Raw genomic sequence first — 71,817 nt, forward strand, 5'->3', positions numbered from 1 at the left:
CACACACACACACACACACACACACACACACACACACACACACACACACACACACACACACACACACACACACACACACAATTGCCTCTGCCTAATCATCCGAAAGGAGGCTTTGTTTGGCCCCCAGCTGTGTGTGTCTTCCTGTCCAATTGGCTGTGTTACTATATGCTCTCTTCTCTTGTCGACTCTTGCTCCATCTTCTCATCTCAACATATTTCCTCTCCTGTCCTCCTTTCCTCTACCTTTCCTCTCCTCTCTTTCTATAATTTATGTGAAATGTAGATCATTTGCCTGCATGCTGCAGTGCTGCTACAATGTGTGATACAGCTTCCAATGCCAATTTTGTTGAAAGAGAGTTACCTCTGGAGGTTTTAATCAATGCCATTTCATACGATTTACATGGAAAGCATATAATCAAATTGGAGATTTTGACAGTGGACCCTGCTTGGAAAAGAGGGCTCTGTTTTTCCTTTTTTTTGCCAATGGGTACCCAGATTGCTCAGCACAGAGAGAGTGACGTGCAATGCTACTGTCTGTCACTGCCCTCTGTTGTTCGCTGTCTGTCTTGACAATCTCTAAACAGTAAACACATTTTAAAATATATTTATTTATAATACATTATTGGCCCAAATTTATACTTCAGATTTTTTATCAAAAGTAAACTACATTTCTGTATCAAAGTGGCCTAATACTAGTTTGAATCCTTAGGTTGTGAAACTTCCTTTTTTATTTAACCTTTACTCAAAGTATACAACAAATCTCCAACAATGGTACACTAACAATGACCAGGAGCGAGACATTGTGAACAGATCTAGCACAATGTACAATGTTGTGTATGACACGAACTTTAGTTGTTTTGGCTCAGAGGGATTCTCTGTTTATGTTTTTGCATAGTAGGCCTACTGTATATTTGTATCTTTTGTATGTCATTTTTATTTAATTTTTATGATTTATAGTATGATTATTTTTTTTAAATTTGTATGACGTTGACAACTGAGGGGCAGATGAAAAGTAGCAATAAGAGAAAAACAAATAGGCCTACAGATATCCCCTAAGAAAACCAAAGATAAAACTAAAATTACAAGAAAAAAACAAACATTATGTTATGGTTTGTTTTTTCTGGTTCCTGTTCGTGGATGACTCTATTATTATATAACTCTATGGCCCCTCCGCCTACGCAGAAGGGCCCCAGAGCCCTCTGCCACGTTAAGCCTACAAACAAACCATCAAGAACTACACATACCCGCTTCACTTGTGGGGTTGTTTTGCTTCCTGCCACGTAACAGCGCATGCGCAGACCGCTCAGCTCTTTTAGTCGGCGACGTGTACCGGGGTAGAACCGTATATTCCAAAGCCTGTGTGTGATCTGATCTGAGCCTTTTAACAGAAACAACAACACACTACCAGCAAACAGCAGAGCCATGGGAGGATCTCAGAGCGTGGAGATACCTGGGGGTGGTTCTGAAGGCTACCATGTTCTCCGGGTCAGTGCTGGACATTCACAGCCCGCATTCAGCAGGCAGCTAGCTTTAGCTCAGTCTGTTGACTACAGGCCTGGCTGGGGTGATAATTGACTGTAGCCTATGTATTGTATGTGTACTGTCTATGTGTTGTGATCAGGTTCACCTTTAATTTGATTCGTGTTACTGCGATCATTTGGTTTTCCCACATACAGACAGAGAGTGTATTGTGTTTATGTGTTCTCATTCTGCTTGGAGATATAAGCATCACGGCTGCTACTAATAGCCACCAGGCAGCTATGATATTACAGCTGAAAGCTGCCAAGCCAGCGCGCTTACTTGTCATCGAGGGGAGAAAAAGAAAGATTAAATTATACTACCCCCTCTACTACAAGTGACTAGTTTAATTATACCAGCTCGTTTCCAAGGACGCTAACTGCTATATGTTTTTCAGCCCAGGTCACTTTAATTCCAAAAGGTTTAGACACGTGCATTGCAAGAGTTGCAAAGCACACACACAGCCATGCAACCGAGTAAACCGACCATTTGCAGCAGCAACCATGAACTAGGCATAAAATACTGTAGCTCAAGTTTATTGTGTGTGCAGGTCCAGGAAAACTCACCGGGCCACCGGGCAGGTCTGGAACCTTTCTTTGACTTCATCGTCTCCATAAATAACACTAGACTGGTAAGTGCTCTGGCATTCTAGAAAAATGCTGTGTGACTTATAGTACACATTCAAAGTAGAGGTACGTCTGATGAAAACAGAGCTCCAGCACTGCATTGTATTAAATGCTTCCTTTTCCAATACCCAATGGCTGTCCTCCAGGACAAGGACAATGACACCCTGAAGGACCTGCTGAAGGCCAGTGTGGAGAAGCCTGTAAAGATGTTGGTTTACTCCTCCAAGACCCTGGAGCTCAGAGAGTCCACCGTCACACCCAGCACCATGTGGGGAGGACAGGGGCTACTCGGGGTCTCCATTCGCTTCTGCAGTTTTGAGGGAGCAAACGAAAATGTTTGGCACGTGCTGGTCAGTAGACAATATGTTTGTTTTTTTTGTAGAAAAAGGGGAGATAGTGTTAGTGTTTTTGCTGACAACACACTGGTGTGTCCCAGTAGCCAAAAAGAGTGTGTTTTTGGGTGTCCAGGTGGAACACGGGGTAAAGGTCCCACCTATCACCCTTGAAACCGGGGTTCGATTCCTCTAGTGTGGCCGGGTGCTTCAACAAACACAATTGGCTGTGTTTGCAAGTGGGAAGCCGGCAGGCAAGGGCATTCTGTTGCTCCTCTCAAATTGGGAGGGTTAGCATGTTCCGCTATGGGCTCCATCTTGCGCCACCCCTTATCTCTAAACTTATTTGCTATTTCTTACTATTTTAAAACATTTAAAAATAGTTCAACTAGCCAATCTACATCGACACGTTGTTAGCTTGCAGATCGGCTATTTGTACCATTTAAAAAAAATGGCAAATTATAAATAAGTTTAGGGATAAGGCAAGATATAGTGCCAAGCTGGGAGACATTGGGTACCATTATTCTTTTTAACACAATGAGTCGGCTGGGGATTGAACTCCTACTAGTCTCAGGGTGGACACCACAAGGCCAGGCCACTGCAATGGTTTTGTCTGTTATTTTTGCTGCTTCTTTCCTCATCATTCTTCTCTGCATCTCACAGGAAGTGGAGCCAAATTCTCCAGCAGCCCTGGCTGGTTTGCGGCCGCACACTGATTACATCATAGGAGCTGACACCGTAATGAATGAGGTATGTTGGATAGGATAGTGTTGTGAATGAGGCATGTTGGATAGTGTTATGATTATGAATGAGGTATGTTGGACAGTGTAATAATCAAAGTAGAACATGGTGCACTCACTGCCCACTGTGATGACCTCTAATGCAGTTGGTGCCTTAATCCTTTGTTACAGTGAGGCGATAATTTGCTTTGATTGTTGAAGTTGTATTATGATGTTCTTTTAACATCCTGTTCCACTCTTTATCTGTCTCTGTAGTCAGAAGACCTGTTCTCTCTGATAGAGACCCATGAAGGGAAGGGCTTGAAACTGTATGTGTACAACACTGACACAGACAACTGTAGAGAGGTGGTCATCACACCAAACAGTGCCTGGGGAGGAGAGGGCAGGTAATGTGCACGCAAGCACACATACATGCAACACACAGTACCTGTTTGTCATCGGCCTCATGATCTGGCAGTAGAGCTTAACCTGCAGAGCCTTGTTCTGCGTAGACCTTGTCCTGGCAAATGTAACGCACTCTCTTAAATTGATATACACAAACACAAATGTGCATGCTGGGTACACTACACACTATAACCACATGCATGCATCATTACATTCTGATGTCATTAGCTACACACAAATGCATGCTTGCGGTTGTCCATTGTGTCCGTTGATGACCAGGCATCGTCTTACTATTTGTGAGTCTTCTGGTGGCTGTGTAGTCTAGAATGACGTGCCCCAGCCACCTGAGTTGATGTTGCAGCTGCCATACAGTAGCGTAGAGATGCATACTGCTTTGTACACAAGCACTTTGGTGTAGAGATTGATTGTTGCTGTTTAGAAACACCCTTTTCTGTAGACGACCAAAAGATGTTGAGGCTTGTTTAAGGTGGTTTTGGATCTCGTCCTCCATCGTGCAGGTGTCAGATATTATGCTTCCCAGGTACTTAAAAGTGGGAACTGTGGCCCAGGCCGTGGCGTAACGGTCTGGGCACCGGACTGGTAATCCAGTCGCAGTGTGCCGCGGGTTCGACTCCCGAACCCGACACGGCCTTTACTGCATGTCATCCCCCCATCTCTCTCCCGTTTCCTGTCAGCCTACTGTCTGTCCCTTCAAAAATCAATAAAAGGCGTAAGCCGCAAAAATAAATATCAAAAAAAAGAAAGAAAAAAAAGTGGGAACTGTAAGCAGCTGTTGCCTTCCTGCTGTGAACTTTGTTGGGTGGCATGGGACGCCAGCACTCAACTGACAGATGAGCTCTGTTTTCTTCTGTTGATCGTCAGACAGTCAACTGTTTTCTTTCTTTCCCGTGTTGCAGCCTGGGTTGTGGAATCGGGTACGGGTACCTCCACAGGATCCCCACGCGGCCGTTTGAAGAGGGCAAGAAGATCAGTTTCCCAGCAAACGTTCCCAGCGAGCCCGGGAGTCCCCTGAAAGATGGCTTCACTGAGGTCAGTCTGCATTTACATTACAATACTCCAGCAGGATGTATGGTTGTACTGTTATCTAAATGTCAAGCATATTTTGTTATATTATATGTACTAAAACAACAAATGTGTCTTGGCCTGGGCACATCTCCATCAGTTTGACGTATTATGTATCTAGGACTCCAAATTTGGGTAAGGTTTCAGTGTGAGAGGTATAAAAGATGAAAAAATATACTTCAAATAGACGGATACTTCTGTAGACTACTGAAGACATGCATACAAAGTTTGGCGCTGACCGTATCGCTCCAGCAGTTTGTGAGATTAGCTCCGGTCACACAGACAGACATGGTCACGCAGACCCTCTCATATCCGTGTTGATAATGGCATGCTGTAAAACGTTTCGATGGAGATATGGCTAGAGTATCAACTTGATTTAATTGATGCGAGATGCATTCCTATAACGTAGCAGGGAATATTTTCATCCATCATCCACGGCAGTTGATTTATTCCAACATTCACCCGTCACTTGGTATTTGACCAGCCGAATGTACATGATTAATTGAGGTTTATCTGGCGGAGTGGCACAAACCAAACCAACCAGTCTGTGTAAATGAGCATGGGCAATTGGACTGTGGCCAACGTGTCCCATCCTAATGTCCAATAGTATTCAATACAATATTCTGTATCCTCTTGGCAAGATTTGGACTTTCATTGTTAGGTTTCCTGTTAAAACACTTGGGGAAAATGTTATATGTATGCAGGTATGGGTGAGGCAGAGAATAATGTTATTTAATAATGAACGTCACCATACCTGTTTTTTTCCCCCTATACGGTCTCTCGTCCTACTCCTCTCTTCATCTCCACTCCGTCCCCCAGGTGCAGCTCTCAGCCGTGACTCCCTCCCCCATCTTAGCATCCGTCCCCACTGGGCTAGAGGAGTCCCTCTCTGCCCTGTCAGTCAGCACCACAGCCCCGCCCACCATGCCCAGTGAGCTTCACACAGGTGCATCCTTAGTTTTAGTTTCTTCTTTTCTTCTTTCTGTTCCTAAAATGAGCACGCACGCACACACATTCTCTCTCTGGATGAAATCACACAATTATAATATGAATGTAATCAGAATCTGTTTGTTGTTGTAACCCAATAACTACAGCTCATTAAGCACAAGTATTTAGCAATTTTCCAATTCTCATCTCATTAATCGCACAAATTCTCTCTCTCTCTCAGGTCTACCCACAGTTCCGTTGTTACCCAACCCCCTCGCTCCGCTCAACCCTGCTGCCATCAACTTCACTCCTGCCACAACGCTACCAGGTTGTGTGATTGTTACATCATTCAACACGTCCAGTGTTTATGGCCCAAACATTGATTGATTGAACATTAGTTCCGTCCTCTCCGCCAGTGCTTCCTAGACATGACGTTGGGTTCTTCTTGTGCTCGTAGGTCTGATGCCGCTCCCGGCCGGCCTACCCCTTCTCCCCAATCTCAACCTGTCAGCGCTACCGGATCTCAGCGGCGTGTCGCTACCGGCCCTCAGCGGCCTGCCGCTACTGGCAGGAACCACAGGTAGATCCGTCTGCGTGGGTTAAATCTGTCAGCCGCCATGACTGATTTCAGTCATGCTGTCTTCTATTCCATAGAAGCCAGCATGTCTTCTATGCAAGCATGTTGCACAGTGAAAATGGTCTACAGTTTCTGCAAGAAAGAATTTCCGGCTATTATTTTAGCATTATAATAACAATATTTTCAGAAGATCTTCCATTAAAGCAAAGGTTAAAGCCTCAATCTGTGATATCCTCACCTGGTTAGCAGTATGTAGAACAGCAGGAACAATATTATTAAAATATTCATTTGACATTTTTGTGTTGATTGTTTAGGAAACCGTTTCACAAATCACACTTGGCCATACTTGGATTTTATTTCTGTCTTCACACTATTTGTGGTTCTCTCTGTGCAGCGTTCCCTCCTCTGGCTGCTCTCCCACCCCTCAACTTACCGGGTCTGGGTCTGGGCCCCCTGCCCCCTCTGCTGCCCAGCACCCTGTCCTCCCTGCCCCCTCTCCTGCCCCAGGGAGTGGTGCCACTGTTTCCCCCCTCGGCGGTCACCCTGCCCGGGGCCGCCACCGCCCCAGAGGTCCCTCTTACAGCGCCTTCTGCTGCCGAGGAGCCTGCGCCCGTCGTCACGGAGAGCATCGCCACAGAAGCGCAGCCGCCCACGGACACGCCGTTGACCGCGACAGAATCATCGTAACGCAGGAATGGAGCGGCGTGCTTATCGTTCGACCAAAACACACACTCACACAAACGGAGTGGTTACACTCTCTTTCCCCGTCAGTCACTTTGTTTTTTGTGTTGTTTCTCTATTTATTTCACCAAGGGGGCGGACAGCATGTTTGCAGATGTTCAGAACATGTCAGCTTGTCCAAGTAGCTGTTTGTTTGGGAGGATTTGCTTGGGGCTATGAAGGAAGCATGGATGGATAGTTATAGCATATCTACAAGCTCGCAACACAGTACATGGGCTATTTTCCTATAATGTACTTTTCCCTTCCTCAAATTGTAGTGGAGTCAAAAGTACAACATTCGTCTTTGAATTGTCATAAGCATAAAAATACAAGTAAAGTTCAGATACTCAAATGTACTTAAGTACAGTACTAAGTAAGTGTACTGTCCACCACTGGTTAAGAGGAAAAATGGAAATGAGCCCGTAAGACGTTTCTGCGTCATCTAGTGTGAATCTTAAGCAGACATTGTTGGGCTCAGTGTCTACTTACCACCTCTGCAGATACTGTTTTTGGTTCATGTGTTTCTTTTGTCCATCGTCTTTTTATATACTATATATAAAGGTTATAATTATATAATATCCCTATTAGATTCTATTTTTTATTCCATTCTTTTTTCTGTTTGATTTGATTTTCCTGAATGAATCAGCATTATTTTGCACCGCATCATGTTTAGAAATGATTAGGCACATTTATCCCCTTTTGTACAGTGCACAACTAATATACCGTCTGTAACCAATCCCCTCTTAGACGGTGACTGCCATGCGGTCACGCTGGTAGAAGGGACGGGAGGTTACGGTTGGGTGAACTACTGAATGGATTATGGTCGGTGTTGGGTGTGTGTGTGTGGTGGGGGTTAGGTATGGCTTCATATGGGTGTGTGTGTGGAGTTGCTAAGAAGTACTTGGTCCCTCCTTGCATGGCCCTGAGTGACAAGTGGAAAGCAGAGTTGCCGTGATGCCGCTTATCCACCAGGTGTCACCTTAAGACGATTTTGTGAAAACATGTTAATGTACAGTGTGAGCAATAAAGCCAATGGAATTTTACATGCTGCATCATGTTTGTGTCCGTTACTACTTTCAGATATTAAAATACTTATAATGTATAATACATAGCATTGCTTAGAAGCAGGAGGCAAGCTTTTGAAGTAATGAAGATGTTGCATGCTCCTAGTTCTGTCAAATGACACTGATAAATGGGGTTACAATTAAATGAGGACTACATCGACATTTTTAAAACATATTAAAATACAATTGGATAGTCCTGTTGGTTTCATGCCCTTTAAAAAGACATTTGAACCATTTTTTGCAATGAAAATGTTAAATGGTGTAACCACAATTATATCCACTCGAAGTGAATGAAAGTGTTCAAATTAAAACATTGCAAACTAGAAAAAGTGCCCTTCTGGGCACAGGTCTCCACCAGGATAGGAATGTAGGACATTGCAGCTTGCCTTCATCTGGTGGTTGGATAAAAGGGCAACAAAAGTAAACTAGGGAGTTGGCATACAAAGTTATCCACAGATCCGTGCAGTTAGAGGTAAAAACACTTTTCGGCCAGTTATAGCGCCACCTTGAGGCTGAGTTGAAATTGTTCATGTGGCATTTCTTCCTCGGCCTAGTGGGAATGTGCGTGCAGAATTTCACGGAAATCACGCGATGTGTTCATGATTTGCAGCATTTTGTTTGAAACTGAGCACTCCTGTGAACTTTGGAAGCCAATCTTAACCAATCAGGATGGAGTCTGAGAAATCTGAAAGACCCGTTTCGTTGAATGGCTCTAGAGAGACTGTGTACCAATTTGTGCGATGTTTGGACAAAATCTGTAGGTGTACTGTGCAAAAACTTGTTTTGCACAAAGCGGCCTCCTGGTGGCGCTATAACAGGCCGTTCTGGAAAGTTTGGGGCAGAGGTTCATCGTTGGCATCCAGGGAGTGTGTGTGCAAAATTTGGCATCGACCGGGTTAACAGTGGCCGAGATTAGCTGCTCACCGACACACACTGACGGACACACGGACGGACGGACGGAGTGCAAAACATACTCTCCCCCCATGCCTTCGGCCTGGTGGAGACAATAACAATAGGCCTATAGCCTACAATAGCACAGTGAGTCACAGACTGGGGGGTCCGGGGAACCCATGCAGTACCTACCTGTCAGTTGCTGCAGATGTCCGGGGACCCCCCAGTAGGCCTACCTACCTGTCAGTTGCTGGTGTGCGGGGACCCCCGTTAGGCTACTGGCTGGGGGTCCCAGAGATAGAAATGCCACTAAATGGGGGTCCGCAGTCTAATGCATGTCAAACTAGCCCTAACCATAACCTCACAAAAACAAGCAGTCCGTGTTGTAGGAAAATTACCAACGGGGTTCGAACCGGCAAAATTAAGAGGCTAAGACTAAGTCAGATGACTAGTCCAGTACACCACCAAGGACACTGCCAAGTTAGAGATCGGGCTCTGTATTGTGTATTTAAGGTGTGACGTCAGCCACTTCCGGATTCTACTCCAGGAAGTTCCACGTCATATATTTTCTCTCGCGGGCGTGGCCTCACCCCGGAAGGAAGTGACGGCCGGCACCCTTAAATACGGAAGAGACGCGTGGAGCCGAGTTTGGTCAGTGTTTGTTTGGAAGTGCCACGTCACCATCGGAGCAGGTATGTTATTTACTACTTAACGCTGTTGTTGTTTTTGTGTTCAAACGTCTATCACCTATGAAATTACTTGTTATGATGTTTATATATGATGTTTCTACAAAATTGTAAAACAGTGTTTCAGTAGCTGAATGGTTACCGTCGACGGTTTATAAACACCGGGCCTGAGTTCACTTCCCCGTCGAGGACCGAGAGTGTTTTTCTACCAAACAAACACAATTGCTTTTGCATCTAGTCGAGGTCCACGGACCACCATGTTACATAAATAGACACAATGGTGGTCAGTGGCTCAGATACTGAATGGACCTCTACTAGATGCAAAAACTTTTGTAAGAAGAAAACACACTCTCAGTCCTGGACGGGGAGTAGAACCCGGGCCCTAACGTTACATTAACGTCGACAGTACCCACTCGACTACCGGAACACGGCTTTGAAGAGTAGTATTCACATATATAAACACAACAAGTAACTTCAAAAGTGAACATGTTTGAGCCACGGACTACCATTTCACATTTATAGACTCTCACAATGGTGGTCAGTGGCTCAAATGCTGAATAAATAATCGACTAGAGGTGAATAGAGTATTGTTTGGTATGTAAAAGGACAAACATTGTGAAAATTGTCGGGAAGCAACAAACATTCTTTGAAATTGGAGGGAAACGATTTCGGGCACTCATGTTAACAAAGCTCAGTCACTAACCACTATGGCTATGCTACAATCAGCATTATATAATTGTAGCGCCGGCCGCAGCTAGAAGAATATGCAGGCTTTAGACTCTCTTTATAAGGATAGATGACAAGGAGTTTATCATTGGAACGCCACCGGTCGCTCCGTTTATTATAAATCCCCACAACAACTGATCACAGCCAACACTGGCACATCACAACACTGCGTCATCAAAGCACGCCAGCCTTCAGGCAAAAGCAAACGATCCTCGAGCCTACATAATCAAAGGATCAAAAGTAGCAATCTTCTACATTCTCTAATTGTGTAGTTTTTTGGAAATTAAGCAGATGCTTAACAACAATTGAACTATTGAGAGTGTAAAGATCTACTATTGGGGTCCATTTGGTTACCTAAATTAAATTGCTCTGTATTGTGACAGTAATCATTGCTATAGAGTGTGTTCAGTAACAGTGTTAAATAGCTCTATAGTGTGACAGTAATCATTGCTATAGTGTGTTCAGTAACAGTGTTAAATAGATATTGTGACAGTAATCATTGCTATATTGTGTTAAATAGCTCTATATTGTGACAGTAATCATTGCTATAGTGTTTGTTCAGTAACAGAGGTCTCCCGGTCTCTCCAGCTTTTTGTTAAACAGAAAAAAGCATTTTCTGAAACTGCAATTTTATCCAATCAGGAACGCAGTCAGGATACAGATTAAACAAGTGGAATTGTAATGACTGTAACAGACAAAATTAGAACTGGAACATTATAAGCTCATAAATAGCTACTTTCTCCTGATTGGCTGAAAATGTGTCACCTACCTGATTTTTTTTTTAAATATCGTCACCTTATTAAACTAATTGCCTTCAAGGTTTTCAGGAAACACAAAAAACTGTGCCAAATGTAGAATAGGCCTATATTATATTTCTAAAATTATTTCAATTCCAAAAAATATGAAAAAATATGACTTGACATACAAATAAAGGTGTATGTCAATCATGTAACATGTAAGGATAAAATGACTTAGGCCAATATCTGAACATGCCATTTTAACTTAGGCAATTATAAACGTTATTTAGGCCAAATTACTTCTGCAGTAAGTGACTTAGGCAAAATGTTTTATTCCAATTATTTTTAATAGACCATGGTTTAGGGTCAGCCTCAGAGTGTTTAAAATAATATCAGAGCACAAAGACATTTGACACTGAAGGGGAGTTAATGGGAGTGAATTTCGAGTGAATGGGACTGAAAGGGAGGTACTGTTACTATGGGAGTGATTGGGAGTTAATGGGACTGAATGGGAGGTACTGTTACTATGGGACTGATACTATGGGAGTGACAGTCCCATAGTAACAGTACCTCCCATTCACTCCCATTCAGTCCCATTTACTCTGAATGGGAGTGAGTGGGAGTGACAGTCCCATATAGTAACAGTACCTCCCATTCACTCCCTTTCACTCTGAATGGGAGTGACAGTCCCATCGTAACAGTACCTCTCATTCACTCCCATTCACTCCGATTCAGTCCCATTCACTCCCCATTCACTTTTATTCACTCCCATTCAGTCACATAGTAACAGTACACCCCATTCACTCCCAATTCAGTCTCATTCACTCCCATCGTATCGTCCCATATTAACAGTACCTCCCATTCAGTCCCATTCAGTCCCATTCACTCCCATAGTATCAGTCCCATAGTAACAATACCTCCCATTCACTCCCATGCACTCCCATTCAGTCCCATTCACTCCCATAGTAACAGTACCTCCCATTCACTCCCATTCAGTCCCATGTACTCCCATAGTATCAGTCCCATAGTAACAGTACCACCCATTCACTCCCATTCAGTCCCATGCACTCCCATAGTATCAGTCCCATAGTAACAGTACCTACCTTTCACTCCCATTCAGTCCCATTCTATCAGTCCCATGGTAACAGTACCTCCCATTCAGTCCCATTCAGTCCCATTTTGAAAGGTGTGTTAAAATGGCCTAAGTCACATTTTATTATGACTTAGGCAAAATAATATGGCCTAAGTCTCCCTCTTGACATAGGCCATTGTTTGAATAGGGTGTAACGGAAGGCCTTTTACATTAGGGCTTGGGCGATTTTACCAGAGGTGGCCAGCATCACCAGGTGGTGATTTAGGCCAAAAGATTACTTAGGCCATTAGTTTAATAAGGTGACGATATGATATATATGATAATGGTACTTTATTGTCAGTTCAGAAATTTATCTTGCAACACAGCAGCCAAGTATGCAGAACACATATACACGCATTTGACATAACACAAACAACACAATTGACATACATAAAGACATGAAGACAAGAGCAATATCCACCGCTTAGATTATCCTGTGGCTACTACAACTCCTGATTAAACCCTTTTATATTTATTAAAGAGCTGGAGAGACAGGAATATTCCTGTTACTGAACACACACTATAGCAATTATTACTGTCACAATAACTTTGTACTTTTGCTACTGATGTTTGTGTGCAACATTTGAGCTGGTGTCAACTTGTCACCTTAATTCAAGTGATAGATTATATACAGGGGCATGCCATATGGTCTACCTGCACAGCCTTTGTGATCTACTGGTAGATCACAATGTACCTTTTGGGCACCCCTGCAATACAGGATTCCTGTCCAGAATTGTTTTTTTATTAAATATAGAGGGTTTAAGTGTAGGGTTTGTCATGTTGGTGTTCTCTATTACTTTTCGTCCTGGGCATGACGTTAAACTGTCCAGTGTAACTCCAAGTTACATGGGGTGGGTATGGTTTGAGAGTTTGTGATGCTCAGTTATTTTTTTGCGTCTCGGTTCCTCAGGTGGAAGCTGCATAGTTGGGTTTTTGATGGGTTGGGTTTCAGGTGGTTGTATTGTAGTAGCTTGACATTTCTTGGAGGGCACTTTCAAGGACAGACTCAATCTTCTGGAAGTCTGCTTGTTGGGTCGTAATGCAGAGGTTGTCGGCGTAGATGAAACGCTGGCATTAGGCATTGGGTAGTGGCTGGTCGTTTGTGTAGATATTGAAAAGGAGGGGGGCGAGCACGCTACCTTGTGGGAGGCCGTTCTTTTGGGCTTTCCATTTACTCCTCTGGTCATTTAACTGGACATAGAAGCGCCTGTTGTTGAGGAGGCTTTTCCTGACCATTGTGCGGTGTTGGACAGTGTCGTAGGCAGCAGAGAGATCTCTGAATGCTGCTCCAGTTATTTGTTTTCCCTCAAACCCATCCTCAATGTGTTGGGTGAGGTTGAGCTCTGTCCAGCACAGGAGCGGCTGGGACGGAAACCAGCTTGGTCTTTAGTCAGCTTGGTATCTATGAGTGGCAACGAGGCGTTGGAGTAGCAGCTTCTCATATAGCCTTGTAGGTGATGCAGAGGGAAATGGGTCGGTAGCTCTTTGTGGATAATGGGTCTTTGCCAGGTTTAAGGATTGCAACCACTTTGGCCTTTTCCCAGACAGAAGGGATGGTTTTCTGTGCTATGCATGTGTTCAGCATCCCCACAAGCCAGGTCTTTGCGTTGGGTCCCAGGTTCTGTAACATTTCTGCCAGTAGGTCATCAATCCCTGCTGTTTTTCCGGGTTTCAACTTTCCCATTGCAGTTTCAAGTTCTTCTAGGTCGAAGGGTTTGGTTTGAGCGCTGGCTGATTGTGGTTGGTCTGATACCACTGTGCGATGGTATTCTCCTGTGGGTCGGTGGCGGTCTTGGTCACAACTGGTGGCCAACAGTTGTAACCAACACCGCCACCGACTCACATAGATTACCATCGCACAGTGGTATCAGACCAACCACAATCAGCCAGCCCTCAAACCAAACCCTTCGACTTAGAAGAACGTGAAACTGCAATGGGAAAGTTGAAACCCGGAAAAGCAGCAGGGATTGATGGCCTACTGGCAGAAATTATACAGCACCTGGGACCTAACGCAAGGACCTGGCTTGTGGGGATGCTGAACACATGCATAGCACAGAAAGCCATCCCTTCTGTTTGGAAAAAGGCCGAAGTCGTTGCAATCCCTAAACCTGGCAAAGACCCATTATCCCCGAAGAGCTACCGACCCATTTCCCTCCTGCATCACCTACAAGCTCTATGAGAGGCACTATAATTTATGAACAGACTATATTTACATCAATATGTCTGGGTCCCCACCTACTCACTCAGGGTTGACGTGTCACACCTGCAGTGATGGGAGGGGCACCAAAATGTGGTATTTTGATTGTTTAATGGGGGCACTCCCTTAGTATAAAAGTGTATGTTTTGTGTACACATGACCTGATGAAGATCAAATAGATCGAAACGTTGTCAGTATTTCAATAAAGAACGTCTTTCTTATACCTGTGGTGTGCGGGCTCCATCCAATACCTACACCAGTTGTGATGCAACAGAGTTTGCTGTGACCGTTGTGAATTATGGGTGGTGTGGTTTTTGCCAAGATGGTGGATTGTGGCCCATGCCTTCCTGCTGTTATTTGTCATGTTGGTGTTCTCTATATCTTTTCGTCCTGGGCATGACGTTAAACTGTTCCGTTCGAGAGTACCAGCGACCCTCGAATGTAAACAGCCACGAAAGGAAATTATGTGTGTGTGAGGTGTTCTCTATGGGTTGGGTTTCAGGTGGTTGTATTGTAGTAGCTTGACATTTCTTGGAGGGCACTTTCAAGGACAGACTCAATCTTCTGGAAGTCTGCTTGTTGGGTCGTAATGCAGAGGTTGTCGGCGTAGATGAAACGCTGGCATTAGGCATTGGGTAGTGGCTGGTCGTTTGTGTAGATATTGAAAAGGAGGGGGGAGAGCACGCTACCTTGTGGGAGGCCGTTCTTTTGGGCTTTCCATTTACTCCTCTGGTCATTTAACTGGACATAGAAGCGCCTGTTGTTGAGGAGGCTTTTCCTGACCATTGTGCGGTGTTGGACAGTGTCGTAGGCAGCAGAGAGATCTCTGAATGCTGCTCCAGTTATTTGTTTCCCCTCAAACCCATCCTCAATGTGTTGGGTGAGGTTGAGCTCTGTCCAGCACAGGAGCGGCTGGGACGGAAACCAGCTTGGTCTTTAGTCAGCTTGGTATCTATGAGTGGCAACGAGGCGTTGGAGTAGCAGCTTCTCATATAGCCTTGTAGGTGATGCAGAGGGAAATGGGTCGGTAGCTCTTTGTGGATAATGGGTCTTTGCCAGGTTTAAGGATTGCAACCACTTTGGCCTTTTCCCAGACAGAAGGGATGGTTTTCTGTGCTATGCATGTGTTCAGCATCCCCACAAGCCAGGTCTTTGCGTTGGGTCCCAGGTTCTGTAACATTTCTGCCAGTAGGTCATCAATCCCTGCTGCTTTTCCGGGTTTCAACTTTCCCATTGCAGTTTCAAGTTCTTCTAGGTCGAAGGGTTTGGTTTGAGCGCTGGCTGATTGTGGTTGGTCTGATACCACTGTGCGATGGTATTCTCCTGTGGGTCGGTGGCGGTCTTGGTCACAACTGGTGGCCAACAGTTGTAACCAACACCGCCACCGACTCACATAGATTACCATCGCACAGTGGTATCAGACCAACCACAATCAGCCAGCCCTCAAACCAAACCCTTCGACTTAGAAGAACGTGAAACTGCAATGGGAAAGTTGAAACCCGGAAAAGCAGCAGGGATTGATGGCCTACTGGCAGAAATTATACAGCACCTGGGACCTAACGCAAGGACCTGGCTTGTGGGGATGCTGAACACATGCATAGCACAGAAAACCATCCCTTCTGTTTGGAAAAAGGCCGAAGTGGTTGCAATCCCTAAACCTGGCAAAGACCCATTATCCCCGAAGAGCTACCGACCCATTTCCCTCCTGCATCACCTACAAGCTCTATGAGAGGCACTATAATTTATGAACAGACTATATTTACATCAATATGTCTGGGTCCCCACCTACTCACTCAGGGTTGACGTGTCACACCTGCAGTGATGGGAGGGGCACCAAAATGTGGTATTTTGATTGTTTAATGGGGGCACTCCCTTAGTATAAAAGTGTATGTTTTGTGTACACATCACCTGATGAAGATCAAATAGATCGAAACGTTGTCAGTATTTCAATAAAGAACGTCTTTCTTATACCTGTGGTGTGCGGGCTCCATCCAATACCTACACCAGTTGTGATGCAACAGAGTTTGCTGTGACCGTTGTGAATTATGGGTGGTGTGGTTTTTGCCAAGACGGTGGATTGTGGCCCATGCCTTCCTGCTGTTATTTGTCATGTTGGTGTTCTCTATATCTTTTCGTCCTGGGCATGACGTTAAACTGTTCCGTTCGAGAGTACCAGCGACCCTCGAATGTAAACAGCCACGAAAGGAAATTATGTGTGTGTGAGGTGTTCTCTATGGGTTGGGTTTCAGGTGGTTGTATTGTAGTAGCTTGACATTTCTTGGAGGGCACTTTCAAGGACAGACTCAATCTTCTGGAAGTCTGCTTGTTGGGTCGTAATGCAGAGGTTGTCGGCGTAGATGAAACGCTGGCATTAGGCATTGGGTAGTGGCTGGTCGTTTGTGTAGATATTGAAAAGGAGGGGGGAGAGCACGCTACCTTGTGGGAGGCCGTTCTTTTGGGCTTTCCATTTACTCCTCTGGTCATTTAACTGGACATAGAAGCGCCTGTTGTTGAGGAGGCTTTTCCTGACCATTGTGCGGTGTTGGACAGTGTCGTAGGCAGCAGAGAGATCTCTGAATGCTGCTACAGTTATTTGTTTCCCCTCAAACCCATCCTCAATGTTTTGGGTGAGGTTGAGCTCTGTCCAGCACAGGAGCGGCTGGGACGGAAACCAGCTTGGTCTTTAGTCAGCTTGGTATCTATGAGTGGCAACGAGGCGTTGGAGTAGCAGCTTCTCATATAGCCTTGTAGGTGATGCAGAGGGAAATGGGTCGGTAGCTCTTTGTGGATAATGGGTCTTTGCCAGGTTTAAGGATTGCAACCACTTTGGCCTTTTCCCAGACAGAAGGGATGGTTTTCTGTGCTATGCATGTGTTCAGCATCCCCACAAGCCAGGTCTTTGCGTTGGGTCCCAGGTTCTGTAACATTTCTGCCAGTAGGTCATCAATCCCTGCTGCTTTTCCGGGTTTCAACTTTTCCATTGCAGTTTCAAGTTCTTCTAGGTCGAAGGGTTTGGTTTGAGCGCTGGCTGATTGTGGTTGGTCTGATACCACTGTGCGATGGTATTCTCCTGTGGGTCGGTGGCGGTCTTGGTCACAACTGGTGGCCAACAGTTGTAACCAACACCGCCACCGACCCACATAGAATACCATCGCACAGTGGTATCAGACCAACCACAATCAGCCAGCCCTCAAACCAAACCCTTCGACCTAGAAGAACTTGAAACTGCAATGGGAAAGTTGAAACCCGGAAAAGCAGCAGGGATTGATGACATACTGGCAGAAATGATACAGCACCTGGGACCTAACACAAAGACCTGGCTTGTGGGGATTCTGAACACATGCATAGCACAGAAAACCACCCCTTCTGTCTGGAAAAGGCCAAAGTGGTTGCAATCCCTAAACCTGGCAAAGACCCATTATCCCCGAAGAGCTACGTACCCATTTCCCTCCTCTGCATCACGTCTTTCTTATACCTGTGGTGTGCGGACTCCATCCAATACCTACACCAGTTGTGATGCAACAGAGTTTGCTGTGACCGTTGTGAATTATGGGTGGTGTGGTCTTTGCCAAGACGGTGGATTGTGGCCCATGCCTTCCTGCTGTTATTTGTCATTTTCGTGTTCTCTATATCTTTTCGTCCTGGGCATGACGTTAAACTGTTCCGTTCGAGAGGACCGGCGACCCTCGAATGTAAACAGGTGCTGGGACAGGGACAGGTGTTGTCTTGACGCATCCCGTGATGATGCGACAGGTGTCATTTAGGGCTGTGTCGACCAATTTGGTGTGACGTGATCGGCTCCAGCTTTAGCAGGCATACTCTGCTGTAGAGAAAGACAGGGCCATGGCAGTTGCACGGATTGTTTGTGGGTCTGCACCCCACTTGGAGTTCACTAGTTTTCACAGGATGTTATTGTGGGTGTTGACCGTGGCTTTTGTGTTCTCCAGGTGTTTTTTGAAGAAGAGTGTCCTGTCCAGTGTAACTCCAAGATACATGGGGTGGGTATGGTTGGAGAGTTTGTGACCATCCCAAGTGACGCTCAGTTCTTTTTTCGCGTCTCGGTTCCTCAGGTGCAAGCTGCATAGTTGGGTTTGTGTGTGTCTTTCTTTTTCTGTCTTTCTTTCTTAGGACGGAGATCAAGGTAGATGCCGTTGGAAGGCTCAACACAAGCCGATGCCCCTAGAGATACATCCCAAAGCTTCCCTCAGGGAGTTCAGCAAGCCAGCTAGCCAGCAAGCCTGCCCAGTCAGCGAACGCAGCCAGTCAGCTCCGCCAGTCAGCCAGTGTAGAAAGTCAGGCTGCCAAGCCAGAGCATATCAGCCCTTGCAGTCAGCCACTGCAGCCATACCAGCCTTGCTCAGTCAGCTCAGCCAGGCCTCTCTCGATGCCTGGCTCTCTGTCTGCCTGGCCCGGTCTGCCCTGCCCTGCCTTGCAGCAACAGAACCAGCCTTTCTGGCAAGCCAGTCAGCTCAGAATGCGAGCTGAGCAAGCCAGTGCAGCAGCAAGCCCAGACTAGGTTACCGCAGCCTTACTGTGCAGCCACAGCCACTCAGCCAAGACCAGCAGGAGCTGGCCAGGCTCCAACCCTTGCAGCGCAGCCTTAGGCCGGATAGTCCCCCTGCCTGCACTTCGTTGCCTTCCTGGCCTGTCTGCCTGCCTAGGCGCCTCGGTCTTCCTGTCTGTCTGCCCTGGCCTGCCGGTCTGAAACTGGTTTAGACTAACTGCGTGCTTGCCAGCTGCGCTGGCTTGCTGAGCTCGTATTCTGAGCTGGCTGGCTTGCCAGCAAGGCTGGTTCTGTTGCTGCAAGGCAGGGCAGGGCAGACCGGGCCAGGCAGACAGAGAGCCAGGCCTCGAGAGAGGCCTGGCTGATCTGGCTGAGCAAGGCTGGTATGGCAACAATGGTTGACTGCAAGGGCTGATGTGCGCTGGCTTGGCAGCCTGACTTTCTACACTGGCTGACTGGCGGAGCTGGCTGGCTGCGTTGGCTGACTGGGCGGGCTTGCTGGCTAGCTGGCTTGCTGGGCTCCCTGAGGGAAGCTTTGGGATGAATCTCTAGGGGCATCGGCTTGTGTTGAGCCTTCCAACGGCGTCTACCTTGATCTTCGTCCTAAGAAAGAAAGACAGAAAAAGAAAGACACACACAAACTCAACTACGCAGCTTCCACATGAGGGAGGCAGGCAGGAAGGCAGGCAGGCAGGCACAAGCTGCCTGCGTGCTTGCTTTGCCCTCCAGTTGCTGCTCCAGTTATTTGTTTTCCCTCAAACCCATCCTCAATGTGTTGGGTGAGGTTGAGCTCTGTCCAGCACAGGAGCGGCCGGGACGGAAACCAGCTTGGTCTTTATTCAGCTTGGTATCTATGAGTGGCATGAGGCGTTGGAGTAGCAGCCTCTCTTGTAGGTGATGCAGAGGCGGGACATGGGTCGGTAGTTCTTTGGGGATAATGGGTCTTTGCCAGGTTTGGGGATTGCAACCACTTTGGCCTTTCTCCAGACAGAAGGGATGGTTTTCTGTGCCATGCATGTATTAAGCATCCCCACGAGCCAGGTCTTTGCGTTAGGTTCCAGGTGCTGTATAATTTCTGCCAGTATGTCATCAATCCCTGCTGCTTTTCCGGGTTTCAACTTTCCCATTGCAGTTTCGAGTTCTTCTAGGTCAAAGGGTCTGGTTTGAGGGCTGGCTGATTGTGGTTGGTCTGATACCACTGTGCGATGGTATTCTCCTGTGGGTCGGCGGCGGTGTTGGTTACGACTGTTGGCCACCAGTTGTGATGCAACAGAGTTCGCTGTGACCGTTGTGAATTATGGGTGGCTCCCAGAGGTCCTTGATCCCCATGGGGTCCAACAGTGGTCATTGAAGCGTGCACACACACATGCACACATGCACCTACACACGCACAGGCGCACATGCGTATGCACACCTGGACCTGTAAATGAACAACAACACAAAAACTAAGGCACTGGTGTCGGACTTCTGGTTTACCGGAACGGGGTTCAACTCCCTGCAGTGCCCTGCTCAATGTGTTGTATTTACATGGTTCATTGGTCCATTACTTAGGCCATTAGTTTAATAAGGTGACGATATGATATATATGATATGGTACTTTATTGTCAGTTCACACTGAAATTTATCTTGCAACACAGAAGCCAAGTATGCAGAACACATATACACGCATTTGACATAACACAAACAACAAGACAATTGACATACATAAAGACATGAAGACAAGAGCAATATCCACCGCTTAGATTATCCTGTGGCTACTACAACTCCTGATTAAACCCTTTTCTATTTATTAAAGAGCTGGAGAGACAGGAATATTCCTGTTACTGAACACTTAACACTTTTACTGAACACACACTATAGCAATTATTACTGTCACAATAACTTTGTAATGCTACTGATGTTATGTTAGACTATATTTACATCAATATGTCTGGGTCCCCACCTACTCGCTCAGGGTTGACGCGTCACACCTGCAGTGATGGGAGGGGCACCAAAATGTGGTATTTTGATTGTTTAATGGGGGCACTCCCTTAGTATAAAAGTGTATGTTTTGTGTACACATGACCTGATGAAGATCAAATAGATCGAAACGTTGTCAGTATTTCAATACAGAACGTCTTTCTTATACCTGTGGTGTGCGGGCTCCATCCAATGCCTACACCAGTTGTGATGCAACAGAGTTTGCTTTGACCGTTGTGAATTATGGGTGGTGTGGTCTTTGCCAAGACGGTGGATTGTGGCCCATGCCTTCCTGCTGTTATTTGTCATGTTGGTGTTCTCTATATCTTTTCGTCCTGGGCATGACGTTAAACTGTTCCGTTCGAGAGGACTGGCGACCCTCGAATGTCGAATGTATAGTTGGTTTTTTGATGGGTTGGGTTTCAGGTGGTTGTATTGTAGTAGCTTGACATTTCTTTGAGGGCACTTTCAAGGACAGACTCAATCTTCTGGAAGTCTGCTTGTTGGGTTGTAATGCAGAGGTCGTCGGCGTAGATGAAATGCTGGCATTAGGCATTGGGTAGTGGCTTGTCGTTTGTGTAGATATTGAAAAGGAGGGTGGCGAGCACGCTACCTTGTGGGAGGCCGTTCTTTTGGGCTTTCCATTTACTCCTCTGGTCATTTAACTGGACACAGAAGCGTCTGTTTTTGAGGAGGCTTTTCCTGACCATTGTGCGGTGTTGGACAGTGTCGTAGGCAGCAGAGAGATCTCTGAATGCTGCTCCAGTTATTTGTTTTCCCTCAAACCCATCCTCAATGTGTTGGGTGAGGTTGAGCTCTGTCCAGCACAGGAACGGCCGGGACGGAAACCAGCTTGGTCTTTAGTCAGCTTGGCATCTGAGTGGCAACGAGGCGTTGGAGTAGCAGCCTCTCATAGAGCTTGTGATGCAGAGGAGGGAAATGGGTCGGTAGCTCTTTGGGGATAATGGGTCTTTGCCAGGTTTAGGGATTGCAACCACTTTGGCCTTTTTCCAGACAGAAGGGATGGTTGTCTATGCTATGCATGTGTTCAGCATCCCCACAAGCCAGGTCTTTCCGTTAGGTCCCAGGTGCTGTATAATTTCTGCCAGTATGTCATCAATCCCTGCTGCTTTTCCGGGTTTCAACTTCCCCATTGCAGTTTCAAGTTCTTCTAGGTCGAAGGGTTTGGTTTGAGGGCTGGCTGATTGTGGTTGGTCTGATACCACTGTGCGATGGTATTCTCCTGTGGGTCGGTGGCGGTGTTGGTCACAACTGGTGGCCAACAGTCATAACCAACACCGCCACCGACCCACATAGAATACCATCGCACAGTGGTATCAGACCAACCACAATCAGCCAGCCCTCAAACCAAACCCTTCGACCTAGAAGAACTCGAAACTGCAATGGGAAGGTTGAAACCCGGAAAAGCAGCAGGGATTGATGACATACTGGCAGAAATTATACAGCACCTGGGACCTAACGCAAAGACCTGGCTTGTGGGGATGCTGAACACATGCATAGCACAGAAAACCATCCCTTCTGTCTGTAAAAAGGCCAAAGTGGTTGCAATCCCTAAACCTGGCAAAGACCCATTATCCCTGAAGAGCTACCGACCCATTTCCCTCCTCTGCATCACCTACAAGCTCTATGAGAGGCACTAACATTTCTGAACAGACTATATTTACATCAATATGTCTGGGTCCCCACCTACTCACTCAGGGTTGACGTGTCACACCTGCAGTGATAGGAGGGGTACCAAAATGTGGTGTTTTGATTGGTTAATGGGGGCACTCCCTTAGTATAAAAGTGTATGTTTTGTGTACACATGACCTGATGAAGATCAGAACGTCTTTCTTATACCTGTTGTGGTCTCAGGTCATTGAGTGGCGCGCTATAGTGCGCGATTCTTCATCATTGTTGAGGATTTAAAAAAAAGGTGAAAATCAAGGAAAAGTGAAAGGCTATAGTCCATGGTCACGGACCGCATACTGGTCAAGTTCATTTATACTGGTGAAGATCATTTACTAGTCTTATGAAGGTCATTTATACTGGTCAAGGTAATTTACTAGTCTCATGAAGGTAATTTATACTGGTCACAGTCATATACTGGTCACGGTCTTTTATACTGGTGAAGGTCATTTATACTGGTCAAGGTCATTTTGTACTTGTCAAGGTCATTTATACTGGTCAAGGTCATTTACTAGTCTTATTGAAGTTCATTTATACTGCTCAAGGTCATTTATACTGGTCAAGGTCATTTACTAGTCTTATTGAAGTTCATTTATACTGCTCAAGGTCATTTATACTGGTCAAGGTCATTTACTAGTCTTATTGAAGTTCATTTATACTGCTCAAGGTCATTTATACTGGTCAAGGTCATTTACTAGTCTTATTGAAGTTAATTTATACTGCTCAAGGTCATTTATACTGGTCAAGGTCATTTACTAGTCTTATTGAAGTTCATTTATACTGCTCAAGGTCATTGAGTGGCATGCTATAGTGCGCGATTCTTCATCATTGTTTAGGATTTGAAAAAAGGTGAAAATCACGGAAAAGCGAAAGGCTAAAGTCCATAGTCTCGGAGGGCATAAAAAAATGTGTGGTGCTATACAGGCCGTCCTGGAAAATTTGGGACAGAGGTTCATCGTTGGCATCCAGGGAGTGTGTGTGCAAAATTTGGCATCGACCGGGTTAATGGTGCCGGAGATTAGCTGTTAACAAACTGACGGACACACACACAGACACACACACACACACACACTCAGAGTGCAAAACATACTCTCTCCCCATGGCTTTGGCCTGGTGCCATACCGTAATTAATCATTGCCTACAATGTAAATTGTGAAATTACTTTACTGTTAAAATGCAAAATTTACATTTCAACGAATGGACCTCGTAAAACAAAACAAAAACCAAGGCACTGGTTGTGGTACTTCTGGTTTACCGGAATGGGGTTCAACTCCCTGCAGTGCTCTGCTCAATTTGTTGTATTTACATGGTTCATTTGATTCAAGGTTCATTAATGTGCTCAGTGGCGTAAAGTACATTAAAGTACACTTTTGAGGGAAATTGGACTTTTATACTGGAGGGTTTGCAATAGTTTTCACTACGTACATCTCAGAGACAAATATAGTACCTTTACTCCACGACAATTATTTGACAAATTTAGTTAGTTTACTTTGCAGATTTTTTATTATTATTACAAAACATACATTGACCACTTCAGCCCTTCAGTAAAATATACATTTTGGCCTTTTTAAAATACCGGACCTACAAATGCATTGTGAGCTTGTAGATCTGCTATTTTCAAAAGATTTGTACACATTGAATACATTTGAAAACTTGTAAAATGGGACTTTCTAATCTACAAAATGAGTATACTTTCTATACTTTTGGCTCCACAGATGAACTTTGTTTTCATAGTCAGTAGACATGAATTATAACACAAACACTAGCATCTCTATATACCAGGGGGGCGAACATTCAACCAATTATAATACAAACACTAGAAAAAGTGCCCTTCTGGGCACAGGTCTCCACCAGGATGAGCAGATGTGAAGAATTCCAGGCAAAGGTTTTTCCTTGGCCTCTAGGGAGTTGGCATAGAAAGTTATCCACAGATCCGTGCAGTTAGAGGTAAAAACACTTTTCGGCCAGTTATAGCGCCACCTTGAGGCTGAGTTGAAATTGTTCATGTGGCATTTCGTCCTCGGCCTAGTGGGAATGTGGGTGCACAATTTCACGGAAATCACGCGATGTGTTCATGATTTGCAGCATTTTGTTTGAAACTGAGCACTCCTGTGAACTTTGGAAGCCAATCTTAACCAATCAGGATGGAGTCTGAGAAATCTGAAAGACTGGTTTCGTTGAATAGCTCTAGAGAGACTGTGTACCAATTTGCGTGATGTTTGGACAAAATCTGTAGGTGTACTGTGCAAAAACTTGTTTTGCACAAAGCGGCCTCCTGGTGGCGCTATAAAGAGCAGATGTGAAAAATTCCAGGCAAAGGTTTTTCCTTGGCCTCTAGGGAGTTGGCATACAAAGTTATCCACAGATCCGTGCAGTTAGAGGTAAAAACACTTTTCGGCCAGTTATAGCGCCACCTTGAGGCTGAGTTGAAATTGTTCATGTGGCATTTCGTCCTCGGCCTAGTGGGAATGTGGGTGCACAATTTCACGGAAATCACGCGATGTGTTCATGATTTGCAGCATTTTGTTTGAAACTGAGCACTCCTGTGAACTTTGGAAGCCAATCTTAACCAATCAGGATGGAGTCTGAGAAATCTGAAAGACTGGTTTCGTTGAATGGCTCTAGAGAGACTGTGTACCAATTTGCGTGATGTTTGGACAAAATCTGTAGGTGTAGGTGTACTGTGCAAAAACTTGTTTTGCACAAAGCGGCCTCCTGGTGGCGCTATAACAGGTCGTTCTGGAAAGTTTGGGGCAGAGGTTCATCGTTGGCATCCAGGGAGTGTGTGTGCAAAATTTGGCATCGACTGGGTTAACGGTGGCCGAGATTAGCTGCTCACGGACACACGGACGGACACACACACACACACACACACACACGGACGGACACACACACGGACGGATGGAGTGCAAAACATACTCTCCCCCCATGCCTTCGGCCTGGTGGAGACAATAAGTGTTTTGTTACATTACACTTTTCATAATTCCACAGTTTGTCAGTTTAGGTTTATAACAAGAACATTTTGTTTAGATTGAACAGAGTAGCAGTAGAAAACTTAAAATTACTAACTAAAAAGAAAAAAAAAGTACGTAATTGATTCTAATTGTTGTTATTGCAATTTACGAGCTGCGTTCGCTTGACCGTGGGACGGTGGGAACCCTGTTTTATGTAAGAGATGTGAGTACTTTTTCCATCACACAGGTGAAGCCATATTGGTTGAAATGTGTTAATATAGGACTACCTGCACACAGGACTACCTTCACGTCCCACTGGGAGGAGACTGGGAGTATTACATCTCCATCTCCGGAACGCCAGGAAAGTCTGGGGCTCTCTGCTGGAACTGTTGCCCCCACAACCCGACTTCAGATAAGCGGCTGAAGATGCATGGATGGTCTACCTGCTGATGATAGGAAGCAAGCAATTAAGATTAGGGACCTAACCTTCGATACAAAAAGGACAAATCTTTTTCTTTGTTTGTTAATTCATTATATGTCTCCATCACATTCACCACTGATATGCTCTAAAAACCTGGAAATCTATGAGTTGAGGCATTACGTTTCTTTTGACTGATCAACAGATAAAAATTGTGAAAATAGCTATCTGACAATTTGGCAATGTTTGACCATTTTTGTTTCGTTTGTGTTGATTTCTTCACTGCAGCATCTTTTTTTCTTTGCATTTCTTTAATGAATTAATTTAATTAAAAAGAACATTTTGTTTAGATTGAACAGAGTAGCACTGCCATCTAGTGTCTCCATGAAGGTGTGGAAGCTTTAGCCAAATTCCTTTAGCCTGGTCACCTCACTGTCATCTGGGACCCTAAACATTGTGGGCACCTCAATGTTAAATTGGCTGTACATCTTTGGAGCATGCAGGATCCATCATTATATGGAAATGACACTTCAACTTCTTGTTTCAGAGTTCTCAGGTGCCCACCTTTCCTGTTACATTTGAAACTTAAAACTACTTTAAATTAACTTATTTAGCATAATATCATCCTACAGCAAAGACAAGCTAAATATTAGAAATATAAAATAAATTGAACAATTTCACCTATAGCGAGGTTACAGAACATTCTTTAATTTCCAAAAAATTGCAACTTATGTTGCAGAAAATAATTTAAAAGAAATACTGCAAAGCTACATTTGTTTTCCTGGAGTACATAATGGGTTCCTAACAAAACTGTCATTTTTCAGGATAAATTGATTTGTTAACATACTAAAAATACTGGTATGTCAAATTAAAATTAAATTAATTAAAAAGATTTTGTTGCAACTCATCACCCGTTCTTAAAAGCAATTTAGGAAAATATTCAGTAGCCTGGATGAAGAGGTTCATGCTTACTAATGCTTATATTCCGATCTCATACTACTCGAGTAACATCTGCTAAGTGGCTAAATTCAATTGTATTGAAGTTTCCTTCCAACAACCGCCCTCGCCCCCAATAAGTTAAAAAACAAACTAAATCTAATTAATACTATAAACGATGACCACATTGTTGCCATACTCAACGTGCACAGTGCAGAGCACCAATAAGTAAACCACACCTCTGTGGGTAGGGACTTGTAAGGCAATCTTTATTGCATGTGAATGACATGACCTGGCATCGTTCCTCCTTGATGGTGAGCTGACATATCTAAGCTCAGTGATGGCTGCACTTCAACCTGTCCACATTGTGATGAGCAGTGGCTTCTTGTACAGGTATGCATGTTACTAGTGTCCACAGGTAGCTTGTTTCATTGCACTACCATCAGTCATCTTTACATGGGAACAGTATGACTCATCCACAGGTCTTTCCTTCCTCTTGATTGGACCATCAGGTTGTTGAAACAAGAAGCTTAGCTTAATTTGTCCTCACAATTTGGCTCACACAAAGAAAGCCGTTAAGACGTCATGCTTGTAGTGTCAGCAGACCAGGAGGGGAGAGATAACTACCATTTTTGATTAGCTTCTCTTATCTCACCAGTGAACAATTCTGTTCTACCCCGCAACATTCATCAGTTACGTTCCAGGTTGCCTAAATGTGGGAGGGTGTTGGATGCCACAACAAAGCTTAGATAAGCAAGCTACACCCCACACACAAACACATTTTAAAACATTCACTTGATGTCTGACTGCAGTCTATCATGTTGTAATGTACTGTAAGGAAAATGTACTTTGCTTCCTGGACCTTGCATGGACACGCGCCGCAAATCCTCTTCTTTTTAGCATCCAACATACAGTACATAACAGGGGTTTACAGTCTACTGAACTTGTATGACAGAAAACGGAGATCTGCTTGAACACTGATGCTAGTTAGTCAAATCACTTTCAGACAGCACAATGTACATTTGCAGAGCGAGCACCACCTGGAGAGCATTTCTCTCAACACAGATCAAGTATACATACATATCCCAGACCATTCACTCTGTACAAATAGCTACGTTTATAGCAGCAAAAATAACAGCTTTCAGAAGAACAAATAAAACAAGCGAGAGGCGTCGGGAAGCAAGGGGATAAAATTCATTATTGTATAACTGCGAGCCAATGTTTGCTTCTGCACATGAAATGTACACTAGATTCCCAAATTCCATACAAATAATGGTACTGTAACAATACAACAGTTTTGTGTGTGATACAGTAACACTTGATCTGATCCTTCACATAATTCATAGTTACTAAGACGGTCAGTGAGGAAAACAAAAACAACCCTTGATTTACTCAATGGCATGGTAAATATCAGCTCTGCCACAAAAGGCCATGCTCGCAAAACTGACTGTGATTGTTGTTCAGACACCTGGTGTCTGAACAACAAAAACGGATTTAAGACAAGATTCTCAGATCTACCTTTCAGAATAGATCCCCGGGGTTTATCAGATATAACTGAACTTAATATAATGGTAATCATCCATAACTTATAACTCCTATAGTACTGCCTCATCAGCGAGAACAGATGAGCGTGATCATGATTCTGAAGTGCAATTCAGTCCCAGAAACCTCATTCTGGGTTAGTTTTTTTATTAAGTAATGTCAGAACTTGACTGCCCATCCTCTAGCCCCATGTGTTGTACAGTACAGTCTATTTAATTACATGACACTGTCATTTTGTGGCAAGTTACAAGTGTTATGAGGACTTCAAGGAATACTCCACTGTAAAGTGTGTGGCTGTTAAGTTAATTTGACATCAACTGTAAATCGATAAACAAACCATTTGATTACATGCGAGAACAGCGGAGAAAATGCTTATTTTATGTCCCATTCTGAACATAACGTTTTGCTTATTGATCCCACAAAACCCAGAATGCACTGCTGAGGCTTGGTTCTTGAGCAGTTCGAGGCCGCTAGTGACAGAGGGGTGAAAGGTGGTGGCTTGTGATGTCTGCAAACATGTTGCCGTGCAGACAATATGAGTGTTGAGGGACGTAGCACCATGTACTGATCATTACTTCTACCGATAGACAAGGATGAAAAACAGTGAAGTATTCCATTGATAGTCCATTATAATATGGCATACAGACATTTGGTTGTACATGATGCATTCCTAGCTCAACATTCTCAAGGTAGCCCACACACACACACGCACACACAGCAACTCTAATGAACCCTCCAGATCGAGGCAATTCTCATTTTGGTAGGGTGTCTTCTCCAAGTGCAACGGGCTGCAGTGAGGTGGGTCTGGGGTTACTGGTTCCGAGCAGGGAAGGGGACATTACTGGCTGCTGAAATGTCTCTGTCAGGGAGAACCCAATAATCAAAGTCAATGAACACCTCCGCAAACCTTCTGGATACCTTAATCCCTCTCTGCCGATGATGAGCTTGATGTAGCGATAGCAAAAACTGAATTCCACTGCCTCCCTTTCAATGGTGCCTTCCCTCTTGCGCTCTCACTTTTCCTTTCCCCCCATATATATTTTTTTCTGCCAATTTTATCTTGTTTTCCCTCAGCCCTTTGCAAACAGTCACATTCAAGGGTACACACTGCAACAGTATGGCGAGTACCCAGTACCACCCTACCCATCTTGCTTCCAAACAATGCCTACCTGAACCCCTCCGTTCGTTCTGCTCTCGCTTCTAATTCTCATCTGTTTGGGGCGCAGCAGCTCAGGTAAAATGGTTCACCCCCCCTTTTTCCTCTACATTGGAACAATCCTGCCATGGGATTGGCCAGAGGGGTCTGTCAGTCAGTCACACAGAAGGAGAGGAGCCAGTCAGTAGCAGGAGGAGAGAGAAGAGGTGGCTGGAGACTGCAGGGAGCCAGAGGAGTTGGATCGTCGCATGTGAGGGAGGAGGTAGGCGTCTGAGCCCAGCTGGTGAACGTCAAACCTGTCCTCCTTGCGGTATGCCAGACAGCGGCGAATGAACGCCTGGTGAGAGCGCGCACACACACACACACACACACACACACACACACACAAACACACACAAACACACGTTATGAATTATTAACAGCAGGATGTATGTGTACAGTTGTGTATGAATGGATAGTTTCCACATTTTGTTATGAAAAATAAATAATGTTCGATCTAAATCTTTGCTAAATTGACCACGCGGAACCTTTTGTTTTATTTCATGAATGTTATTTCTAATCATTTTCGCATGAAACCAATGCACCAACTGAATGATTGCAGAACGTGTGTGTTACCTTAGCTTCCGTGCTGGCCTGTGGTTTAGCAGGAAACTGCACCTCGGTGGCTTTGAGAATGGTGTTCTCCTGCAGGATGTCCTGCTGGGACTGGTTGTGACCAAACGGCTACAAGAAGACAGAGATAACAGAACATCAATACAACGCTTTTAACTGGTTGCAGTTCTTACCAGTATGGCTCTTGCTTGACACCAATACCTGATCACAATTATTATTATAATTTTTTAAAGATTTGTTTAGGGGCTTTTTATGCCTTTATTGATAGGGAACAGTAGCCAGACAGGAAAGGGGGAGAGAGATGGGGAGTGACACGCGGCAAAGGCCGTCGGGCTCGGAAGTCAAACCCGCGGCACGCCGTCCGGCTGGCTTGGCAGCCTTGAGCCAACCGCCCGGGCCTGATCACAATTAATCTAACGCCGATTTCTCACCAGCAGCTGCGAGACAATGTCTGTAGTCAGTGGCGTAAATATCGACAGTGCACCGGGGCCCAGACGCCGTGGGGAAAAAAAAGAAGAAAAAAGCCATGGCAATGTCATTTTCTCGGCCGAAAACCTGCGTGCGTCCTCGAGTTGCATGTGTGCCCATGTGGATCTGCTCAGAGCTAAAGCGGCCCATCCTCCAAGTATTATTTAGCACTGAAACGCACTCCTCCATCCTGCCATACATGTAGGCTATTTGCGCAGTCGCAATAAACAAAATATTTGCAAGGGGGCTTATTACCATGATGTTACGCCACTTCCCTTTGTAGTGTTTAAGCATCCTTTATAGTGATCAAATCATTAGTACTGTGGGAGGTTCACTGTTGCCGTTTTAATTTGCATGGAACAAGTCTAGTCTTCAGTGTGCACTGCACATGCATCCTAAAGATGTACCTTGCGTCCATAGAGGCACTGGAAGAAGATGACCCCTACAGACCAGACGTCCACCTTGTTGGAGATTTTAGGAGGTTCCTTCCCAACCACAAAACACTCTGGAGGGAGGTACCTACAACACATACACAAAGCATTTTTACTGGATGCAAGTATCTAGAACACGTACACACGTACACACATACACACACACGTCAAGTATCTAGAACACATAAAACCTTTCAACTAGGAGGTAAATATCACAACACAAACAAAACCTTTTCACTGGAGGCAAGTAGCCATGCATACACGCACACACACACACACAAAACATTTCCACTGGTAATGTTGTGAACCAGGGGTTCCCAAACATTTCCATGCCAAGAACCTCGAAATAGCCACAGTCTCTTGACTCACCGCTTGTGAGCTTGTAGTTGTAGATCAGCTATTTCCCCCATTTTGACAATAATGACATGCCCAAAATAAGTACGCCACTGGCAACAATAATCTTATAAAATATTAAACAAAGGCCTTGTTGTGGGGAAAACTATACTTTTTGTTATTATAAAACATTTGTTTCCAAAACATTTATCATTTAACATCTCAAGGCCTGGACAACATCACGTCCAACAATATTCTGGATTTATTCCCCAACTGGTATGGAGGATGATTGTGATGTGTACGAACTGACACATGAATTAGATTCACATCTCACCAGTAGGTTCCGGCGCCCTGCGATGTGAGGTCCATCCCATCCACGCCGTAGTTATCATCATCCATGATCTTGGACAGGCCAAAATCTGTAATTTTTATCTCGCCACACGCAGTACCGTCCACCAGCAAGATGTTTCCTGCACAGCAAAGAAAGATTTGACTTGCATGAAAGTATATATTGTTATGTTTATATATTGTTATGTTTCTGCTACCATAAGAGATTATTTGAATTCAATATACATGACGTCATGTGTCAAGAGACGGGAAGCAGGTTATTTAATCAAACCATTGGTGTACAAACAGTCCATTGTCAAATCATTTTTTAAGTAAATTGAAAACAATGTCAATATCAACGCTACCCAACATTAAAGTTGTACCACGATTTTGTCAACTTGAATCCGTTTTTACACATTTACACATTTCTAGTTGTACTTGAATGACGTAATCTTCTTAGCAATAAATAATAACCCTCAGCTTGTGTCCTAAACAAATCAATCCCAAGGTTTAAATAAGGGTTGAATGAAAGAAAACACTCCAATAACTCTGTTATAATCCTTGATGTGTACATTTATGTTTAAACTGTCAACAGTACACTGTGTGTACTGTAATCAGGGCTGGAAAGTAACTACGTACATTTACTCAAGTATGGCACACATTACTTACTAGGTACTTTGCAGATTTTGATTACACAAACATACATTAACCACTTCAGCCCTATATATACATTTCGGCCATTGAAAATAGCAAATCTACAAGCTCACAATGCAGATTGTAGATCTACTATTTTCAAATGTTTTTTGTGACTATGTGTGTGGGTGCCTGCCTGGGTATGTGTGAGCACGAAAACAGCATGGTTGTAACTCTGTCATTTCTCAACCGTTTTGGATGCGGGGTGGCTCGCCGGAATCGGGCCGGTACCCTGGGTGCGTTCCTGTGGGTTGGACCCCCCCCCCCCCCGGGGACCCCCACACGGAGTTGCACCACTTACTTCACACGGGTGTGATTTTTTTATACATTTGAAAACGTGTACCAAAAGTAGAAAGTACTCAATATGCAGAATGTCCCATTTTGATACCAAAATACTTTTGTACTTACAAGTACAAGTACAAGTACAAAAGTACACTTGCGTTTCTACATTGCAGGATTGATACTTTTACAAGTATAGTACAAAATGTGAGTTCTTATTCTGCCACTGACTGCAACATTAACATACCAGGTTTGAGGTCATAGTGGATGATGGGGGGTTTGATCTCGTTGAGGTAGCGCAGGGCGTTGACAATTTGCATGACGATAGACCGCGCCTCCTTCTCCGACATCAGCTTGTTCTGTTTCAGGTAGAAGTCCAGGTCGTTGCCCTCGCAGAACTCCAACACCGTACAGAACCTGGCATGGCCAGCGGTGAGAGAGAAATAACCCTTTCATCTTAGTGCAATCAATCAAACGGCATCACTTTTTCTCCTTAAAACATTTAGACCTGGAAAGCATTTGTGTCCTTTCAGATATTTGCTGCCTACATACTATACTATACGTTTGTCATTAAACTAACAATATAGAAGTGGGCAGAAAACCATCATCTCCATTTTCATGAATTAGTGCCCTACTTGATCACTGAAGTACCTACTACAACATCACTGAAGTACTTAAAGTAGCAGATCTAGTACAAGCTCAAAGCACACTGGGTTTTGAGCTCGTCGATCTGTTACTTTTGCTCCTTTTCTTTTTTCTTTTAACCCTGAAAGGTAATAGACACATGAGGTTTCCACAGAGATGATTCAGAGACGATTTGTAGAATTGTCCTCTAAATGGGTTAATGGGTTGGCCAAAATATCTAATTGATTTTAAATGTTCCCAAATGGAATGTGTTTATTTGTATTTTTGAGAAGTCTGCACACAGTTGGCACAGCGGGCTATGGCAACTGTGGTCGGCCATGCCATATTTGTATTGGTGGTTGTTGATGGTTGTATCAATCAGGAAGACTAGCCCATCTCAGGGCTACCCTGACATCCCAGCCAGGGCTCAGGGAGTAAAGGACAAATGTGGGTTTTTTTCAACCAAGGTTCATGTTTTAGTTTGTTATACAAGAAAGTAAAAGATTATAAGAAAGTAAAAGATTAGTGTTCATTATTTTTCATTTGTTGCTTTCTTTAGTTTTTGTGATTTTAGCTATGAATACCGTGAATAGCGTGAATACCTGGGTGTGGACTAGTAGTTTCAATTACAGGAAGTGTCCCCCATTAAAATGGGTATGGATGTTTAGTCAATTTATGTGGCTCTAACACAGCTAGTAGTGCTGCCAGAATTGTCCAAAAATTACATTCGGATATTCGTTTCAAAAACCCACGTGGATCCGAGCAATTCGGATTTCGATTTCAATTCGGGGCCATTCGGATTTTTAAATAATTATATTTACACCAATACATCCATTTAAGATCGCATTGCTGGCGCAACTCTCGCTCTCTCTCTCTCTCTCCGCGCATTGGTGCTGCTGAAAACCGAGTTGGAACACAACGCATGCATTCTCCCTTCTCCAGTAAAACTTCACCGACATTTTTCTTAAATGAGCAATCCTACCACACAGCCTTATCAAAACGAGGCACGGAGGCAGTATTAATTAACAGAACAGAACACTGCATTGCTGCTGCTGCTGGACCGGCGCCGCAGTTCATCCTTACGTATTTTATTTATCTTTTTATAATTTCCTGAAGGATAAAGTCGCTTCATGATTGAAGATTGATGAGTGATAGTTCTGTGTGTGTGTGTTGTTGTCTAAAAATATACTCTCCCGTCCGTCCGAAACAACACCGAAGCAAAAATAAAACAGTTTCAGTGTAGGCCAGGCCTGTCCCCGATTCTGATCACTAGGTACGCTGTTGACGGAAGATTCCACCCTTCTGAACAGCGTACACTCACTGCGCAAAGAACGTAAAAGGCTCCCGCGGTCCCGCCCGCCCTGTGCTCACCGTTCTTTGCGCACCGTCCGTATGCAAATAACGTAGCACGCTCTTTGCCTACTTTGCGCAGGGCGGGCGGGGGCCTTTTGTGAATCGGGGAACCTACGCAGCCTGCGTAGTCTGCGTTTAGGAAGAGTTCTCTGCGAGGCAGCTGATTTATTCTTCAATGTGTGTTGGCGTGTCGCGTGGCAAATATAACTAATCTACAAGCTCACAAGTCACAACGCTTACCCATGGCACCGTCTCACGAATTCGAACCTTAATTTTATATATTTGGTTATTCATTTATTTTTTTGGTTCGAAAATTCGTTCGAATATGGAATATTCGTTGGCAGGACTAACAGCTAGTGTGGCCACTTCTATTTCAACTGGGCCTCTCCGTGTAACAAATGTAATGTACTTATGGCACTCTCTGGCACACTGGATCCATGCGTTACAACTAACTGGGTCACACTGCACTGGTGATGTGTGTGCACAACCATCATGGCTGGGGGAAGGGGCTCTGAGGTCAGCATGGGAAGGTTAGAGGTCACTCACGTGTCAGTGTCCAGGGAGAAGTAGTCGTACAGTTTGACTATTCTGGGATGGTCCATCTGCTTGTGTATCCGGTACTCCCTGCATGCGTGCCTGTTACCAGGGCAATACCAAGGAAACCCCAGTTATTACTCGCAAAGTGAGGGTGGTTGGTGAAGACATACGCAGTCAAAAGTTAGGGCACACCTGCTAATTTTGTATTATTTGTTTCTACCATTTCTAGAATATCAGTGAAAACATCCATACTATGAAATCATGAAACATGAAACTAAACTGAACGACGCTGGTGCAGCCGTGTCGCCATCTATAACCAGACGTCTCTTCACATTACGTTTCAGAGGACATCACTCTCATTTATATAAAAACTTTGTTCCCTCTCTCCTAACATCGTTTGCATCTCTCATAAAGCCTCAGCAGGGAGAGACAGACGGATTGTTAATCATTTATGAATCCAGAATTTCTCAATGAGGGAGGTAGAAAGTGGAGATGTGCTTCCAGCCCCTTTTCCAACATAACAAAAAAATAATCTCTGAAAACATGTTAAATGACATATTGAATTATTGATGTCAGAATATTTTGACATTCTTTAAAATGTGTCTGCAGAGTGACTTTAAAGTTGGCACCGCCCATTAACTCTGGTGTCAGCTTTGTATATCGTCTCAATCGCCTTCATGAGGTACCAGTCACCTTCCAGCCAACACCTGTACCTTGTTCATTTGTGGAATTTCTTCTTAAAGACTTGGAGCCCATCAGTTGTGTTAAAAAGACGTATATTAAATGACAGTCCATCATTTCTTTTAGACATGCTGTGTGTGTGTGTGTGGGGGGGTGTAAGTTGCTTTATTACTGCAGTAATAAAAATACCATACTGTCATACAGCCCTAGATGATCTCTGCATGCGTAGTTCCGACTATGAAACTTGGGGGAGGTGGTGTGGGTGGGGGTGCTTTGCTGGTGACAGTCGGTGATTTATTTAGAATTCAAGGCACACTTATCTAGCATGGCTACCGCAACATTCCGGATAGGATACGCCATCCCATCTGGTTTGCGCTTAGTGGGAATATGATTTGTTTCTCAACAGGACAATGACCCAAAACACACCTTCAGACAGTGGAAGGGTTATTTGACCGAGTCAGAGAGTGATGGTGGAATGCTGTGTCAGACGGCCTGGCTGCCACAATCACCTGACTTAAACCTATACTAGAGACAGTTTGGGATGACTGCAGAGGGACTGCAGGGTGAAGGAAAGGCATAAAACAGCCAACAAGTACTCAGCAAATGTTGGAACTCCTTCAGGACTGAAAGGTAGTCCAGGGGACAACCTCATAAAAATTGTTGAGAGAACGTACAAAGCTGTCACAATGATTTCAAAAACATTTACGAGAAAGCAAAATGATAACATCTAAAAGTTTCCAGCATTTATTGTCTGTTGCCCTGTCTTTAATTTAACTGTGTATGTGTCACACATACATGTATTGACCAATACATTTTCAATCTTCAAAAGGATGTAATTTCTTTTCAGAGGAACAGATGTTTCAAGTAGCCTCCTAGGCATGTCATTCTGTTGCTGTGCAGGACACCAGGCCTATAAATAAAACTGCATGCTGAAAAGTCTTTTTAAAACTGACCACAAGCAAACAAATTTCCAAAACAAGACATTTTCACATAATTAAGCAAGAGAGTGCAAGAGAGATAAAATGGAAGAAAGAGAAAATGTGCTCATGTGTATCCTGTGTGCATTTATTTTGTTATGTATACATAGGACCTACTTGTGGTAGTTCTCCTTCTTCTCCTCTCTCCAGTTTTTGTTGAGCTGGTGGATTTTGACAGCCGCATAGCGCTGCTCAAACAGGTCAAAAGCCTGGGTGTGGCAAGACAGACAGACACACACACACTTTCAACATCTACAGTGACTTATACACTGGCCACGTTCGCCATTTTACCAGCCATAAATTACATTGTCATAACAAAAGGTTAAAACCGATTCAGATGACTAGTTTACTGTCACAGTGGCTGATGTCAATTTCCTCACTCAATTCAAACACAAGCAAGGAAAGAGAGGGAACACTGCATTCATACATGGCCACAGAAAACAGTTGTTTCTGATTGTTTTTTGATTGACATTTACCGGTAATCCCAGTTAAGCGGCATGTAACTAGGAGTGGGCAATATGGTGATTAATGTCACCGAGACGATACAATGTCTCCATGGTGAATGCACATTCTATGATTTGCATTTGTATACCTTAATTTATACTTAATTTATACTGCAGAACAACAGTTTTGTTCGCCAAAGATAATACGTATTTTGGTCTAAATGGTCTGCAACAAAGCCAACAGGCTGCAAGTCATCTTCAAGGAAAGCCATCGACACTAAGCTACAACTGCAGACACTTGCTGCTGCATGACGCACTACAAAAAAAAGGTTTACCTGGCTTCAACTCTGTGAAGTGTCAATCAATCATGTTTTTGTTTAAGTTTTCACTCTCCGTACCATTCTCCACAATTCCTTCTCCGTTCCGTAAAAGGGCAAAATAACTAATTCATGCTGTTAACCAGTTCCCTGTGCCATTTAAAACTACCCTTTCCATGCATGCAGTGTGGCTTGACAACACAACAATGACTTGGCCGCTTTGTAGGTGGCCACACTTGTTTGGCACACTGGTTTTGTAGTTTTTGTCATCAGTGAAAGTAGCATTACCTTGTAGACTTCACTGAAGCCGCCTCTGCCCAGCAGGTGCAGCAGCAGGTACCGCTCGTTCAGCGTGGGATGGTCTTTGAACCTGGTGGCAAGAATACATGGAGAGATGACAAGCAATTCTCAAAACCTTTATGAAAGGTGCCAGGAGATATTCAATGCTAATGTCTTCTTGGCCGGATGTCAAATCAAAGCTGAAGCCAAGGAGATGTAATCTAAAAACATCCATTATCGAAAAGGCAGAATTCCCATCAGCATTCCCGTTAGAAATGTATTTCTATCAAGAATGTCAAAACTAAGTCTTATTCAGAGGAATATGAAAGCCAAGATCAGAACATTCAGATGGTTCTATGACTGTTATAGGATCAGTCATTTAACAGTTTTGCAGAACCAATTATCTGTGAATGCTGGCACCTCACATTTCCTTCAGCCTGTTCAAATGCAGGCCAATGTAATAGCCGGGGAGCTACAGGGCAGGCCCAACATTGGACAGGACCTGTGATGTCAATTTTATTTGTGTTTTTTCTATTAATTTGGTCATTAAGGTCCACAGAATGAGAGGCCTGCTCTGCCGGAAACATCGCGGCCATTATGGCCATTTTTGTATGGCCATTTTTGTATGGCCTACCACACCATAGACAACCAATATAAGGCAACATTTCCCAAATTTCATCATGCTTTAAGTAGCATGTAACAATTGTGACATGTCAAACTAGGGGGTTTTCATGATTTTGAATCCATTCCAAGCATTCATTTTGCACGAAAAACACTACTTGGCCAAAAGATTCGACCATAGCCACTTGCCAAAATGTGCCCAAATGTGCAGACCTCATTTGTGCTGACCTCATCATATTTGTGATGACGGCTATGGCTGTTTTTAGGCCAAGGGGTGTTTTTCGTGCAAAACAAATGCTTGGAAACGATTCAGAATTATGAAAACCCCCTAGTTTGTCATGTCACATGACTCACAGTCTCACACTACTTAAAGCATGAGGAAAATGTTTGCCTTATATTGGTTGTCTATGGTGTGGTATACAAAAATGGGCATAACTTTGATTCGTGACGTTTCCGGCAGAGCAGGCCTCTCATTCCGTGGACCTTAATGACCAAATGAATAGAAAAAAGTGTGGTGCAATTCCCCCCCCACCCCACCCCCCTCTCTCTCTCTCTCATTAGCAGGCACAGCAATACCCCTCTCTCTGTTTCTGGTGCCCCCTACTGGTATAAATAAGTCACATACTCGTGCTCACTTATACAGGTACACACACAGGTACGTAAACAGGTACACGGACATTGTTGGTTGTAGGAGTGCTCAAAAACACAAATAAAAAGTACGGCATGACATCACAGGTTCATCCTTATTCCTTAACCGTTGAGCTTTTGGGCCTGTGGCTCCCTGGCTATAATAGAAAACTGACCACCATAAAGAAATCCTCCATAAGTGTTTACAGTAATTGAGTCTGTTCAGTGTTCTCACCAAACGTATCAGCCGAGATCTCTGATCATCTGGCTTAGTAAAACTAGTTCTCTACCGTCTTGAGCAGAAAAGCAGATGGGTCAACATGTGGCCGGTACTCACGATGAGCTGTCCTCATTGTTGATCCTTTTCAGCTCTCTGATGTGGAGGTTCCTCACCCGCTCCAAGCGCTCCAGCTCAGCTTGGATTTCAGCCTCCTCCTGCACAAAACACCAGGCAGGACACATGAATGGACCTTTCAGATTAGGCTGTTAGGGCCGGGGTGTGGTCAGACCCAGACAGCCTGCATTTAAAATATTTTGTTTTGTGTCACATTGCATTCCTGAAGAGATGGGATTATTACATTCTGTCATGATGACGATTACAGAGATTTGTTTTCCCACTGACCTTCTTAAGATGTCCCAGACGTAGCTTGAAGATCTCCTCCTGCTCATGGTACTCAGCCAGGGTCAAGCTGTTGAAATAACAAGCAGAAATGCCCCTTAATCAAAGTGCGAAATGTGTTACAAAGTGATGAAAATCCAAGATAATATATTTGTAATGTATTGCAGGATCAAGAAAACCCTACCAATGAAACCAACATATTTTTGTTAGAACATCACTCAATCATCTGCCTCTGTGGTCATGTTAATAATATGGTGGATAATTTAATGAAATCCTATTTAGGAATATGAGTCAGTATTCCGGTTACTGTGTGTGTGTGTGTGTGTGTGTGTGTGTGTGTGTGTGCATGAGTGAATGTAGCCAATGTGACATTAATCCTCCTCTGCCTCAGGCCCACCTAGTCACACTTTTTGTAATATTCCGTTCTGCACAGAATCTCACATGTGCTGATGCCATGATATCAGTTATTTCCCAGCAAATCCACCACTTGGTAATGTTCACGTAGATTTTATGCACCTCTGCACACAGTGCTGTGGTAAATTCAAGTGCATTCCTCTGTGGAATACGTATTTTCAGTATATAATCAGAATGTCTCAATGTGAAAGACGGCATGGCAGCATATTTAGTTGACTCTGCTCTCCGGAGACTGTAACACAATAACACTCTCAAAACTGATCTGTACTGTAGGTTGCTTTCTGTGGCTTAAGGTGGCAGGTAACATCAATTCAAACCAATAATGGTAAAGCTGATTGTGGTATTTTTGTGTATTTGAAAGGTTTTAAATTAACTCAAACTCATTTCTAACGTCTTGTTGTGTACCGATTCGTGTACAAAAATATCACCAGCCATCATCCTGAGGGACGAAAACTACCAAGCACGCTCACATTACATTTTGTAAATAATTGTTTGTCTTGGTGTACACTCACAGCTGGGGCAGCGAGGGCTTGAGGAAGGGGTCGGGGTCATTGCCATTGACAACCTTGGTCTTGCGCTGTTTGGGCTCAGGGGCAGAGACCACTGAGAGAGAGGGTGAGGACAAAGTGTTGGGGGGCTTCCTCTTGGCCAGCAGCTTCCTCTGACGCTCAATGTCCTCCTTCTGTTGGTTGATGCCCTCCTGCTGCCTGCACACCAAGGAGACGAGGGAGTTACACCAGGGGTGCAAACATTGGAGATCTCAAAGCTCACAATGTGTCACACTCGCATCTCAATGAAATGTGATCTTGTAGATGTGATGTTTTAGCATTTATTTTACCATTACCAGTATGAAAATAAAATGTCTACATCCTAATCTATTGGTAGATCCAAAACAAACTGTTTCCCACTTCTGGTTTATGACTTTTTGTCCTAACAAAAGAATGTGAGAAAAAAAAATACCGGTACATAGGTATATAAACACGGGAGTGTTTGCAAACACTGACTTGACCAGGTTCTGGAATGCGTATCCGTCGGTCCACTGCTCTGTGTAGGAGGCTCCATGTCGCACCGTGGTGAAGTGACCCAGACGCAGACGGTCCTGCATGCTCTTCTCACGACACGACTGCTTCTCCTGGGTACTCTGCGCACGCACGCACGCGCGCACAACACACACACAGAGATGAAGTAACCACCCAAAGCTTTTCAAACACATATTGTTGGGTCCATCGATACATGTACACATATCGTTGCTATTGGGCAGACACCTTTTATCTATTTTTTATGCTTTTTTTTGTAAATTAATGCTCCTCTACTTTGTCATACCAAGAAATATATGTAGCCTGTATATACTACTATATAGTATATGTAAAATGCCGTTTTTAAGGATTTCTTTTAAGGATGCTTAGATTTCACTGTTACTACACGGCGTGATTATCGAGAGACAAGGTATCCACCTGACAGCAACAATATGCAAGCCAAAACAGGTACCTTCTCTATGAGCAGCTTTTTGCTCATAGTGATGCACTTGTTGAGTCTCTCCTTGTATTTCTCCAGCATTTTCTGCTGCTCGTCGATCTGTCTCCTCAGGTCACAGTTGGCCTTTTCCAGAGAGAAGTGGAGGTTACCGTTAATTAGGTGATCGGGTGACTGGACATTTACTGTAAGAATCGCCAACTACTTCAACCACTATATACTTTTGTAGTACTACACCATTGTTCAAAACTGCAAATTAACGTGCTGAAACACAGATACACACTACTGACCCTGAGTAGATCATCGATGCGTCCCTCTTTCTTCTCCAAGTCCAGACTCTTGTTGGTCTCCAGGGCGGCTAGTTTCAGAGCTGTGAGCTCCGTCTGAGACACAAAGATGTGGATTCGTTAATATATACATAATATGACACCATGTTACAACTGTTACACCATGTTACAACTGTTACAAATGTTACAACTGAAGATGCTGGCTACAAACGTAGAAGATGGTGGCTACAGTATGTAGCATACCCATGAACACAACACCACACTGTCCTATGTATTACCATTATATTAAACTGCTGAACAAGGCCTGATCACGCCTGTGAACTAGAACACCACTTGAAACTGACTCCCTTCATGAGGATGGATTTTTTTGTTTGTTGCACTTTGTAAGATGTAGAGCTCTTCATTACTTTGCCCTCTTTGACATGCCTTTCTCTTCTTCTCCCTTTTCTGACGGAGCTTGCACAAAAAGTAATTTCACCCACTTCTTTACTTTACACCCATTATCCAGTGATCTTACAATGAAGTCGATTAATTATGATATTACTACTACAGGAGTAATCTACAGTGATATACATGATATACAAGTCAAATGCCATATATCATACTAATGTGAAAGGGTCTGTAAAAAATGTATTTCCGGGCACCAAACCACAAATTGAAATGCCTTTTTACAAGTGCTTATAGTTATTTAGAAAGCATGTACTTTGCATGCGAGCGTACCTGGACACACTTGCTGGAGGAGGCTTTAGGATTCATCATGTGTTCACCAAAACACAGACTTGTGGGAGAGGAGCTGTTCTGTCGGATCTGCAACCACATGACATCTTCCATGTCATTACAACACACACACACATACACACACAAACTATCAGTAAAAACCGCCCGGTTAAGCATTTTTCTCCTCGCAAACTACTTACGATAGAGCCCGGGGCGGAGTGAGAGTTCTGCGGCGAGCGGAGGGCAGATGGAAGACCCCTGACGGGACTGGAGCCGTTTCCACCCTGGAACTACACACAGAGGGAAAGGTGGCATTGTAAAGGACATTGAGGACATGCGTGTACGGTGTACATAATGGTAGAACCAGATGGACACTTATTTGGTTCCATATGTATTGTACACTCTTTGTAGTTAAATTAAAACTGAGGAAAGTACCGTATACATCACATCGTTTTTTTAAACATTGATTTTTATAACAAGTACTAAAACAAACATTTCTCTAATTTGCGTCAGTGCTCCTCTAGGGATGAAATGGTTAATAGGTTTAGTAAAATGACGAAAACTGCTGCATTTCACAGTAACAGAAAGGCATTTTGACATCCGCAAAGTACGAGCAACTCATAAAGTATGAGTCAACATTATGTTGCAATGTTTTTGCCAGAACAGCAGAAAATATATAAAAATATAATTACAATATGAATTTCAGGCCATATTGCCCACCCCTACAACAAAAATTTGGAATGAATGTATTTAAAACAAATTGGGTCAGACGCATTAATTTAAAAAAAGCATGAAATAACTGACAATTTATCCTGTGATAAAATGCATTCTACATAATTTTTTGCTTATTTTTAAGTTGTGTTGGGGGGCATTTTAAGCCTGTGGAGGGATAGGAACGACATACAGCAAGTCTGTCTGAGAGGTACGCTCCCTAATCCACTTGCTGGGGTTCTACTTTATGCACTGTTAGAAGACCAATCTAACTAGTACTCACACAGTGCTCTCATCCAACACAACTTACAAAGTACAAGATAGTAGTAAAGCGGAAGGAATCCTAGTCAACAAACGATACGGCAAATTAAATGGTCATGTACAGTAAATGAAGTGCAAAGAAAACAACTGAGTTCTACAAAGTAACCAGGTAAACACCACACCTACAGTATAGCATTTGTCTAAACAACACGCTACCGTATACGGTATGACGGGTATGTCTAGATAAATACATAACATAAGACAATAACAGATGGACAGAAAGGGAGCTAAATGGTTACTATAAGAAAGCCCATAAACACAGAGGTGATACTCACATCAAAGTAGTCGCTGATTTTGGGCCCGCGTGTAGAGTTCTTCCCTGTGATGTGAAAAAGGGAAGTAAATATAAAAATACATGAATAAACTTATAATTCAGGGTGGCTCCCAAATGCTCTTCTAGCTGCAGGTGTGTGTCAAACATACCTTGGCTGCTCTCCGATTGGGTGTCGGCCTTCCTCTTTCTTCCTCTGGAAGTTTCCGAGTGCTTCTTTTCTGGGGTCTTCAGGGAGAAGAAAATATCGATATGATAAATCCCTCATCCTCTACTTAAACAAATTCCAGCATTGCATATGACGAAAAGAGACATTGGAAAGGAAGAGTACATACTGTGTAGGCAGGGGAACTCCCTCTCTTCATATCAGAGTTCTGCAGAGCAAATGATGGAGATAAATGTACTGTACAGCTTTATAATATGCTTCACGGTTTCACATAATATATATACAGTATATTTATTTATATTTAGACTTGCGTTGTGTAGGAACTCTGTTGTGTTTTTATCCACTTCTTAAACCCTATGTACTTGGTTGACCGGAGGCCCCCAAGGCTCTATTCTAGTTACGCTATTCACCATATAATATATATCTTCACTTTATGTGTTGCAAGCTTGTAGATCTGCTCATTTAGCTGGATGTTCGCCCTAGAATAGAGAATACACCAACCAGGAGTGTCATTGTTCTAGGAGAGTGATGGAGAGGTAGAGTGGGAATGGACAAGAAAGAAAACACCATTTGGGAGTGAGAAGCACGAATAAAGCGGGACTGTATCATTTGGTCTCGCCACTGCTGCCATGTCAGTGAGTGGTATACAAAAACAGCAGGAAACTAACTTTTTAATCTACACTAGTGGCTGCAGTTAATATCCTGCCTGGAGTACAAAACACATTTACTAAATTTGGCACATAAGGGAAGCAGTGTCTCTTCTTGACAGCTCAAATTCAACCAAAGGCTGTGGATAATTGGATAATTGTAATCCCATGCAAAACCTGATCAACTCCTTGTGGTTGCATGGATCTATTCCGCAACAGATTTTTATTGTTACATCTCAAGTCATGAGTACACAAGAGTAATGTTATTTAGTTTTGGTTCCTCAACATTGTAGCAGAAATAACAATAAGCTCTTCTCTTTCTGTGCATAACTATAGACCTGGGTTTCATGAAGGTGGCATACCTGCTTTCAGATTTTCTATACTATAGCTTTATTTCATTGACTGGGCAGATTTTTAACAATGATCACATATGAAGGTGTTATGTGTCTTCTTTACAGGTCAAATCTGCTGTGAAGCCAGTCAAAGTTATGTGAAACTCAATCGGAAGAGGAAACAGATATGCAACCTTCTGGAAACCTGTGGGACTACAGTTATGGAACCTATAACAAAGATACAAGAAAAACAGCAAAAGTCTGTACATTATATCATGGCACACTTTGAAGTGCTTAAAAGTGCCATGTGTGTCTTTCTAAATAGTATATACACATTGTGTACTACTATTTGTATGCACTGCACTGTGTATAATCATGTTCTATTTATGTGGATTTACATTACCATGTACAATTACTATGCTGTGCCTGTGTGTGTCATGTGTTGAAAGACTATAGTAGGTGTGTGAGGGGTGCACCATACGCTTTTAAATGGGTAAACTAAAAACTGTGTCATGTGTTGAAAGATTATAGTAGGTGTGTGAGGGGTTGTGCATTACAAACATGGCTGTGTGAGTCCGAGTGACAGTGAGAGAGAGTGCATACGTGTTTTACCTCTGACTCCTTGTCACTTGAGGAGCCCAAGCTGCCATAGCTGTGGTTGGAGCACTCATTGGCTAGACCCTATGCAGAGGGAGAATATGAGAGAACAGGACAACAAAATGACCCGACTACACGTGTGGTGACTTCATCAAATATATACGGTACTGTAGGTGTGTCTGTGTTAACTGGTCATGCGTGTGCATGTGATCATGCACGCATGTGTGTGTATGTGCTTTATTCTAGTCTTATACCTACTATTCAAAATTCTGTTTGTGAGGTGTCTGTTTCACAGTAGTAATTCATTATGTTTAAAAAAAAAAAGGCAGCTAGACTAATTAGGCCTAGTCTATCCCTTGGATTAGTCACCAAACTTTAAACTGCTTGCAAATCTGTAGGGATAACATACTGAATTTTGAAACATTACATGGCGTTACTGTATTATAAACTGTCCACTGTAATCCAATGAACGGCAACAACAGAAAGCGCATGATAACCGTGCTGACAAATCCTGGATGTAATCATTAAAGGGAATCCACATCTTTGATGTGAGGAGATCAGGAATATAATGGTTGAAAATCAGCCAAGTTTCCAAAACACAGTCACATTTTGTATATGATTCTCTTTAAAACCTGTAATTCTACGCTGCCCACATATGCGTTTTAAATTACATGTAGACATACACAGTATGTACACAATGTATTTTGTTCTTGCTTACTGTAAATCGCTCTGGATTAAGAAGAGCGTCATTGTATTGTTGTCATGTGGAGTCATGTGTCACATAATTCACATTAATAAACAATCTTATAACTATCCAATTAGCTAACAATGTCACAGCACTTGGCTGCTGTTTGTTTCCCACCCTACATTAAGAGTGTGTGTACTTGACTACTTTTATTACAATTACTAGTAATATATTAATAATATTAATATTCTACTATACCAATAGTAGAATTTCAGAAATACAATAGAGTTGCCAATTTTCCTGTTCCTCACAAGAGAAATGGTTGTTTGATGGTGTAAAAATACTTTTTAGAGTTAGGCAATTAAAAGGTTAGGTTTAGCGGTTAGTGTTGTAGTTATGCCTATACAGTATTATACTTAGTTGAGCATCGGTGTGGGTGCGAGCTTGATATCGTCTATTTTCGGTGTGCAAAACCTACAAGCAAAGAAGTATAACTCGGGCTTTAGGGTTAGTTGTACATTTATAAAATGTTGATGTCCTCAAAGCTACATAATACCAATGGCATGTTTGTGCGTTACCTTAGTGCCTCCGCTGGCACTCCCAGTGCTACCTCCAGTGTTTCCACTGACAGCCCCCATGAACCTGGCCTCCAATAGCTCCTGTCTCCTGGGGTCCAGGCTGTGCAGCTCTTCCATGGGGCCTAGCAACAGATCAACACATCCATCGTGAATGGAATCATCAACCAGCCTCTCCGCTTAACCCGACAGCTGTTAAAAATGGGCTCACGCAGTGTTTACACCACACTGCACTAGACTATTATGACCTTTTATGAGCGATTTTGAGGCCCGGCAAGGTCAATAGCAGAGTAGAGTGGGATAAAAACGGAGCATTTAGAATGATGGAGGTTCCATCCTCAAGTCTTTCCAACCAATACCCAGGCCGTTATCTTTCTGCCTGGCACTCGATATCAGGGGAAATTGATTTGGACCCAGTGATAGACGTGTGTCCAAACCTCCAGTGTGCTCAGTCATCCATCAATGTTTCCCCTGCTGTGGAAAAAGTAGATGTGACTTTGCTCTGCTGCAAGCCATTCACAAGTTTGTTAAATACTATTTATGAGTCAAAGATTTGTGTCCAATTTATTACAAGGATTTGAGCCACATGTAGGATTATGAGAACTTTAACCATGCCGTGGCGTTCACTGTGATAAAACAGCAGCACATTTTGTGCATAAAATGAATACAAATACACTATGGGTACTATATTGAATGCTAAAGAAAGACATGGGCCTTAGCCTAGTTATATGACAACTAGTTTCCAGAATGGGAAAGACACAGCTCTTGTGCCCTCTTGTGACTGTTGGCATGTGTTGTTCCAGGGTGTCATCTTTGCATAGCACCTGACTAGTGAACAATAGCCCCCAAAAGGTCTAAAAAGACATTATGCAAAAGGACTTGTGCCTTGAACCAATGGGCTGGCTAGGGCAGCCCATATGAGGTTATCCAAGGATAGCAGGATAGACAGAATGGAGAAAAAAGACAATGTATGAAGGTATATACAGGGCCTTCTGTTCCGATACCACCCAGGCAATTCTGAGCCAAATGGAGAACTCACGTTAAGAATTCTCTCAAAAGACGTACTGCAACTTTAACTTCATAATGTTGCCCATCATCATTTGACATAGGTCAAGCTCATAGACTGGTCAAGCTATATTGGCTGAGCATTTCACGCTGGCATAACCCAAACGACCGTATGCGGGCAAATGTTAATGTTTCTTAATTTGGTCAAATCATGATCTTCTGCAATCATCCGAGTTATTGGAATTTTATTTACAAGCTAATTAAAATGGGGGAACGAGGATCTCTAAAATGTCCACAAATTAAACACCCTGGGGCCTATATCTTAAGTTTAAAACAGCTGGGCGTTCTGCATCGCAATGCATGCAATGAATGTATCCATTGCATGATGTTGATACAGTCGATACAATGTTACCAAAGTCGAGCATTTTTTTCTTGTTCCAACATAAACAGCTGTAAATAGTGATCATCAGACATAACGACACAGATTAAAGCTCTTATTTGTGTGCAAACAAACGGTGACACAGCTTTGCTGCTAAACCAGACTGAAGCCATCAAACAACTGAACTGACAGCTGACGTTTGGCTTCTAATTCACGGCATCATGGAACTTGACATCCATCTTTATTACTTCCAAGCAACCCGACTCGAGACATTCACATTCCTGCTTCTCTTCCGCAAAGGGACGAACATTAAATGTCTCCGGAGCTTCTTTTTCCTCCACCACCCCACCCTAGCTCTCCTTCCTGTAAGGCAGACATAATGCATGTATTAATATACCTTCCTTGGTCTTCGCGGTCGCCGTTATGATGTGTTGTTGAAAAACCGTCGGGGACGAGGAGAGCTGCGACCAAGATGGCGTCGCCTCCAAACTTCCACCACCACTTCCACCACTGTTACTTTGGACACTCATGAAGGAGAAGCCTCTTCACCGCCGAGCAGGAGGTGCCGGGGATCGGCGGGCACACGACGAGCAGCACGCCTGGGCCGTAGTAGTCCGCGAACAACAACAACAACAGCCCGAATTCCTCCCCAAACTTGCGTCCATCATCTTCTCTTCTGACACCTGCTGGTACGCGTGTATAATATATATATGTTTTGTATAATATATATGCGTACGTATATATAGACGGTCCGTTGTGCGCTGTTTTTTAGTGCATTCTTTTTTCCATAAACAGCGACCTCCGCTGCTCCGACGTTCATGTATGAGATCCGCTCAGATGGATACAATGTAACCTTTGCATGATGACCGCCGCTCGCGCGCCTGACTGTCAGCATCCAGTTCACTTCGCTCGCGAGCGGAGCTTTGATTGTAGAAAGCAGTGTTGCCAGGTTTGCGAGAAAAACAAGCAAACCAGGTCGAGGAAAACAAGCCCCAAAGAAGGGATTGATTGATTGATTGATTGATTGATTGATTGATTGATTGATTGATTGATTGATTGATTGATTGAGTTTGTTGTTCCCCATACACGGGAAAGCCCCCAAATAGCCCAGGTCACGTGACATCATCAGGGATGGAGATCACTAATGTCATAGTAAATGTGACTTGCTATCGCAATACAGTAGAAGTAGCGGTTCAGAGGGAAACCACATCCACATCCTGCATTTCTTTCTCACGTCGAGCTCAGGATGTTCCCCTCCGCTTGCTGCAGCAGGTTCCAGACAGTGCACGTCAGGTGAACTCCAAGTGAGAAATAAATGTGGGAGGCCCTTGGTGTCCATCATGTCCAGCAGCTCAGAGCGTCATGCACGTTTACAAGCGGCTGTGCCGCGCAGGTGGGAGCCGAAGTGGAACAAGCGCTTACAGGTGGCCGTGTCACTGGACTGCAGGAGGTTGTGGAGCTCCTCCAGCGTCATGTCGGCCTGTCCGTTTGCATGGTTGACAAAGACCATTATGTTGATCCTTCCCCATCCATCCTTACTCTTCGATGTCTCCCTTAGTCCCTTTTGACTTATACCTGTCCATTCAAACTCTACACGGGCCTGCCCCAAAGTTATTAGTGCAGCCGAGTTCTAGAGACGAAACTAGAGTTCTCAACAGGCCTGAAAATTAAGGCCCGGCCCTACCTGGGCCCTCATCAAACCCTGTACACTCAAGAGAATGTCCCGCTACCACCCTTAAATCTCCATATATGGAGTTGACCTGTGCTGACATTCCATATGTTGACATGCACTCCTTATCCTTATCCATGGAATTCATTCCATGTTGATCTGACCCCCCATGCCAAAGCGCCAGCGCTTGCCCAGCAGTCTGCCGTCAACAAGGTGGATGCGTGCACAAGACCTCGAGTCGCTTCTCGCCCTCAGGCGACTTACTGGTATAAGCACAGTTTGAGATTGAAATACCCAGAAAAGCACAATGGCTTGTTTACATTGGGGTCCTCCATTTTCAATCCATCAGAACTTTTAATGACATACAAATAAATATAAGTGCCTCTTTATAAAATAAAATTAATATAAATAGACAACTGTATTAGACTTTAAGCCTAGACTGTCTGTAATAAATAGATCTGCTTTTTGAAAATAACCAATTTACAAGCGCTCAATGCATTGCGATGAGACATTTTGTGAGCTTGTAGATCTGCTATTTTCTTGGAGAAGAAGGTGGAAATATTTGGAAGATTTTTTTAAACATTTTAACATTACGGAACCTCCCTAGCACAAAACATTTTCAGATGGGGGGGTCAAATACCGTACATTAATTGGGGGTTCATGAGATGAAAATATTTGAGAACATTACAGACAAATAAGACCAAAGTCGCTTATAATAAGCGCACATGGCAACACTGGTAGAAAGAGAGGAGGCTACTAAACTATCGCGAGAGCTGGGGGCGGGGGCAGTGCTACACCTCTGTAGTACGGCGGTGTCGCGTGGACCCCCCCCCCCCCAAAAAAAAAACACAAATCTACAAGGTATCGTCGCAGCGCGACCCGTCCTATCGATGACTTGTAGATTTGTTATTTTTGGCTACCTATATAAGCAACGGAGGGAGCGCGGTCAGCAGCACAAGGGGAGGAGGGATAGGGATGGCATTTACACCGACACATACACAGCAGTCACTGATCTGGGATCATTTTACACTCCCCCGAAATTGGGATTATGTTCATCGGAAGGCGAATCAACATTGACCCGAGACCAGCTTCTTCTTCCCCACAGCCACACTTAAACAAACACCCTCTCGGAAAAATGGCCGAAAGTTCTTGTGGATGAGATGAGACAGTGTGTGAACGGCTTGAATCAATAATAATACTACGCCGACTATCAGTGATTATATTGACTCATTAACAACCATTATAATAGGTTGATAGGATAGGACATCCGTGAGCGGAATTAAAAGTAGGATAAATAGTAATAGTATATAGGACATAATACAATGACAGTGAGTGGGTTGCGTTAGGTGGGGCTCTCTCATGCGATCCTATTGTTTAGTGTTGAAATACAAGTAACTAGGAGGGGGAGGGGTGCAGGTGGGAGGAAGGTATCGATGTGGTTTGCCCCTATAAGGTCTTTTGTTACAAATTTGGTGCAGTGCATCAGAAGTGCACACACGCACACGCGCGCACGCACACACACACACACACACACACACACACACACACTTTAGTTTGGCCTACATCTTAACCTATCACTTGTCTTTCCATTCATACCTCTGATTCACTTTGGAACATAAAATCACCCCTACTTCAAGAGTGTGTTAAATGTCAGTGAGTGTGCTTGTGCATGCTGTTCCTCATAGACATAGTTGGCATGCCTATGCAAAGAGTCAAACCAATTAGTAAACTGTAGTAGTCTATGCTTCTTGTTTTTGTCTGACAGTCTGAGACATGTCTAACTCCCCCCCCCCCCACACACACACACACTCTATATATATATATATATATATATATATATAATTATATATATATATATTGTTACTCAGACTTACTGTAATCAAATGGAAGCATTTACACTGTAAATTTTACAGTATGTAAATAGGTATTTCACAGGTGGGCTATGTCATGCAGGTTGTTATTACAGTTGCAGTCAGATTGCATCAGTACACTACACACACACACTGAGCTACAAACAATCACACTGCACCCCTTACTGCACCTGCCCATGGTAACCTGATTTTTTTTTTGGTCAGAGGGTTTCCATGGTAACGGAGCAATAGTCTTGACAGGCGATGAGCCGGGTTGTATAAGTAGTCGACGCCACACAGCTGAATGCAGATAGGCACACTCACATGGTGTATTGGTATCCTTTTTACAGATATGAATTTGGAGATGCATTGTGTGGTAAGGAAACGGTGACAGTCAGCTGCATTCCTGAAACATCACATACTGTATGTCCCAGGGAAGGTAAGGAGAGTTGGCTGCCATTTTGGAAACCCACTCAGCCTGTGCAGAGATGACAAATGACTTGCTCCACAAGGTGCCTGTATAATTTATCTTGGCGACTTGGCCTGATAATACATGACTTCTCTACTGTGTGTACAGAAGCAATTACAATTACCATCTGTTATCACAAACTCCCATCATCAGATAAGGCCCAAAAGTTTTTTCTTCTGCCATTTGGAAAGTCTGCCTTTTGCCACCAAACATAAAGCACCAATGCATGCCATACAGCTAGGCGTTAGTAGAACTGTAGCTGCAGGCGTTTTGTTTTACTAGAACTGTAACTGAAAGTAGTGCATTCTGAAACCATATTCTGATATATTGTCAAGCATGTATATCACAGTGTATGATGAAGCCTACTGTATGTTTCATGAATCTGGAACAACTCACTGAGGCTCACAACTCACTTTTGAATACTCCAAATATTAGCGACACAGCAGCATTCTAGAATTTCAGTTTGGAATGCCATTAAGAAGTGGATCCAGCTAACTACACCCAATGTCATGTTCAGTAGTGGAAATTTTGAGGTATTTACTTGCGTAATTCCAAATTCCAAATTCCAAACCTAAATTACTATAGTTATTTGTAGATTTAGATTATTACAAAACATATAACCTAACCACTTCAGCCCTATGTACTGTTGTGTGACGCATTGTGAACTTGTAGATCTGCTATTTTCAAAAGATTTTTAGACATTTGAAAACTACTTTTACTTTTGATGCCATCATGCCAATACTATTTTTACTTAAGTACATTTTGAATTCTGGACATTTACTTGTAACGGAGTATTTCAATATTGCAGTATTGATACTTTTGCAAAAAAGGAAATCTTTTTGTTCTGTCGTGATATGGGAATACATTAAATCATCATTGTATATTCTCTTGGTGGTCTTACCTTTATTTTCAGAATATTTCAATAAAAACAGTTATGGAACCTCTGGGCATGGGTTCACGTGCACAATATTTTACCATCGATGCCATCTAGTGGCTAGTCAAAATAAATGCCAGGGGTGTCTTGCCAAATGTTTGAAGCAAGGATTGAGGAACCTGGGGAAGGACTTCAGCAAACCAAACTGACATCTAAACAAACAAAGAAATAGGACTGTCCTAGTGATATTTTGATTAAATCTATCTCACCCTGGCTAATTATTGTGGAGATTAAGAATAAATCTGTGAAAGCAAGAAAGTATTTGTATTCTAAAATGCTTTATTGTATAATTGACAATAACTAACATTGCAATGGAAACCATTTGAAAGAATAGGGCAGAGCAGAGTGCTACTGAGATATCAAAAATATGAAGACTCCAGTCCTTGTAGTGAAAACGAGGTGGTCGAAGTTAAAACATTTTGTATATGGAGAAGAGGGGTCCCATCGGGACAGGCTTCAAGCACACTCTAGACTCTTGTCTGGAGCAAGGATTAAATTAAAAAGCCTTTATACACTCGACATGGCTATACATTTTAAAAACAATTAAACGCCATTTCATTCAACGTATGTCAAGATTAGACAAATGCACCCCTTTAGTTGTTGATCATATAGAACAAAAACTATTGCGGCTCTTTGGTGACCTTTTTGTTGAAGCCGTATTTTTTAATTTAAAACACTACAGACAGATTATAATATTCCAAATAACTTTTTTTTTCTCAGATACTTACAGGTGCATAGTTTTGCCAAGAACATTTCCATTAGGTGCTAAAGGGAGTATGTCTAAAATCTATAAAAAAAGAAAACAGCAACAACAACACATTACCCCACAATGGAATATTGCTAAACTGGCATATAAGATATATATATAATTTGATGAATATCTGATAAATAGGTTCTCTCTCCTGATTGGATGAAATTGGTGACGCACCTGAAAATGTATTTTCTGTTTACTATTACTAATGTGTCTTTTAGTTCTAACAAAACATATATATCACTTACACTTATGGCACATTTTAAGGCCGGAAAGTATTCTCTATGATTCCAGAGAAATTGAGATACAATCAACATAGCTAGCTCCAGGGGTATAACCTGGTCTCGTTTTATAGAATTAGTCAAAAGCAAACTTTTTTCACAATCACTGGGGTTTTGGTGGGAGAGGGGTTCAGTGAATTAGCGTTCATGGTTAACATCTGTTTTTCTTTTGTGAAATGAAAATCAATAAATAAAGTGTCTAAAAACGATTAAACCTGTACTCTCTTCTTTCCCACAGGGTCTCATGAGAACATCTTGTTTCTCGGCCGCAAAGCAGTCTTCCTCTCTTGCTCATACATGTTGACGTAGGATCTAAGAAGGTCGTCCATTCTGTAGCCCTAGAGTGAACGAGATAATCAGTTGGTTTATCCTACAAACTATAAATAGGGTGAAACATTTCTCTATGAGATACAGGTCGTGCCACTTACATCTGAGGTTTCGCAGGTGAAGGTGCTGGCTCCCAATAGGTTACCGATGGTTATTTGGAAATACGTGGCGTCACTGTACCAGTTGGTGATGCGGTTAAAAGAATGCATCACGAGAAGCTCCTAAAGGGTTTATATCATAATTATTAGACAATAGCAATACTGTTGTTTTATCAAAACTAAATAGCATTTTTATGAAACGACATGATGGAATACAACTGTATTGTAAAATATTCACAACATACTGTACATTGAAGAATAACCAACAGTATGCAGCAGTGGGACATAAATACGACTGATTGAGCTAGTATTCTTACACCGGATGCAGTCAGCGCAAGCTAAGCAGCAAGTGGTGAAAAAAAATCAGACCAATCTGAAGTGAGTGATTGAAAGGTTGGTGACATGATGGGTCAAAGTTGAATTTGCTTGAACTTTTGAGCGGCGCAGACAAAATGCTGCTGCGCTCACAGTCACCCTAGAGCATAACAAGTCTGACAAACAGGTAATCACTCTCAATTAGCAGTCAATATCTGGTGTTTTCCCCTCAGTACCCTCACTCTCTAAACCAGAGAAGAATGTTTTGGCTTTTGTCACTCTAATAGCTCGGAGACTCCTTCCCACACTCACTGGATAAAGGACATCTTGTATTGTCTAAAATTGGAAAAGATTAGATTCTCATTAAACGGATCTTCTGGTAGATTTGGGAGCATATGGGGTTCATTCTTTCAATTTGTCTCTGCTTGAGGATATGTGAGGTCTGGAGTGTTGATTTGTAGGTCTACTGTGGTTGGGGTGCTGTGCTGTAACGCAGATTATGGACGTATCATGGACATGTACTGTTTTGTATTGTCTTGTGTTGTCTCTTTATTGTTCTGCTTTTTATTTTCAACTCTTATTGGGTAAAATGCAATGTGTTTATTTAAAATTTGACTTGTAGGGTTACTGTGGGTTTACTAAAGAGAAGCTGTCAATACTATAATTATTGAAACACCTGACTTGAATGCTTCTGTGAAAAAAACAATAAACAAAGTCAATATCTATTGCCATTGAACACTGCATACAGTGTGAACGTCCCATTATTGAGACAAGAATACTATTACTATAGTGATATAGATATAGTAGATCAGCGAGAAACAATCACCAAGTGTTAGTTAATACGAGTCATGCACAAACCTTTGTCTTTGGGTCTATAAAGCTGACACCTTGCTTGCTGATGACAATTCTGAGCACTATTGGGTAGCTAGGTTCAGTTGTTTGCTGCAAAGAAAAAAATGAATCAGCACTGAAATCACATTTATTTTCTCCCCTGAATAAATCTCCATTCGATCAAGATTGCTTACCTTTACGTCAAAGAAAGCACAGCCGAAGGTCGGCCAGAGGAAGATTTTACTAAGGAAGGCGATTTTGGCCTCGTCCACTGTGATGCCAGCCTGCTGCTTATAGGAGGAGATGATGTGCTGCAAATAATAGCACAGCTCAAATTATTCACTAAAGTTACATCAATAACAGTCACATAAAAGGCACTTATTCCTTGTTCCTCCTTATCCTCACCATTGCCTGTCTTTTGTACTTCTATACTGACCAAAATAGCAATAGCAATAGTCATCTGTGTTTGTCCATAGCAATGGAAGAGTAGATCTGTAAAAGAATAGTTTGCCCATTGAAGTGTATGGAGATACACTTTGACTTCAATGGGCCAACAATTCTTCTACAGATCATTATCCTTGTGCTCCCGGAAGATAGCAGAAAACACCAGCAGTGTAGCAGAGTTACAGTGGGATACACCGTTTGTGATACACTTAAAGGTAAGACATTTAAAGAATCGGATAATATATGATCACATCTGAATCAATGTAACTGGAACTGGAACCAACTGAGGTCTGCGTGAATCATGTAACAATCAAGCATTTTGGACTTCTGTTATCACCACTCTCTCTTTTACATCGCTTTGTGTTTGTCCAATTACATTTTAACCATCCCTTTCCCTTTCAGTCATTTTAAACCTCCATTCTCGTCCTACCTTCTTCCACTCATCAGGGGACATGAGTTTCATCTGGTCAGCAGGAACTAGATCTCTCAGCATCTTGGGGATCATGACAAACTGCGATTTGTCTGAGTCTACCTTGACTCTGAAGAGGAGTCCAGCCAGGCTGATCATGTCCTCCTTGGTACAATTATGCCACCCCCGTAGGTATTTAGGCAGCTCCTGTGGCGGTGAAAAGAGCATCTCATTTATAATCGCTCACACACATCACTTGCTGAAAGGAACATTTCTCCAATCTAACAATGTACCGTATGGCATCGCGATGCATTGTTAGATGCACTGTCGTGCGATGGAGGATATTTCTTCCTGACGCTTGTACTCTGCCACCAACTCAAGGCAACACCGAAGTCAGACATTTCTTGAATAATGCTGACTAAGTCTTAATAAAAGCTAAAGCTTTGACGTTTGACCTTTTTGACCCAAATCTCTTCGGTGTAGCCCATTCTCATAGGCTACACCGAAGAGATTTGGGTCAAAAAGTTGACGTTTGACTTTTTTGACCCAAATCTCTTCAGTGTAGCCCATGCTTAGCCTATGAGCCCTGGGCCTACTACCACATTCCCACCAATTGTCATGAAGATTCACCCATCTGTTCACGTTATTTGGTTCACAGACACCAATAACCTGCCAAGCATGCACACAGTCAGGGTAAATATGTATTTGAATCAGAAAATCAGAAAGAGAACTTAAACAGTATAATAGAGGATAAACAAATGAAAGTGGAAGTGATGACAACATTTGAACTCGAACACTAGCCCCAACTGGAACATGAAGCTTATAAATCGGTACTCTATCCTCAGTAGACTGCAACTGGCAACCCACCTGAAAGTATATTTTCAGTTTATTAAAGAGCTGGAGAGACCTGTTGTGCCTGTATACTATCAGAATATAGAACGTTAACATTTAAATAAATATATATTTTTGGGGCCTTTCTGCCTTTATTTCAATAGTACAGTGGAGACTGACAGGAAACATGGGAGTGAGCCAGGGAGTGGCACGCAGTAAAGGTCCGCCAGGCTCAGGAATCGAACCCGGGACTCGCCAACAGGCTGCACATGAGACTGTAGTACGCTACTTAACCACTAGGCCATCGGCGCACCCAAAGGTTTAACTTTAACTAAGTTGTTTGAACAAAGAAAGTATCACTTACACTACCTTTAAATGAGAGTAAGTGGAGGTTATCTTATTTGGTCCCTCTGAGGGTATTACAGCACTCAACATCTGTTTTTTTTAATGTGCTTTATGAATGCATGGACGTACATACTTTGTGAAAAGGAATTGGAAGTGTTGGAGACTAGAATGTGTTGTGGCTGTGAGTCTGACCTGTGGGAAGTGGAACGACAGGTCAGCGGTTATGTCTCTGCCGGGAGTAACGTTGAACCACAACTTCCTCATGAAGAGGACCAGGTAGGGAGCAGGGGTCGCTATGCCTGGGAAATACATTATATATTCACATCTATAGATTAAAACATAGAACCCAGAAGATGTTTGGTCTGTTTCATTGCTTGGTGATGAAAAGAAAAGGGATTAAGTCACTTGTGACAGAATTATGATGGCAAATCATATTAAGTGATCACATCTCAAGAAAGAAAGAAAGAAAGAAAGAAAGACAGAAAATAACAGCAAAAACTAAATAACACACATACTGTACATCAGGTCTGTACAACCTAATACATATAATACAATGCATGTTTGAAAATGGAACAACAAGATCCATAAACTAATATTAATTAAGGAACCATCACCTTCTTTGACTTTCTTTGCTCTCTTAGGCTGGTCTGTCACCCTTAAACTGTCAAAGAAATACTTCCGGTCGTCCAAACTAACAATCTAGGGGAGAAAAAAGATTGATATATTATGGGAAAAAAGTCTAAAGCTGTCAGTTGTTATTACCGTCCTGTCCCATTGGTAGAAATAGAACAAAGGTGTGTGATTTATATACTGCAATAATAGACAAATAGTTTTTTTAATTACTTTTCCACTATGTCACAATGTATAATATTTGATACTCTCTGTTATCTATCGATTAGAAGTGCATGTTCACACAGATGGAAGCGTTTTTGGTGTTGAAGTCTTGATGTGTTTACAAATAGAAATCTGGCGCCATTCCCTTCTAATGCCTACAGAGCTTAATCAACTCAGTTCTATAAAAAAATCTGAATGCAGTTACAGTCAGAATACAGAAAAAGAGAAAACAAAGAATAAAAAAAAAAAAATCATATTTCTTTTACAATAGCACACCTTTTTGAGTGAGGTCTTCATAAACAGACTGTAGCCGTCGGACGAGCTAAGTCCGAGCGTAGAGGCTATTCCACGACACAGATCCTTGATTCTGGTTGTTGAGGTCACTTCAAACAGCTACAGTGAAAAAGTGACAGTCCAACAGTCATACACTGAATTGTCGACTTTGAGTATATACTGTATGGTACAGTATATCTGTAGACAATTATTTGTGTCATGAGTAAGCTGACAGACCATGTATATTACGTAGCAATAGAGCGTTGCAGTCCTGCCCCCGTTCAGAACGACGAGGGCCCAGGAAATAATTCCCCATTCATTTTACAATAGACGTTTCAAAAAGTATTTAGTTGGCCCAGGCCGTAGCGTAACGGTCTGGGCACCGGACTGGTAATCCAGTCGCAGTGTGCCGCGGGTTCGACTCCCGGACCCGACACGGCCTTTACTGCATGTCATCCCCCCATCTCTCTCCCGTTTCCTGTCAGCCTACTGTCTGTCCCTTCAAAAATCAATAAAAGGCGTAAGCCGCAAAAATAAAATCTTAAAAAACAAAACAAAAAAGTATTTAGTTAAAGACGTTTACGCCATGGACAAAGCCAACTCTTGTTGTGACAAAACATGACAATAAACACAATGTTTTGGGCAGATCAAATAATTAGTAGGAATAAAAACAAAACATAAAGTGTTGTACCCTACCTTTTCCCCCTTTGTCATGATTTGTCACAAAAAGAGTAGGCTTTGTCCACGGCGTAAACGTCTTTAAATAAATACTTTTTGAAACGTCTATGGGGAAAATGAACAGGGAATTATTTCCTGGGCTCTCGTCGGGGGCGGGACTGCGACGCTCCAAAAAAAAGTGTATTAAAATAAATTGATAAATTGCATCAACCTGTATCAATGAGGCAAAACCAAATGTTTGATATGAAATATTTGTAGATGCATTTTCGTGTTATTTATTGGTCACATGTGAAAGGACCAAGCGTAAAGAGGCAAGAGCCAATAAGAAACTAGAAAAAGTGCCCTTCTGGGCACAGGTCTCCACCAGGTTATCCACAGATCCGTGCAGTTAGAGGTAAAAACACTTTTTGGCCAGTTATAGCGCCACCTTGAGGCTGAGTTGAAATTGTTCATGTGGCATTTCGTCCTCGGCCTAGTGGGAATGTGGGTGCACAATTTCACGGAAATCACGCGATGTGTTCATGATTTGCAGCATTTTGTTTGAAACTGAGCACTCCTGTGAACTTTGGAAGCCAATCTTAACCAATCAGGATGGAGTGTGAGAAATCTGAAAGACCTGTTTCGTTGAATGGCTCTAGAGAGACTGTGTACCAATTTGCGTGATGTTTGGACAAAATCTGTAGGTGTACTGTGCAAAAACTTGTTTTGCACAAAGCGGCCTCCTGGTGGCGCTATAACAGGCTGTTCTGGAAAGTTTGGGGCAGAGGTTCATCGTTGGCATCCAGGGAGTGTGTGTTCAAAATATGGCATCGACCGGGTTAACGGTGGCCGAGATTAGCTGTTCACGGACACACGGACACACACACGGACGGACGGACACGCGGACGGACGGAGTGCAAAACATACTCTCCCCACATGCCTTCGGCCTGGTGGAGACAATAAGCAAAGCAAGATAAGTTGCTAACTAATAATGGCATGGTTTAATGTGGATATTGGACTTCATGTAGCCAGTCTATGACATCAGTCATCTAATGTGTACAGTATGTATATGTGTTTGCCTCCAAATCTGGACAAGGTTTCAGTTTATATGGTTTGGTCTTACGTCTTCTGTATCGTTGGGGAAGTGGACTTTGTGGAAGATCTGTGTGCTGTTCTGTTGAACGGCCTCCACTTCCACTAGATGGGGAGGCAGCTGTCTGGGATCCATTCTAACGGCACAAAGAGGTACAACAGAGAGCATTTATGTGTGTTAATTTAACTCTTTAACTTTCAAATAGTCTAAAAACGTTGTGCCGACAGTTGTATTCAGTTTGCATTTTGCTATGCGTGCACAACCCCATCAGTGCATGCTATTTGACCACAGGTGTACCTGACCATGGCGTGTAACCTCTTCAGACAGCCCTTGGACAGAGGGTCTCTGGGCCGCGACTCCAGGAACCGCGTGGCATGTTTCACCAGGTTCTGGCTGGGCGGGAACAGGCCTGTGCACAACCACATGAGCTGCCAGCCAAACTCCATACTCAATCTGAGAGAGAGAGAGAGAGAGATGGAGAGGAGGTTATAATGATTTAGCTTACAGCACTTTCTTTTGCTTACAGCAAAATCATTAGAGCATTTAGTAAGTATAAACGCACGCACGCAGTGACGCACGCATATTCACACACAAGCTAGTACCTGTTGTTGTTGTTGGTCATCTGTCTCATAATCTGGCAGTAGATCTCATCCTGCAGAGCCTCGTACTGGGTGGCAGGTCCAAAGATCTGGTCCGTCAGCTCTAGGGGGCTGCGAGCATGCTTGATGGGGTAGTCCCCCATGTACTTCAGGATGGGTGGCGGCCAAGGTCAAGGAAGACTCCTCTCCATAGAGTATGGGATGGTCCATAGCAAAATAAAAAACCTTAGCGTCACACCAGTTGTTGTTCCGCTCCACTCCATTCTTGAGATATAACCAAATATGTAATTCTGACATTAAACTTTAACCTTTTCCACCAAAGAATGTATCATCTCTATCATCCCAGTAGGGTAGCCTGAACCATTGCCAGAAACCTTCATGAAAATCTGTAGACAGTGTTTGTTCACAGACAGACACGTCAGACAGATGCACACAGCAAATACAATTCACTGCCATGAATGCCATTGCCATTATTTGACTGAATACAACTTTATTTTAACCAATCTGTTTTCTAATACAATAACAGCCATTACCGGTGGCCGTAGCTGAGTGGGTAGACAAGCTGTCGGTAATAATAAGGTTACTGGTTTACCTCTCGGACCTCCCAGACCAGTCTATGTGTCTATGTGTATCCCTGAGCAAGACACTTAACCCCCAACTGGTATTGGCAGTGGCACTGTATTAAATTATTGATGCCACTTCCCCACTGCTACGAATAGTTAGGATGGGTTAATGCAAGGGACACATTTCACATGCTATGCCATAGCATGTGAAATGTGTCCCTTTTGGGGTTACTACCATAGCAGCTATGGTAGTAACCCCAAAACAAGAAAGAGATATGATATTATCATCACCATCATCATCATCATTGCACATCTGCAGTGGTTGGAGGTAACCGGCCTTCGTACGCCTTTGAGACATTTTAACTCTAGTGTTGGGTAGCACATACTGGCTGACAGTGACAAGTAGTACTGTCTTAAGGTTATAATATCTCTCCTGGCCAATCAGGGATTCTGTCTGTCTTGGTGGGGTAGATGTTTCATAGATCTCCGATATGGGATAAAACAAAACAGACCAGGTACATTGCAGTTAGAACTGCAGACTCACTCCCAATCTTCTGCCGTAATCTGAAGACGCATCTCTTCAGACTCCACCTTAGCCCGTAGCACTTGCTAGTAGCCTCAACGACCTTGCAGGCTTATCCAAAGGCTAAAATGTAATTTAGATGCTATATTCACAGATGCCAGGTCATTTGTAAACCTGGCATATAGTCACTATACACACCAAGAGTGTATAGTTTCAAAGTACACATTATAGATATTTTGATATTATACTGTTTAGACTGATGATAGGTTCTTATGATCCTATGATAGGCTCTTGTGATCTTATGACAGGTACCTATGATCCCAGATTACTATTTTCTATGCATTTGATGCATTACCATGTATTTTCCTTGCTTGTGCTTAGTGCTTACTTGCTAACTTAACTGCAAACATAGTGTAGCATTGCGCGGAAGCGGGGATTGAACCCGGGGCTCCCACTCGCCAGACCAACACACAACCTACCGTGCCAATAGGGCTGAGCCCGATTGGCAGGTCTTGACTGAGGGCTACAATCACCCCGATAACAAAAAAAGTTGACTGTGACATTTCGCTCGAAACATCACAGTCAACTTTTTTGTGCAAATAAAGGCACTTCACTAGCATCGGAGCCCACAGTGTGCGAGTATCTTCATTTCCTTATCTGTGTATACTACTACTCAACGCTCGGCACCTGCCCAAGTTTGGGTTGGATGTGCATGTCTTTGTACCTTTTTCGGCTACAATCAACCCCCCAGTCTTTGAAGCGCGTCCTCGCGCTTCTCACTTCACACCGGGGACCGCCGCACACGATGTCCCTCATGTCCCTCACACAAGGATATTACACTTACGCCAGATTGTAGCATTGCGCGGAAGTGGGGATGTTGCGGGCTGGGTCTTGGCTGGGGGCTACAATTGCAAAATCATAAACATAAAACATATGGACTGCAGCTTGATTTTTACTTTAGAAGGATATCAGTGAAGGCGTTACAGGCCAGGGGGTTGAGCTCAGAGTTACGGGCCACGCTAGGCAGCAGCGGCTGTTTGAGAGGTTCTCTGGAGCAGGCCCACAGTTTCTCTCTGGTGCCCCCTCTGGACGTGCCATGGCGTCCCCCATCCTTACTTGGCTGTCTGTGAGTGACATGTGGCAGAACGTGACATTCTGTGAGAGTCATTTGTAGCAGAGTTGTGGTCAAGAATGGAACAGCTGAGATCAACACACAAAATGACAATTAGACAGTATACTGTACATACACAGTATTACACACACAGGCTACAGACAGAAAATTTGTTGAAAGCAAGAGAATGAAGGTTTTTGTCACCATCTGGAAATTTGTGTTGCATTTTTTGACCAGGTCTCTAAAAATGACTGCTACCCTGCTGTGTTTAGAAATATAGGTAAATTGTCACACACAGCAAGTATGAATCTTCAACTGCTTTATCTCTACATCACATGGCAGACGTTTCGGCTATTAGTGTCACCCTGCTGTGTTTCTCATCACCTGAAGTTCTCAATGGAGAACTCTCTGAGGGACATGGGGGCCACTGCTTCATCTCTGCCTTTTGGTGATGGTGGTGTTGACGACATCCTCCTCTGGCTTCCCTCTCGACTCACAGTGAGCAGTTTCTAGGTGGTTCAGAGGCAATTCATCAGTAACACTCACACGGTCATGACTCACACGGTCACACCAGACCTAAAGTTGCAGGTAACTAAAACCATGCTAAAAACTGTAGTGTCTTTGCCTCTCAATGGAAATGGCATCCGGTTGGTCTACATGAAAATGATTGCAATATAGGGAAGGCTATTATTTTTACTCCTACTAACTTCAGTCTTCTTTCAAATGTCTCCAATGTATTGACCTTATTTTGTTATTTTATTTTATTATTATTTCCACACAACAACTCTAAGGCATATTAATTACATACCAGTAGTTCAATGTTGAAAATTAGTGGTATTCCCCATTAATGATGTAACAAGGTAACTTCCTACTTCCTACCAGTGTGGCATCAGGGGGCTTGCTGAGGGTGGCCAGAAACCTGAGGTTATCGGTATAAACTGCACCAGTCTTCCCGGTCCGTTCATGTGTCGCCCGGTTCCAGCTGCTCTCCACACTGAAGTCTGCATCTTTCTTCACAACCACTAGGTCACCTCGTCTACAGGCCAGAAACATGGGGTCTGGTGAGAGAATAAAAGAGAGAGTTGAACAGAGAAGCAAAGTAAAAGAAAGGAATGAGAGGGAATAAGATGCACTGATGTTATCAGATAACATTAATTATCAATCTATACTATTCCTGTAAAGACAGATAGGGGTCCGGCAGCCAATAGGCTTCTTTTGTTTAAAGTGGGACATTTGGTGTATATATATTTTTTTAGCATTAGTTTTGCACAAAAAACACTCCATAACCACCCAAATTCGCCCAAAATGTGCTGACCACAATTGTGATGACGGTTTTAGCCCAAGGAATGTTTTTTTGCAAAACTAATGCTTGGAATGGATTCAGAATCATGAAAAACCCCTAGTTTGACACGTCACGTGCTACTTAAAGCATAATGAAATTTTGACATTTCTTCCTTATATAGGATGTTAATGGTATGGGCACATATAAACCACTGTAAAACAAATTGCTCAAGACCGACAGCCGGTCAGCAAGTGGATTCATGAATGTATGTATATAGACAATATTTTAGGCCAATAAAAAAAAAATATATATATATATATTTATTTATACACCAAATTTCCGACTCCACACCCCCGGCTGCCGGACATGGGGAACATTTAATTAAACTAATCGATTTAATCGACAAAAACTGTACACTAGCCACACACACACACACACACACACACACATACACATACAATTTCACAACGCGCCATGATGCAATTTGAAATTAGTAAAAAAGTAAAAATAAACCAAATGGACCCTCCACCAGTGGTCCTTGAGGGGGTTCCAGGTGGTCCTCAGCTGAATGACGGAAAGTAGGTAAACAAATGGACTCTTGAGAGTAAAAAAATTAATTAATTTTACACTCTCAAGAGTTAAAGATCTATAAGGATCCATTTGTTTACCTACTTTCCATCATTTAGCTGAGGACCACGTGGAACCCCCCTGGTCGAAATCCACTGCTGTAACGTCCTACCTGGATTGCTGGCGTCCTGCTGGGTTATTGCGTACTCGGAGCGCTCCTTCAGGCCCTCCAGGTACAGGTGCATTAGAGCAGCCATGTCGTCCCCATCCAGACACTTCAGCTCGTAACTCCCGTCAAGCATGTCCAGACTCACCAACTGCCCGCTGGCTGTACCATCGCTGGAGATTGAGATGGATAGATTGATGTACTGATGATGCATGTACAGTAACCAGAATGTAATCACTCACAGGCAGTGGCGTGCACAGATAGACTTTTCACTTGAGTACCTGCTCAAGTGCCCTCTAAATGTGTGTGAACGCCACTGCTCACAAACCGGTTGTCCTACCGCGCTCAGCCAGGAGGAGGTGACCATTTTCCATCCCCACAATACAGCATAGAGAGTAATAAAAGGATAGGGACTGAACCAGAGCGATAGCCCCGCCCCCCGCTATTCATGTCAGTGGAAGTTGCTCAGTGTCGTTTTGAAGCACCCGGAAGAACCGCCTACTTCCGCATTTGACCACCAAATTCTGGTGGTCAACCGAGCGCTCAATGTTAAAACTTAAAAACTATATATACTCTATGGTTAAAACCCAGCTGCACGGGGTTTCCCCGTCATGAATCCACGGATCCGCCTGCAGTTCACGCTCCAACTAGGGCAGAGTGCTTCAACACTGGAGAGCTTCACTGGGGGCTTGCAATACAGCCACTGTGTCCTCCTGTCAATTTGTCGTTAAGCAAGGCACTGAAGTTCTACCACTCTGGATAAGAGTACTACTACCTCCATGTCTAATATGTTAACAAAACCACTGGGGGTGTAAATGTTTACATGTGTAAACATGCACACATTTACGCATTGTAAATGTTTAACCGATTAATCTAAAACAAGCTCTGTTAAAAATAACTATACACAAATGCAACCCAATACTGTACAATAACACCGGTTCAATGTTAAAATGATCTTACCGCTGCTATTGTATCATTGCAAGCTCTCAAGAACAATCTCTACAAGCCTTCACCATTGAGAAGATTGTTAATCTGTGAAAATTGAGCCGTTTAAGATGTCTGCTTCAACAAATTATTGGCATACATACAAAAGATAAGGTCCGCACACTGAATTAAGCTCCAAAGCTTAAAAATATGTATTAAGGTTCCTTACACCATAGTGGACGTGACATTTCGAGCCTCACAGCTCTTTCTCAGAAGGCGTTGAGTGAGTGGATGTGCTGCATGCTCTATTGTTTTTTCTATTGTGTTTATATGTCTTCATGTCCCATGAAGGCAGTGACCTATCTGCAGGTGCAAAACACCTATTGCCTCACCACCTCATAAAAGTCAAATACCTGTAACCTGGCTTTGATATATTGCCTATAGCCTATTAGTATTGGACCCACTCGTAGGTGTTGCCATTTGTTAGTTTGAATTGCCTTTCATAGCCGGTCATTTCTCTTCCCATGTTGATATATGGCCTCAAATACAATTTGTTGTCTTTTCTTTTGGATTTATTTACAACTCTAACCCTAATAGCCATGTGCACTCATATTATCACATTAATTTGCCCTGGGGAGGGGAGTGGTAAAATCACTGAGAGTGTGATAAGCCTTATCAGCCCTATGGCTTGTTCGTGTTTTCGAGGTCCTATGCTGCTGCTTACCTCGTCATATGAATTCCAGTCACCTCAATATAGGGCAGCACCAACAACTTTGTGTCTCTTCCATCCATGAAGAAGATACCACTGCTGTTTATCGCCACCACAAACCTGCTTTTAGGCAGTGGAGGCCCTGTATGGGTGAGGACAAAATGTGAAGCGTTACCCGTGAAGTGATGAGCAATGTCGGAATTAAGTTTCTCTCAAAGTGCACTGTATATTATCCGGCGTGGAGGTGGTGGTGCTAACCTGAGGTCATCATGACTTCATGGAACTTGGAGAAGTCGACGGGCCATTTCTCACAGGCAAAGTCCACTATTTCTCCCTTTACGTCATCGGCTGTCTTCTTGTCACTGTAGTTAATCTCCTGCGTGGCAACGTTTCTCATTAGCGAATAGCGAACATAAAGCTAGATCAGTTTAGTTTGTTAATGTGAAAAAAGAAAAACTTTGTCCATCTGTATGACCTGTATGTGGGCCGAGTTGATGAGTTGGAGCCATTTTGCCAGAGACTTGGACTCCACGAGTGACATAGTGATGCAGTCTTCTACCACCTTCCGTGTGTTCTCGGGACGGTTGTCCAAGCCAAACTGGACGCGGTAGTGCTTGGCTGCCAGCTGGACGTATTCATCCTCCTGAGTGACACAGGTAAACTCCTTTAACCCAGTGGTTCCCAACGTGTGGTCTGGGGACCCCCAGTGGTCATTGAGGGAGTTCCAGGGGGTCTCCAGCAAAATAAGTGAATATAGCTATTTTGTAGTATGTACTACTACTTGTTGCCAGTTCAAAGATGATTATTTTGAGGGGTTGGGGCCAATTACCAATACCAATTCTACAGGAATTGGTATTATTAAAGTACCGTAGTAAAGTTGTTGATTACCATATCCGCACCAATGTGTACTTAAAATGTCTAGATATTGTGTTGGAATGAGCAAACACAGGGAATATACTGTGAGATTAATTTCATTCACAAAACCAGTAGACATTCTAGACAATGATTCTATTGGACAACAAAACTGACCGTTTACAAAGTGACTTTCTATACGGCTGCTGTACATACTGTAGGGCGAGTGCATTAGTGTGAACCTGTTGTATGTATGTTTAGTTTTAGATGCTACTGTACTTAATTTTGACAGCTGGAAAACCTAAATTCCCCAACAGGATTAAAAAATCAGACTCGTCTGAAGTGAGTGGTACTGTACTGTACTGTACTGTACTGTACTGTACTGTACTGTACTGTACTGTACTGTACTGTACTGTACTGTACTGTACTGTACTGTACTGTACAAGCCCTCCTCCCTGGCCGGTGTGTGTCTGTGTGTTAGGCTGTGCAACAGTGACACTTGGTGGTGAACAAACACTACAACACTATTTTCGTGCACGGACACATTTTCGTGCTCGGACACACTTTCGTGCTGGTACCCACACACATAGCCGTTACACCACTCAAAAAGGTTTTCAGTTAATCTCATATCACAAGTAAACATGATAAATGAAAATCCCTCCATTGTCTCCCGGCAAGAATTGAATATGTGTCACCTTGTTACAGATGTAATCACCCAACTTGAGCCCTCTGATGATCTGCCGGTAGATGAGATCCGTGCTGACGGGGTCCAGCGAGCAGTCGTGCCACGGTGCGAACAGCTCCTTGCGGATGTACAGCCTCCATGGGGCATGCTGCTCCTCCTCGCCCTGCCTCCTCACCTCCTGCTCGCACTGGGAGATGGCATCCAACACATGCCTCTTGACGCTTCCCAGAGACCACATCTGGAGTTGGAATACAAATCACTATGTTGAGGATAACAATATCAAATAAAGTGTCAACTTAAAGGAGAATTTCGGACTAGAAGGCTTTCTTACCTTTATTTGTAGTTGTTACGTCCCCACCAAAGAGGTCCAGGTGTTATTTTGTGCAAAAGTGCATTATTTGTTATTTCCCCTAATATACAGTAAGCCCTCAATGGGGGTTGGGGTTTTGTGCTAATTCGCTTATTTCCATCAAAATAAGTAGTAAAGTGTGCCGCTTGGGATACTATTTACATTATGAAGAGAGGATATATAGTACAAAAAAATCTATGGAAATAAGCTAATTAGCACAACGCCCCATTCAATTCAATGCAATTCAATTCAATTCATTGAGGGCTTATGGTAGGGGAAATACCCAATAATGCGCTTTTGCACAAAATAACACCTGGACCTCTTTGGTGGGGATGTAACAACTACAAATAAAGGTAAGAAAGCCTTCTAGCATGGAATTCTCTTTTAAATGTCAAAATAAAAGGGAATAGATATAGATACATTATAAATCTTGGGAAGGTTTATCGGCAGTGTTCAGGTGAAAAGCAATAAGACATGGACTCCATCCAGCTACAGACTAACTGAACAAATACAACTAATACACTTCCAGCTCACCTTATCATTCATGCCAATGTAGAGAGAGAAGCCATAGGTGTCTTTAAGATTGATCTTCTTGGCCACCATTTGGCAGACCTCAGCAGAAGTACTGGCTGAGTCCAACGACAGACTGACACTCTGTCCGTCCATCAGAGACACAGATACAACCATAGGCTTCTTGGATTTGGATGCCTATGCATTTGGAGATGATTAGGTTGAATTCAAAGATACAATACTGACTTGATGACTGACTGTATACAAAGAATGTTAACATAAGTGATAATGATGGACACGTGCCCATCATTTGTTACAGGTGTCAATGTGTGAAAAGGAAGTTGAAAAAGTGCTGCAAAGTCCGAAAATTCCACACTTACCTGTAGTTCTATCCAACAGGGCGGTTCCCCTCTCTGTCCGTTGGCTACTATGCGTTGCAGACGCTCAGTACAATAGTCAGCATAGCCACCCGGTCCTTTACAGAGGAAGTTTTCCAAGTACTGTCAAACAGAACAGAGTGAGAATTTAATAAAATAGGAAGGCAGTGCAGAAGAGACAAGACATGACTAGAAGAGAAGAGAAAAAAGAAGAGACCTGAACTTAAACAGTAATCTGTCTAGGTCTTTGATACTGCACTGTAAAAGCATTTTGGAAAGGGATGCATTACAGTACCAGTCTCTCCATTATGAACTAACCTTCATGAGGAGGTCTGTAGGAGGGAAGATCCCTAGACAGATAGAGAGGAGCAACCAGCCTCGCTGACGGCTCTGCCTGTTCCTGTTATTCACCAGCTGCTTACAAATTTGGCAGTAAATCTCATCTCTACCAAGGCAGGGAAACACAAAACATGATAAGCGATGGTAAACACGATAGACTGTCCCTAACAGCATAGTTCTACTATATCTCTGTTGCGATAAAGGACAATATTATATGACAGTTAGTTATGACCTTGCATTGTGATTGTCTGGAAGGCATTCTATATCTACTGATCTGTACTCCAAATGCATCCACCTTGTTTACCTTCCCTGTTACCTAGCGGCCGCCAGCCGCTGCTAACAAAGCTATTTGCGTTTTCTATCATAAAAATAAATTAGGCTATATCATGATATCGGCACTGATGTCCTGATCTACTAAAGGCATATATTTATTTGTATGTATATGGCAGTATTTATTTTGTACCTTATGTCTGGTCTTGACAGAGCGTAGCCAACGATGACATGCAGCTTCTGCAAGGATGACATGGGTCGATCCAGAGTAGGCCCCTCTCCGATCATAATGTCCTCTCCATCCTCTCCCTCTTCAACCTGGTGAGGATAAATGAAACCAGACGAGACAAACACTCATTATGTTAAAAAGCAATACAGTTTTATGTGCGAGTGCGATGGCGACAGAATGACTCACCTCCTCAAAGATAGTAGATCTTCTCCTCTGTCCTGTCTTCTCCTTCTTCTTGTTCTTTCTCAGAATTTTCTGTCGACAACATATTGCAATTCATGACATTATAATTATTCCGTTATACTGTGGCACCAGATGGCTTTATGGGTAATACTCTGCACTTTAACCACATTAAACCTGGTATTTTGGTCAAATAAAAAAAGAAAATGTATTTATTTTTTCTTCTAAATGTTCAACATAAAACAAATGCATTGTGATGCCACACATTGTGATCTTGTAGATCAGCTATTTTTCTTATTGGATGTAGTTATGGATTAATAGTAAGATAATAATGCGATATAATAATAAATTCAATGATCACAGGAATTCTTTAGGCCTACTAGCCAAGGTTTGTGTATGGCAATGAAATGTACCATTCTTCAAAATAATCATTAAGTGATTGAATCACTAAGAGTGTACTTAAATCCACACAATCAGAATTAATTACATTTTGCATCAACACATGACCACTCAAAAATAATTTCCTCAGATGCACAGATAGGTAGATGTAAGTTTCACCTGGTCTAATCCCACCAGGTTGCTGAGCCTTCTCCCCCCATGCTTCTGACCCCGGTTATTGATGAGCGGGCTGGCGGGCTCAGATTTAGGCTCGGGTATGTCCCCCATGAAACGCAGAATCATCCACCACACTGTAAGGCATGCCTGGGACAGGACAGGAAAAGAGAGAGAGAAGGAGCAGACACAAATGTACAAGAAAAAAGAGGGATGTCATCACGATGGCATATGGTAGGAAAATAATAGGTGATTTACAACACGTGATAACTCTACATAAAGTAATTTTGCACTTGCAAATAGTCCATAGTTCATGTGCTG

At 43.1% G+C, this 71,817-nt stretch overlaps 3 protein-coding genes across 4 annotated transcripts in view; 1 reads left to right on the forward strand and 2 right to left on the reverse strand.

Moving 5' to 3' along the window:
* Window positions 1-1,314: 1,314 nt before the first annotated feature.
* Window positions 1,315-7,956, forward strand: LOC310870460 (Golgi reassembly-stacking protein 2-like). Of its 2 annotated transcripts, none has more exons than XM_083781689.1 (10): window positions 1,315-1,484; window positions 2,068-2,148; window positions 2,290-2,493; window positions 3,139-3,225; window positions 3,471-3,601; window positions 4,517-4,649; window positions 5,502-5,628; window positions 5,851-5,937; window positions 6,067-6,189; window positions 6,581-7,956. In XM_083781689.1, the coding sequence occupies exons 1-10, from the start codon at window positions 1,422-1,424 to the stop codon at window positions 6,871-6,873; spliced, it is 1,329 nt and encodes a 442-aa protein (XP_083637815.1). In that variant the 5' UTR covers window positions 1,315-1,421; the 3' UTR covers window positions 6,874-7,956. The 2 variants fall into 2 exon arrangements, with proteins under 2 accessions (XP_083637815.1, XP_083637816.1); XM_083781690.1 differs by having other exon boundaries at window positions 5,502-5,613.
* A 20,020-nt stretch (window positions 7,957-27,976) lies between these two features.
* LOC310870992 (serine/threonine-protein kinase tousled-like 1-B) lies at window positions 27,977-49,175 on the reverse strand. Its single transcript, XM_083782414.1, has 22 exons — window positions 48,696-49,175; window positions 46,918-47,039; window positions 45,670-45,738; window positions 44,248-44,286; window positions 44,065-44,140; window positions 43,917-43,960; window positions 42,810-42,899; window positions 42,613-42,699; window positions 41,896-41,988; window positions 41,621-41,731; window positions 41,137-41,273; window positions 40,645-40,839; window positions 39,722-39,788; window positions 39,437-39,534; window positions 37,861-37,942; window positions 36,930-37,021; window positions 35,164-35,253; window positions 32,888-33,057; window positions 31,676-31,811; window positions 30,985-31,096; window positions 30,113-30,220; window positions 27,977-29,834 (listed from the first exon to the last, which is right to left on the reverse strand). Exons 1-22 carry the CDS (start codon window positions 48,826-48,828, stop codon window positions 29,679-29,681), a joined length of 2,307 nt encoding a protein of 768 aa, XP_083638540.1. The 5' UTR covers window positions 48,829-49,175; the 3' UTR covers window positions 27,977-29,678.
* Window positions 49,176-54,466: 5,291 nt separating this feature from the next.
* Window positions 54,467-71,817, reverse strand: part of LOC310871163 (unconventional myosin-VIIa-like) — a gene marked incomplete at its 5' end in the record, with an annotated part of 34,568 nt that continues 17,217 nt past the window's right edge. Inside the window, 26 exon segments of the mRNA XM_083782652.1 lie at window positions 54,467-54,590; window positions 54,681-54,800; window positions 55,851-55,934; window positions 56,018-56,134; window positions 56,698-56,883; window positions 58,045-58,151; window positions 58,467-58,551; window positions 58,963-59,079; window positions 60,740-60,845; window positions 61,007-61,162; window positions 61,312-61,454; window positions 63,351-63,353; window positions 63,356-63,518; window positions 63,890-64,014; window positions 64,385-64,563; window positions 65,527-65,693; window positions 67,169-67,295; window positions 67,412-67,529; window positions 67,629-67,796; window positions 68,701-68,928; window positions 69,574-69,747; window positions 69,930-70,049; window positions 70,245-70,371; window positions 70,729-70,853; window positions 70,951-71,019; window positions 71,503-71,646. Coding sequence (XP_083638778.1) covers window positions 54,495-54,590; window positions 54,681-54,800; window positions 55,851-55,934; window positions 56,018-56,134; window positions 56,698-56,883; window positions 58,045-58,151; window positions 58,467-58,551; window positions 58,963-59,079; window positions 60,740-60,845; window positions 61,007-61,162; window positions 61,312-61,454; window positions 63,351-63,353; window positions 63,356-63,518; window positions 63,890-64,014; window positions 64,385-64,563; window positions 65,527-65,693; window positions 67,169-67,295; window positions 67,412-67,529; window positions 67,629-67,796; window positions 68,701-68,928; window positions 69,574-69,747; window positions 69,930-70,049; window positions 70,245-70,371; window positions 70,729-70,853; window positions 70,951-71,019; window positions 71,503-71,646 — 3,354 coding nt within the window. The 3' untranslated portion in view covers window positions 54,467-54,494.

This window comes from Protomyctophum parallelum (genome assembly GCF_964188405.1).
Source record: "Protomyctophum parallelum genome assembly, chromosome: 14".
In the NCBI taxonomy this organism is placed as follows: Eukaryota; Metazoa; Chordata; class Actinopteri; order Myctophiformes; family Myctophidae; genus Protomyctophum; species Protomyctophum parallelum.

Coding starts and splice junctions, on each gene's coding strand:
- LOC310870460 (XM_083781689.1), top strand. CDS start 1,422: ATGGGAGGATCTCAGAGCGTGGAGATACCTGGGGGTGGTTCTGAAGGC. Junction 2,149..2,289: donor CCATAAATAACACTAGACTG/GTAAGTGCTCTG, acceptor GCTGTCCTCCAG/GACAAGGACAATGACACCCT. Junction 4,650..5,501: donor TGAAAGATGGCTTCACTGAG/GTCAGTCTGCAT, acceptor TCCGTCCCCCAG/GTGCAGCTCTCAGCCGTGAC.
- LOC310870992 (XM_083782414.1), bottom strand. CDS start 48,828: ATGAGTGTCCAAAGTAACAGTGGTGGAAGTGGTGGTGGAAGTTTGGAG. Junction 42,900..43,916: donor AAATCAGCGACTACTTTGAT/GTGAGTATCACC, acceptor CTCTGTGTGTAG/TTCCAGGGTGGAAACGGCTC. Junction 33,058..35,163: donor TTCTCCCTGGACACTGACAC/GTGAGTGACCTC, acceptor TGGCCATGCCAG/GTTCTGTACGGTGTTGGAGT.